A 58,573-nucleotide genomic window follows, 5' to 3' on the forward strand; every position below is an offset into this window, starting at 1 on the left:
AGGCAAAAAGTAGTTGTGGGCAGATGAAGAAGACCATCTCAGGTATTCATTTATTCAAGGAGCAACACATATTTATTGAGCAACTACTATTGACTAAGCTTGGTTCCAGGCATGGTGGATACAAGAGTGAACAAATAAAAGACTGCTCTTATGCAGTTTCTGTTTAGTGGGGAACAGCAGTTGTAAGTTCCATGGGGGTTGGAACCTGCCCTTCTAGGCCAGTGTGGTTGGAATAGAGTTTTAACGAATTTTGCAGGAAGTAATAAGGACTTCATATTTGATTCTAAGAGCAATGAGACTCCATTAAATCGAGTATTAACCAGAAAGTGGCATGATCTGATTTATTTATTTATTTATTTATTTATTTATTTATTTATTTATTTATTTATTTTAATCTTTATATTTGAGACGGAGTTTCGCTGTTGTCGCCCAGGCTGGAGTGCAGTGGTGCCATCTCTCTCACTGCAACCTCCGCCTCCCGGGTTCAAGCGATTCTCCTGCCTCAGCCTCCCGAGTAGCTGGGACTACAGGCATGCACCACCACGCCCGGCTAATTTTTTGTATTTTTATTAGAGACGGGGTTTCGCCATGTTGGCCAGGCTGGTCTCGAACTCCTGACCTCAGGTGATTCACCTGCCTGCCTCCCAAAGTGCTGGGATTACAGGCGGGAGCCACCGCACCTGGCCGCATGATCTGTTTTAAATAGTTACTCTGGCCACCTTATGGAAAATGGATTGTTCGGACAGAGCTGGACAAAAGAATGGAAACAGACCAGATATTTCAGGCAGGCTACAGATGAGCGTGGCCTGGCCTTGCCTGGGGCGGTTGTGACTGACTGGATTGGGTGAAGGACAGGAAAGCTCCAACAAGGATGCCTATAGGTGTTCGTATTGAGTCACTGGGGGCACTCTAAATGGGAGTTACCTCAGTAGCAGTTTGAGACACCAGTCAGATAATGGATGTGAAAGCTTTTAGAAAGGGTGAACGGCGGCTGAAATCGCGTGTGTTCCATTTACAGATGGGAAACTGAGGCACGAGATACCAGAGGATGGAGTCAGACCACGTTGTGCGCCACTCTCCCCGCTTAGGTGGGTGAGGAGACCGAGGTGTGTTGGGCCCCCGCTAAACATCAGCACCGACCTGAGCCTCCCCCAGACCCCTCCAGCCGGCTTTCCCTGTCCTCTGCTCGTGTCCCAATAAAGTTATTGAAATTGACACCGGTTGCTAAGGAAGTGGGTCGCCGAGCCAGGTTGCTAAGGAAGTGAGCGGCCACTGTCTCTCCCCATCCGGGGCAGCGGGGAATGGCTGAGCCAGGGGTTCGCCGCCCCCGCCGCCGCCGCCGCCGCCGCCGCCCGCTTTCGGCTCGGGCCGCAGGTGAGTCGGAGGGGCCGGGCGCCCACGGAGCAGGGCTAATCCTGTGGCCGCCTGGGATTTTCCCTGCGACCTGCGCCCGCGCCTCTGCGTGGCTTTGCTGTCCCGCGAGCCGGAGCATCCTCTGCCCTGCCTCCTAGGCATCCTTTGGTAGTCCGGACGGCCTTGCCCCTCCTTCCCCTGGCGGGGTCGCGGCCCGACCCCCAGACACGGCCACCTTGGGTCGCAGCCCACCTGGGGGCCCTGGGGCGGTGGTCAGGGCCCCAGTTTGGGAGGAGGGCGGGGAAGCGAGAGCCTGGGGTGCGAACCTCGGCGCTGTGCTGGGCTTGCTGTGTGACCTTGGGCAAGTCTTTTCCCCTCTCTGGCCTTAGTTGACCTGTTTATTCAATGGGGTCCTAACACTTGCTGCTCAGAGTGGTTAAGGTAATGAGAAGTGTATGTGAAAGTGCCCTAAATGGGGAGAGGGAGAATTCTTAGGGCACCCTAGCATGGGAGACCAAGAGGGCAGTTTGAAGTCTGAGTGAGTTAGAGACGTGGCATTTCCACTTAGTAACTGTGTGGCCCTGGGCAAGTTAATTTCTCTGAGTCTTCTTTTCCTTATCTGTGAAATGAGGTAATAGACTACTGTGGAAATCAGTGAGACTGGGTATGTCAAGTAGCTTGGCACATAGTAAGTGCTCAACCAGCTATTAGGAGGCGTCCAGGGTAGGAGGGCAAGACTTCCAGGGGGAGATGACTTTGGGACAGGTAAGGTGTAGGTGTGTAGAGTGCCAGCTCATATGGGTAGTCCTACTGCAATGCCAACCCCCAACCCCGGTTTTACTTCTCCATTCTGCTCAGAGCAAGGGAGGTACTTCTACAAGTAGTCCTGGGAAACTCTTTGAGGTCAACCCCTTGTAGATAGCTGGGGTCATGGTCTCATTTTCTACTTGGGCTTCATTGACCCTTCCAGAAGAAAAAAGGCATCTTTGTGTCCTTTGGGAAGTGCTTGAAGCAGTAATAACTATTTACAAGCATATGATTAAGAAGCACTTTACCAGGCATATTATTTCATTTAATCTTTACGTAGACTTTGCCAGATGCCTGGTGATGTCATCCTCATTTTGCCGATGAGGAAACTGAGGTTCAGAAAAGTAAAGGGAAGGACCTGCTTAAGAATCCTTTTTTTTTTTTTTTTTTTTTTTGAGACAGAGTCTTAGTCTGTTGCCCAGGCTGGAGTGCAGTGGCGCGATCTCAGCTCACTGCAACCTCCGCCTCCTGTGTTCAAGCGATTCTCCTGCCTCAGCCTCCTGAGTAGCTGGGACTACAGATGTTCACCACCACCTCGTCCACTAATTTTTGTAGTTTTAGTAGAGACAAGGTTTCGCCATGTTGGCCTGGCTGGTCTCGAACTCCTGGCCTCAAGGGATATGCCTGCCTCGGCCTCCCAAAGTGCTGGGATTACATGCATGAGCCACCACACCCAGTCATTGCCTAAGAATCTTGTATCTATTAAGTGATGGAAGTGGACGTGTTTCTAGGTAAATCCTGTATTATATCCCCCATTCACTGTTGCCTCTGATTTTGCAACAGTTGCTATTATAAGGCCACAGGGGTATTCTTTTGTTACTTTTAACTGGCTAGAAGTTAAAAGGCAAGGAAACAAGATCTCAGGTAAAGCTTTATTTAAATAGATACCACCCAAAGTGAGGATCTCAGAAAATAGTTAGAATCTTTTTTTTTTTTTTTGAGACGGAGTTTTGCTGTTGTTGCCCAGGCTGGAGTGCAATGGCGCCATCTCAGCTCACTGCAACCTCCGCCTCCCTGGTTCAAGCAGTTCTCCTGCCTCAGCCTCCCAAGTAGCTGGGATTACAGGCATGTGCCACCATGCCTGGCTAATTTTGTATTTTTAGTAGAGATGGGATTTCTCCATGTTGGTCAGGCTGGTCTCCAGCTCCCGACCTCAGGTGATCGCCTGCCTTGGGCTCCCAAAGGACTGCGATTACAGGCATGAGCCACTGTGCCCAGCCTGAGAGCTGGAATCTTTAAAAGAGGGCTCCTCTGTCCCTCATTCCCTCCTCGTTAAAATGAGGGGACTAGGCTAGATTATACTGAAGGCCCTTTCAGTGCTGTTATGCAGTTGTGGTTAAAAGCTTGCAATCAGACTACCTGGACTAAAATCTTGGCTCTGCCACTTCCAAGCTGTGTGCTACTGAGCAAAGAGGTGCTACTTTACCTCTGAAATGATGCTCAGTACCTCTGAAATGATGAGAGGACTTTTTGGTAAGGGGCCCTGTGAGGAAGAATTATTCGTAGTTCATTTTGAACCCCTTGGTGGTATAGTTTCCTCATCTGTAAAATGGGGATAGTAATAGGCCTTATTACCTGTGGCCTTATTATCATGTATGGCTGTTCTGAGGATTTATTTGAACTTAATATATGTGAAGTGCCCAGCATATTTGGTAAACATTAGCTATTGTTATTTGGGTTTAACGTGGTGCTTGTGCTGTATTTTCCGTGTATGGTTGGTGAAAGAATAAATTAAAGTATGTGATAATACCAGGTCCGTCAACCATAATGTCATTGCAAGCATGAAACAGTAGCCATCATGGCATTATATAAATGTTGATATTTTTATACAGTTGCCCCAGGAACCTGTAATCCTGTGCCACAATGGGTTGCAAAGAAAGGTAAAGCTGTCCAGGCGTGGTGGCTCATGGCTGTAATCCCAGCACTTTGGGAGGCCAAGACGGGCGGATCACGAGGTCAGGAGATCGAGACCATCCTGGCTAGCACAGTGAAACCCCATCTCTACTAAAAGAAAAAAAAAAAAATTAGCTGGGCATAGTGGTGGGCGCCTGTAGTCCCAGCTACTCGGGAGGCTGAGGCAGGAGAATGGCGTGAACCGGGGAGATGGAACTTGCAGTGAGCCAAGATTGCGCCACTGCACTCCAGCCTGGGCGACAGAGCAAGACTCCGTCTCAAAAAAAAAAAAAAAAAAAAAGAAAGAAAGATGAAAGCTGATGGTAGGACGTTAGGTTTAGTAGCTCAACACCCAATTCAGTAAATATTTGCTAAATCCCCTTATGCTAGGCACATGGAGGATGTGGAGGTCAGTCCCACCTCCATATCCTTCAAGGAACTCAGAGCTTAATTTGCAAATTACTGCATTTGACATCTTTAAATGAATTCATATCTTATGTTTGCCTTGGCTGCAGAGTGAAGCCACTGATTCTAATCTGTTTTGTTGTGTCCCTAGACTTCTGTTAGGTGCCTGGATTAGAAACCTCAGATTGCTTCCTAAGCCTTTTCATCCATTAATGCGCAAGTCCCTGAGAAAGACCCCCTCTTATGTAACAGAGAGTAACAATACTTGACAATAACAATGTGGTGCCTAATGGCTTACAAAAATGCTTACACTTGCTTACACATGCTTTTACTCATTTAATCTTATCTGTGTCCCTTCAAGGAAGGTAAGGTGCAGATTAGGATCTCTGTTTTATAGTCGAGGAATCTGAAGGGAAGCCAAGAAGCCATGATGCTATTGAGTGGCCCATTTCACATTGAAATCCAGTCTTCTGTCTTCAAATTCAGTGTACTTACCACTATCCTGCCCGGATTGTATTTATTCAGTATTTCCTGAGCACCTAGAATGTGTCAGTTCTGTTTTAGCCTGGAGATACCATGGTAGAAAGGTACAGAGTCCCTTGCTCTCATGCAGCTTATATTCTACTGGCAGCAAACAGAAAAATACAGCAATAAATGAACAAGGGAATTTGGATGAGGAATAAGTGCTGGGGGAAATCCCATCTCTATTAAAAATACAAAACTTAGCTGGGTGTGGTGGCACGTGCCTGTAGTCCGAGCTATTCAGGAGGCTGAGGCACAAGAATTGCTTGAACCCGGGAAGCAGAGGCTGCAGTAAGCCGAGGTTGCGCCATTGCACTCCAGCCTGGGCAACAGAGCGAGACTCCGTCTCAAAAAGAAAAAAAAACCCAACAAACAAAAAGAAAAAGAAAAGGCCTTGCTAGGGTGGTGACGTTTTTGCTAAGATTTGCTCCCAGGGAGGGGCCAGCCATTTGAAGACATGTCAGAAGGAAGAGCAAGGGTAAAGGCTGTGAGGTGGCAACAAGCTTGGTAAGTTCCAGAAACTGCAAGAAGGCTTACAATGGCTGGGACAGGTGAGTCAAAGGCAGAGTGGGGAGGTGGGTGGATGTAGGGGATGGAAGTGGTAGGGAGCACTCAGATCATACAGGACCTTGTCTGCTAGAGTAATGAGTTGGGATTTTGTTCTAAAAGCTGTGGAAATCATTGGAGGTTCTGGAAAAGGGACGTGGCATGATCTATTTTTGTTTTTTAAAAGAATCACTCTGGCCTCTTTGTGGCAGTGAATTTTAGAGGGCATAGGAGTGGCAGCCAGGAGGCTAGTTAAGAGGTTAGGTGAGAGAAGATAGTGGCTTTCTAGGTTGGTGGCAGTGGAGATGGTAAGAGGACGGATTAGGGATGTGTTTCGGAGGTAGAACCAGCAGGATGGCAGGATGAGGGTGAGAGAATAAGGATGACTCCTGGGTTTTTGGCCTGAGCAATTAAGTAGATGTTAGAGATGCCATCTGCCTCTGAAATGATGAAAGGACTTTTTGGTAAGGGGCCCTATGAGGAAGAATTATTCATAGTTTATTTTGAACCCTGTAGAGGAGAGGCACAAGGTATAAGCATCATACTTTATAGTCTGTGGGGAGGAAATCCCAGATTATGCTGGCAGAAGCTAGCCAGGTGCAACTGATTGAAGCTTGACGTTCCTACTGTGAACCCAAAAAAAAAAAAAAAAAAAAGTCCTGCTTTTCTACAGTCTGGCTCTTTGCCAGCCTGTGGAGCAGCAGGTGTGGGCTTTGCCAGGGCAGTACCCATCTGTCTTTCTGTCTTGTGCTGTTGGCATTGCAGTGCTGACTCGGGATCTTGGCTGAGGGAGCCTGGCCAGCTCTGGAAGAGGGAGCGGAATCACTAGTGAAGTTCACTCAGTGTGCCAAATGGCCACATTCTCCCTGCCAAAGTGGTTCTTTCCTGGTCACCAAATGACAGTTCTGAAGTTTCAGAGCTTTTGACTTGAGAATCCCTGGAAAACCTATTGTACTCTACCAGAATTCCTAGAGGATTCTTGAATCTCTTCTGAGCAAGGGAATTCGAGCTTCATTGTTATGTATTCCAGTAACTGTACTTGTAAATCTGGGCATTACAGGGTTGTACATTCAACATTGTGAATAGTAAAACTAACAGTCTTATCACTGCCACTTGTTTATTTAATTAAATTTAATATAAATTTATTCATTTTGGAGACAGGGACTCCCTCTGTCACCCAGGTTGGAATGCAGTGGTGTGATCATGGCTCCCCCACAGCCTTGAACTCCTGGGCTCAAGTGATCCTTCTACCTCAGTCTCTTGAGTGGCTGGGACCGCAGGCATGTATCATCGTGCCTGGCTAATTTAAAAAAAAATGTTTTGGGGATGGGTGTGGTGGCTTATGCCTGTAATCCCAGCACTTTGAGAGGCTGAGGCGGGCAGATCACGAGGTCAGGAGTTTGAGGCCAGCCTGACCAACATGGTGAAACCCCTTCTCTACTAAGAATACAAAAATTAGCTGGGTGTGGTGGTGCGCACCTGTAATCCCAGCTACTCAGGAGGCTGAGGCAGGAGAATCGCTTGAACCCGGGAGGTGGTGGTTGCAGTGAGCTGAGATCACACCACTGTACTCCACCCTGGGCGACAGAGTGAGACTCCGTCTCAAAAAAAAAAAAAAAAATTCTGTAGATGGCTAGGCATGGTGACTCACACCTGTAATCTCAGCACTTTGGGAGGCTGAGGCACGTGGATCACCTGAGATCAGGAGTTTGAGACCAGCCTGGCCAACATGGGGAAACCCCATCTCTACTGAAAATACAAAAATTAGTCGGGTGTGGTGGTGCATGCTTGTAGTCCCAGCTACTTCGGAGGCTGAGGCGGGAGAATCGCTTGAACGTAGGAAGCGGAGGTTGCAATGAGCTGAGATTGTACCACTTCACTCCAGCCTGGGTGACAGAGTGAGACTCCATCTCAAAAAAAGAAATTTGTAGAGACGGGTCTTACTGTATTGTCCAGGCGTTTTGGCCACAAGCAATCCACTCACCTTGGCCTCTCAAAGTGCTGGGATTACAGGCATGAGCTGCTAATTTTTTTAGAAAACTTGGTCTCACTCTGTTGCCCAGGCTGGAGTGCAGTGGTGCAGTCATAGCTCATTGTAACCTCCAACTCCTGGGCTCAAGCGATCCTCCCACGTCAGCCATCCAAGTAGCTGAGACTACAGGTGCATGCCACTACACCCAGCTAATTTAAAAAAAAAATTTTTTTTTTAATTTTTATTTTTTGTAGAGATGGGGTCTTACTATGTTACAGGCTAGTCTCAAACTCCTGGCTTCAAGCAATCTTCCTGCCTCAGCCTCCCAAAGTGCTGGGATTACAGGCATGAGCCACAGCACCTGGCCACCACTGCTATTTGTATAACTTTGCAGTTTAGAACGCTCTTTCCTGTGCATTCTCATTTACTAATTGTCAATCAGTTGAGATCATCTGGACTACATATTATCCCTGGTTTACAAATGAAGACATTGTGGTGTGGAGAGGTCACTTGTTTTTGTCAGTAATATTGAGCATTTTCTAGGTGCTGAGTTAGGGAGATCCTTGCTGCTCAAAGTGTGTTCTCTGTGACAGACATACCATGTCCCCAGGACCTTGTCATAAATGCAGAATCTAGGCTGGGTGCAGTGGCTTACGCTTGTAATCCCAGCACTTTGGGAGGTCAAGGCAGGAGGATCACTGGAGGCCAGGAGTCCGAGACCAACCTGGGCAAAACAGTGAGACCTCATCTGTATTTTTAAAAACAGAAGAAGAAGAAGAAAACAACAACAATAACAAGGCCCAGATCTAATAAATCAGAGCCTGCCTTTTACCAAGATCCCGGATGTTTCCTGTGCACATTAAAAGTTTGAGATGCTCTCACCTTAGGTAATCAGTAGCAAAACTAAGACTTACCAATGATAATGACAATGAAAGTAATAGTCGTAGCTAAGATACATTAGCCAAGCACTGTTGTAAGCACTTTACACATGTTGTTTCATTTAGATTTAGACCTCACACCAATCCTGTAACACAGATTTCCAGAAGAGGAAAGTAGAGGCTCAGAAAAGTTCAGTAACTTCCTGACATCTGCTGACTCCAAGTCTATTGCTCTTTCTACCATTCGCGTGTTCATCTGTTTTTCAGGTGGGCAGTGACCACATCTTAGCTGTCTTGTCAAAGGCCTTTCTCTTCCATACCTGCATAACTAATTTTAAATGATGACCAAAAAAAAAAAAAAATAGTGACTTCAAAGAATGTTTGAGAAAATCAAGGGAAAAACTTCTGAGCTAGATGGGTGTCAGTTACTTGACTGATGAGGCCGCAAACAGATATCTCATTTGGTCAGATAAGCTACCTCTCACACTTCTTAGTGATCTAACTTCAGGGTCCGAACAGCTGAAGCAGGTAGGAACTGTGAGCTTGTATTCTGAGTCATTTAGCTCTAAGCTGTTTCTTGATTCTGGTGATAAATATCTACACTGGGTGAGAAGATAGTGGATAAAGTCCCATATAACACCTGCCAACTAATTGTTAAAACATTCCATCTCACTGTGCCTCAGTTTTCTCTCTCTGCCCTGTGGGCTCATTATTTTCCTTTCAACACCTCCTATCTTTCTAGACTCTCAGAAAGATTTATTGGTCAAGGACTATACCATTATAGGAAATTTTGACCTGAAAGGATAGTGGGAACTAGGTAAAGGCAGGATTCTATCAATTCTGCTACTTGCTGTGTGACTTGGAGCAAGTGACTCAACCTCTCTAGGCCTCTGTCTTGCGCATACATATATATATGTAAAATAAAGATATAGGACAGTTCTTCCCAAAGCCCTTCCAGCCCTGCCCACAAGACTGAACCTTGAGTTGGGTGATATTTTGTTCTTTCTTGGTGACTTCATACTGAGCTTTCTCCCAGACCTTTCGGGTGTGGCTTTTAGAGCGTATTTCTTGGCAGTCAGAGAGCATTACAATCAGCTCATCTTATCAGCATCACACATCTGCACAGCAGCTTGGGATGTTCATGTTTAAGGTTCAGTTAATCATGGTGACACATTGTGTCTCCTCACTTTGTCACACTGATTGCGGACATTGAGCTCTTCACACAGGAAGATCTATCTTTAGCATGCTGATTTATTTAACTCATAATTTGCATTAGAGAGGGAACCAGTGATAATCATGGTGGGTGTGGCTTTTATTTTTAAAGTTTTTGGCAAGACATTTGCAGCACTTGCATTTTGTCATGCTTGAATATAGTCTATAAATGGAAATGGGTTCAAGTGAAATAGAAATTGCCATAGATTATTGGGAGCTTGGGACTTAACCACTCTGGAGTCCTTCATATCACCTTCAGCAGTGCTTTCAGGAAGGGCTTGCTTGGCCTTTTGTGTGTGACATAAATTAAACAGAAACTAAAAGCTCATAGCACAATCTCTAGCAGCTTAGCAGACTACAGTAATCATTACTTTGTAACACATTTCAGAACATAAGCAAAAAATCTAGCTGGCAAATCATAAAAGATTCCATCTAGGTAAGATAAAATATCAGTTCAAGTTACCTAAAGATAACCACAAGAAGATAGTCCTTGGTGGAAGTAGTTACTGGTTTTGCAAGATCTGCAATAATAAGTTAGACTCTGGCCTAAGAAATATATGTAATGTTTTTCCTTATTCTTCAATTGTCAGCCTTTTAAAAATATATAATTTTTTCCGATTATAAAAATAATAAACTTCCATTGAGTAAAAAAATGAGGAAAATACTGAACAGATTAAATAAGGCTGACTTTAAGATCCACCACTGAGAAATAACTACTGTTAACATTTTACTGTCCATATACAAATGTATTCCTAAATACATTTTATCTCATAGGCTTGCAGTTCTCACCTGTTTCCTCCATTGTTGTTATTTAGGCCATTTTCAACGTTTAAACATTATGAGTAATGCTTCAGAGAACATCTTTAATGATGGTTATTTTGTGTAAACCTTTGTCTGCACTGCTGATGATTTCTTTAAACTAGGTCCTTTAATGTTAAAAATTTTAAATTACAAAGGCAACTCCCCTTAAATAATGTTTTTAACATGGCAGTGTTAACCTAAAGCTGAAAAGACAGACAGAATTAGAATTTGGTTGGGGAATTTACCCATGGTGATGGTATCCTAACTCAGGTTTTAGCTTACTTGACTACTTGCAAGTATATTTTTAGAAAGTTGTATTCAAAGCATATTTCCCATTTTCTATTTAAAATGTTCACTTAACATTATTTCATAACCATTTTTCCATATTTTTGTACTTATTTATTTCAATTTTTGTTTCATTTTATTTTTGTAGAAACAGGGTCTCACTATGTTGCTCAGGCTGGTCTCAAACTCCTAGGCTCAAGCGATCCTCCTGCCTTGGCTTCCCAAAGTGCTCAGATTACAAGTGTGAGCCACCAGGGCCAATCTATTTTTTTTATTTGTTTATTTTTGAGATAGGGTGTCGCTCCGTTGCCCAGGCTGGAATACTGTGGCATGATCATAGCTCACCGTAACCTCCAGCTCCTGGGCTCAAGTGGTCCTTCCACCTCAACTTCCTAAGCAGCCAGGGCCACAGGTGCGTGCCACCACTTGTGGCTAATTTTTAAATTTTTCATGGAGGCAGGATCTCACTATGTTGCTCAGGCTGGTCTCAACTCCTGGCCTCAAGCGATGCTCCTGACTCAGCGTCCCAAAGTGCTGAGACTACAAGTGTGAGCCACTACGCCTTGCTATGTTTTTGTGTTTAGTGGTTATTACTACATGTTAGTAGTTTAGTAGTAACTACTACACTTTCCCTGGCATTGAGCATTGAAGTTGTTTCCACCTTTTTATAATCACATATAATGTGTTATACAGAATATCTCCTTCTCTCTCAGCCTCATAAAAGAACAATTCTAAATAAGTGGTTTGTGAAAAGTTTGAACTTTAAAAAATTCTAACAGAGCACTGTCCATTTCCCTTCTTAGGATTCTCTAAAAGTATCTTTTTTTTTTTTTTTTTTCAGATGGAGTCTCACTCTGTCGCCTAGGCTGGAGTGCAGTGGTGCAGTCTCAGGTCACTGCAACCTCCGCCTCCTGGGTTCAAGTGATTCTCCTGCCTCAGCCTCCTGAGTACCTGGGATTACAGGTGCACACCACCACGCCCAGCTGATTTTGGTATTTTTAGTAGAGATAGGGTTTCACCATGTTGGTCAGGCTGGTCTTGAACCCCTGACCTTGAGATCTGCCCATCTCGGCCTCCCAAAGTGCTGGGATTACAGGCGTGAGCCACCATGCCTGGCCTAAAAGTATCTTTAAAAAACAGATTTAGCTGGATGTGGTGGCTCATTCCTGTAATCCCAGCGCTTTGGGAGGCCTAAGTGGGAAGATTGCTTGAGGCCAGAAGTTTGAGACCAGCCTGGGCAGCATAGTGAGACCCCATCTATACAAAACATATGAAAATTTACCCGGGTGCAGTGGCTTGCACCTGTACTCCCAACTACTCGGGAAGCTGAGGCAAGTTCAAGCCCAGGAGTTCAAGGCTACAGTGAGCCATGATTGCGCTACTGCATTCCAGCCTGGGTGACACAGTGAATGAGATCCTGTCTCCAAACAAACAAAAAACCAACTTTATTTAGATATATTTTACATATCATGAAGTATTTTTTTGATGTAATAGTTTTTCTCACCTTCTTTTTTGTCTTCTCTTTATCCATTTTTCTTTCTGATGAAGAATTCCCTGTGAGTAGGACCCAGAACATAGGCCTTTGTCATTTCAACCCTTCATTCTCTGAATAGGCTGTTTATTGGCAACATTAACTGGAAACATTTTATGTACAGCATTGGAGTCTCACTCTGTCGCCTCAGCTCACTGCAACCTCCGCCTCCTGGGTTCAAGTGATGTGCACTGTATGAACTGTGAAAGCAAGCATATCATTATAACATCGGACAATGAGCCAAGACAGTTCTGATGGTCTTTTGAAGAGGGATTTTTCAAAAAGCATTTAACTCATCATATTAATAAAATAAATCCTATGATTTATGGGAAATTCTGTTGGATCAACTTTGGAAACTGTTTACTATAAAGGTAGCATGCGTAGGCATGAATCTTGATAAGATTCTGATCCAGGGGGTCTGAGTGGGTCTTTATATTCTGCCGAGCTGAACCAGGTGGAATAGGAGGAGAGTTTGGGTAACAGTCAAACACAATATCCTAAATTATGTTGAATTTAGTGGTGAGAGTTATTCCCTTTAAAACTCTCTCTTGGTTCTTCTGACTGTGTCAAGAAGAATACTGTATTTGTTTGGTACTAGTCTGGTTTTTTTTGTTTTTTTTTTTGAAATGGAGTCTCAGTCACCCAGGCTGGAGTGCAGTGTGGCACGATCTCAGCTCACTGCAACCTCTGCCTCCTGGGTTCAAGCAGTTCTCTGCCTCAGCCTCCTGAGTAGCTGGGATTACAGGTGCCTGCCACCATGCCTGGCTAATTTTTGTATTTTTAGTAAAGACGGGGTTTCACCATCTTAGCCATGCTGGTCTTGAACACCTGACCTTGTGATCCACCTGCCTTGGCCTCCCAAAGGGCTGGGACTACAGGCCGGAGCCACCACGCTCGGCCACTAGTCTATTTCTTAACACTTGTTAAGCTCCCTTTCAAACCAATGGCGATCAAGCTTCAGGCCTCAGATAAGCTACAGTATTTAGCTAGAATTTAGTAACGTTGTCTGTTCTTATATTTATTTTCACAGTTACTTTCTATTTATAACAAGTGATACTGATTTTCCATTCATGGTGGTTATATAAAGTTTCTTTTTAAAATAAACTTTGTGTTAAGCAAAGTAGATTTAAAGAAAAAACGTTAAGTAAATAATAGTACAGGTGATGATAGACATGGCGAAAATTGTGAAGAAACAATCGGATTATTGACATTTAGGACATGCTGGTGTGGAAGAAAGGCCATGGACTTTGGAGCCAGATGGACCTGGTTTCAGCTTGCTTTGCCACTTATTAACTCAGTGTGCCATGTTACTTCCCTGTCTAAGTCTCTGTTTTTTTTCTCTTGCAAATTGGGTCAGGGCAGAGTTACCACTTGTGGGCCAGACGCTTGCTGCCTGTCTTCTAGTCCTTACACGGCCCCAAGCAGCAGGTGTTAGTGATATTCCCATTTTACAGATGAGGAAATCAGCTCCGAGGGGTAAGAAACTTTCACAGAGCCTCAGAACTACGAATGATAGGCTGGGCACAGTGGCTCCCAGCACTTTAGGAGGCCGAGGCAGGTAGAACACCTGAGGTCAGGAATTCGAGACCAGCCTGGCCAACATAGTGAAACCCACGCTCTACCAAAAATACAAAAGTTAGCCGTGCGTGGTGGCAGGCGCCTGTAATCCCAGCTGCTTGGGAAGCTGAGGCAGGAGAATCCCTTGAACCTGGGAGGTGGAAGTTGCAGTGAGCCGAGATCACGCCACTACACTGCAGCCTGGGTGACAGCAAGACTCCATCTCAAAAACAAACAAACAAAACTAGGAATGATAGAGCTGGGTTTCAGTCCCAGGTGTGTCTGAATCTCTTTTTGGCTATTCAGGCTACCTCTGCCTGTTAAATACAGGTTTTGCTATGGCCCTCTGCCCATAGCATTATTCACAATAGCCAAGAGGTAGAAGCAGCCCAAATGTCCGTTAACAGATAAATGGATAAAGAATATGTGGTACAGGCCAGGCGCGATGGCTCACGCCTGTAATCCCAGCACTTTGGGAGGCCAAGGCGGAAGGATTGCTTGAACCCAGGAGTTCCAGACCAGCCTGGGCAATATAGTGAGACCTTGTTTCTATAACAAATAATAATAAATTAGCTGAGTATGGTGGCACGTACCTGTAGTCTCAGCTACTCAAAAGGCTGAGGTGGGAGGATTGCTTGAGCCTAGGAGTTCAAGGATGCAGTGAGCTGTGATTGCACCACTGCACTCCAGCCTGGGTGTCAGCAAGACTGTGTCTCAAAAAAAAAAAAAAAAAAGAAAAAAAAAATATATAGTGCATACATGGAATGGAATATTATTCAGCCTTAAAAAAGAAGGAAGTTCTGACACATGCTTTAGTATTGATGAACCTTGAGGGCATTGTGCTGAGTGAAATAAGCCAGTCACAAAAGGACAAATACTGTTATGATTCCACTTATCCGAGGTAGCTAGAGTAGACAAAATCATGGAAACATGGTTACCAGGGGCTAAGGAGAGGGGGAAATGAGGAATTGTTCAGTGGTTATAAAGTTTCAGCTTTGCAAGATGAAAAAGTTCTAGAAATGTGTTATACAACAATGTGAATATAGTTAACACTACTGAACTATACACTTAAAATGATTAAGAGGGTAAATTTTATATTATGTGGGGTTTTTTACTGTAATTTTAAAAAAATTTTAAATGATAAGCCATTGGTTAGAGAGTGATTTTTTTTTCATTTGGAAAATCCCAATTATGCATAAAACTAGAATAATGTAATGAATCATGAACCCATTACCCACCTCCAGCAGTTCTCAGCACTTGGCAATCCTATTTTACCTATAACCTTCCATGCACCCCACCGCTGAAAAAGATCCCAGACAGCGTATAACTTTATCTGAAAATATTCTTGTTTATCTCTAGAGGATAAGAACTTTCTTTTTAAAATAATAACTTTTTTTACACGTAAAAATAATTTCTTACATTGTCTCATATCCAGTGTTCCAATTTCCTTGATTGTCTTATACATTTTTTTTTTTTTGAGACAGAGTCTCGCTCTGTCACCCAGGCTGGAGTGCAGTGGTGCGATCTAGGCCCACTGCAATCTCTGCCTCCCAGGTTCAAGCAATTCTCCTGCCTCAGCCTCCCAAGTAGCTGGGATTACAGACATGCATGCACCACACCCAGCTAATTTTTATATTTTTAGTAGAGACAGGGTTTCACCATGTTAGCTAGGCTGGTCTTGAACTCCTGACCTCGAGTGATGCGCCCTCCTCGGCCTCCCAAAGTGCTGGGATTACAGGTGTGAGCCACCGTGCCTCACCTCATTTTTTTTTTCTTGAGACAGGGTCTCACTGTATCACCCAGGCTTGAGTGCAGTGGTGCAATCAGAGCTCACTGCTGCCTCAAACTCCTAGGCGGCTCAAGCAAACTCCTGGGCTCAAGTGATCCTCCCAACTTAGCCTCCTGAGTAGCTGGGGCCACAGGCATATACCACCACACCCGGCTAATTTTTAAAATTTTTTTTGTAGAGACAGGATCTTGCCATCTTGTCCAAGCTGGTCTTGAACTCCTAGGCTCAAGTGATCCTCCCGCCTCGGCCTCCCAAATTGCTGGGATTATGGGTGGTGAACCACCTAGCTTGGTCCTTGTACATTTCTTAACAGTTGGTTTGTTTGAATCAAGATCAAAAAAGGAGCTGGACGTAGTGGCTCACCATGGTGGCTGGTATTACATGATGGACCTGTAATACCAGCAGTTTGGGAGGCCTAAGTGGGAGAATCACATGAAGCCAAGAGTTCGAGACCAGCCTGTGCAACAAAGCAAGACCCCCCCCCATTCTACAAACAATTTTAAAAATTAGTCCAGGCATGGTGGCTCATGCCTGTAATCCTAGCACTTTGGGAGGCTGAGGCGGGTGGATCACTTGAGGTCAGGTGTTTGAGACCAGCCTGGCCAACACGGTGAAACCTCGTCTCTACTAAAAATAGAAAAAAAAAAAAAGTCGGGTCCAGTGGCACACGCCTGTAGTCCCAGCTACTCTGGAGGCTGAGGTGGGACGATTGCTTGAGCGAGGAGTTCGAGGCTGCAGTAAGCTGAGATTCTGCCACTGCACTCCAGCCTGGGCAACAGAGCAAGACCTTGGCTCTTGAAAAACAACAGAATGTAAAGACCTTGACTCTTAAAAAACAATAGAATGTGTACAACAGTCCTACCTCTGGAAGTGGATCCTACCAACTACTCCCACTTACCCTAAAGGTATATATGTTCAGTATAGCCACTGCAGTACTGTTTGCAGTAGCAAATGACCAGAGACAATCAGAAGGTCCCTCAATAAGGGACTGACTGATCAAAGACTTTTTTTGGCTGGGCGCAGTGGCTCATGACTGTAATCCCAGCACTTTGGGAGGCCAAGGCGGGCGGAACACCTGAGGTCAGGAGTTCAAGACCAGCCTGGCCAACATGGCAAAACCCCGTCTCTACAAAAAATAAAAAATTAGTTGGATGTGGTGGGGTGTGCTTATAGTCCCAGGTACTTGGGAGTCTGAGGTGGGAAGATTGCTTGACCCCAGGAGGTTGACGTTGCAGTGAGCTGTGATTGTGCCACTGCACTCCAGCCTGGGCAACTGAGACTCTGTCTCAAAATAAATGAGTGAATGAATGAATGAAAGGAAGTAAGACAGAAAAGAAAGGAAAAAGAAGCAGCTAGGCATGGTGTCTGATGCCTGTAATCCCATACTTTGGGAGGCTGAGAGACGGAAGGATCACTTGAGCCAGGAGTTTGAGACCAGCCTGGGGACCAGCCTGGGCAACATAGTGAGACATTTGTCTCTACAAAAAATAAAAACAAAATTAGTCAGATTTGGTGGCATGTGCCTGTAGTCCCAGCTACTGAGGAGGTTGAGGTGGGAAGACTACCTGAGCCCAGGAGGTTGAGGCTGTGGCGAGCCAACATCATGCCACTGCACTCCAGCCTGGAGTGCAGAGCAAGAGTCTGTCTCAAAAAAACAAACAAACAAAACAACACAAAATGAGTTGAGGAGGGGGAGAAGGAGTTCTCCAAGATTTATATAGGAAGAAGTACAGTGGTATATAGTATACTGCTACTTGAGTTAAAAAGGTTTAAAAACAAAAGATGAAGATGAAGGAGCAATGCAGGTATGTTAGGAAGATTTACATGTTCACTGTACACTCTGTACAGCTTGAATTGCTTTAATCTTTGCATAGACATACACATGTATATATGCATATATATCAGGTGTTTTAAAAATATATGGGTTTTAAAATAAGACAAATCTGGTTTTGAATCCTGACTCTTCCACTTAATTGTTGTGTAACCTTGGGCAAATTAATTTTCCTGAGTCTCTGATCCTTATTCTTTAAATGAGGCTAATGCCTGCCTTCCTCCCAAGGCGATTTTGAGGATTAAAAGAGGACTCACATTAAGCTCTTGATATACTGTGAGTTGTGGCTATTGAATACAATAAAACCCAAGAACTGCATTGATTCTGAATAGTAGGTGTTGTCCAACAGACTTGAATATATTTTTTGAATGTATTTTATGTTTTACAATTGAATGCCAAAAAGAGTTTCTTTTCTTCTTTCCCTACCTAAATAAATGCTTTGTTTGTCTCTTTGTGTCATCAAATGACAGACAGTACATGGCGCCAGTTTGAATTCAGGGCAGGCATTTATTGTCCTTGTTACTTGACTGTGACATTTTTAGGTTTCTTTCCAGAGAATTAGCATGTCTTCTTCAGACATTTAAGCTGAAATCAAAGTTCTGGACTTTTCTCCAAAGAAAACATTGCTTTATTGCTTCCCCCACCTTAATTATAAAAATCAAAATACATGCACCCATCAAAAAATACAAAGAAAGCAAAAAAATAACCTGCAGGCGCACCACCCTAGAGGTCAATATTACCTGCATTTCGTGAGTATTTATTAGTACTTTTCAATGTTAAAAGCTAAGCATTTAACATTCATTAATTTAATCCTCAGAACAGTTCTTTAAGGGAGATATTGCTATTAACCATACTTGGTGGAAGAAGAAACTGTGACTTAGTTTCTTGAGATTTTATAGCTAGTAAATGGCAGAGCAGAAATTCAAAGCCAGACCTGCTGAACACCTTAGCTCATGCTTTTAACAATGTCTTTACTCTGTGTTCCCCAAATCTGCATCTGCATATGTGCCTGTACGCATAAACATTAACTGTATCATAGTAATTCTGTTTAGTAGCCTTTTTCTTCACTCAGCAATATGTCTTGAATATTGCCCATATCTAAATACCTAGAGGTTTGTTGCCATTTTTAATGACTTCATAGTTTCCCATTGTAGAGATGTGCCATAATCTAACCACTCCCTTATTGATGAGCATTTAAGTGCTTAGAGGTGGTGATGTGACAAACACAAATGTGTATTACATCGTTGCACATGTATTTAGTTACTCAATTATGTCCTTAAAATAATTCCAAGAAATGGAATTGCTGTTTCAAGGGAGTATTCACATTTAGAGTTTTGGTACTGATTGCCTGACTGCCCTCAAGTATGTTGTGCCAATTTGAGATGCTGTGGCTCTTATATGTTCTTTCTGTAAGGGACATGTTGAAACTTTTTAGACAGTTCACGCAACTGTTTGGCTTACAAAAAAGGTGACGCCCCCCACCCTTTTTTTTTCTTTTGTGATGGAATCTCGCTCTGTCGCCCAGGCTGGAGTGCAGTGGTGCGATCTCAGCTCACTGCAAGCTCCGCCTCCCGGGTTCACACCATTCTCCTGCCTCAGCCTCCTGAATAGCTGGGACTACAGGCGCCCGCCACCATGCCCAGCTAATTTTTTTGTATTTTTAGTAGAGACGGGGTTTCACCGTGTTAGCCAGGATGGTCTCGATCTCCTGAGCTCGTGATCCACTCGCCTCGGCCTCCCGAAGTGCTGGGATTACAGGTGTGAGCCACCACGCCTGGCTGACCTTATGTTTACAAATAATGCCTGTAATAACAACAGAATATATTTCATTAGTTTCTTATTTGACGTCTATGCTCTAAATGCTTTTTAGAGCCGACACTGCATGACTTGCTACATTTACGTTAGAAAGTTAAAAATTCCAGTGCTGTGGACCTAATAGAAACTGTTTTACAAAGCTTCATCGTAAATTTAGGATAAGTAGATCCCAAATTTAGGTCCCCTAGTAGGTCCCCTCATTTATCAATTAAAACATTTTTATTATCTTTTTTTTTTTTTTTTAAATTGAGACGGAATCTTGCACTGTCGCCTGGGCTGGAGTGCAGTGGCATGATCTCAGCTTACTGCAACCTCTGCCTCCCGGGTTTGAGTGATTCTTCTGTCTCAGCCTCCCAAGTAGCTGAGACTACAACTGCCTGCCACTACGCCCGGCTAAGTTTTATACTTGTAGTAGAGACGGGGTTTCACCATGTTGGCCAGGATGGTCTCGATCTCTTGACCTTGTGATCCACCCGCCTTGGCCTCCCAAAGTGCTGAGATTACAGGTGTGAGCCACCACACCCGGCCCATTTTTATTATCTTATATTCATGGTGGTCAGCACAAATGGATAGATAAAATGGGAAAAATGAGTAACCCCTGTATATTTGTTTAATTTCACAAAGCCTTTCCATCTCTCTTTCCCCTTGATTTTATTTTATTTTTTGACTAAGTAATATATTTACATGATTCAAAACTCAAGAGGTATTAAAGGGTAAACACACTTTGGGAGGCTGAGGTGGGCAGATCACCTGAGGCCGGGAGTTCAAGAACAGCCTGGCCATGGCGAAACCCTGTCTCTACTAAAAATACAAAAATTAGCTTGGTGTGATGGTGGGTGCCTGCCATCCCAGCTACTCAGGAGGCTGAGGCACAAGAATCGTTTGAATGGGAGGCAGAGGTTGCGGTGAGCCGAGATTGCACCACAGCACTCCAGCCTGGGTGACAGAGTGAAACTCGGTCTGAAGAAAAAAAAAAGGTATATAATGAAAAGTTTCTCTTCTACTTTTGGCCCTCATCCACCTAGCTCTTTTAGGGAAAGCCAGTGTTGTTATCTGGCAATTGTTACATGGTTCTTGTGAATTCTTTCAGATATATTTTATGCACATATAAGCAAATGTAGAACCATTTTCTCAATATGTATAAAATGTCTTTTTAAAAGTTCTGCAGGACAGTGGTGTTATTTTTCAACCCAAGATGGATAATCTTGTTTTAAAAAGTGTGTAACTCCCTTTGTGAAACTGGCCGTCATTGGAACCAGAGACCTAGAATTGGACTTGCTTTCATGGTGTGGTTCAGGGATTGCAAACACGGAGTCCTGATACTTCGAAAACAATTAGAAATAATTGTAAAAAGGAGTAGTGTTGATGGTGATGAGGTGGATACAGAGTAAAAACAGCTGCTTCCCCCGAGAGAAGCCTGTCCAGGGAATTGGTTTAGGCTGCTTAGCAGGGAGTCGCTTTTACTTCTTGCTCGAGTGTTGCAGTGCTTTTCTGATGGCTCATGTGATCTTTGGCTTGGGCTGCATTTCAGATACTCTTGAGTATTTGAACCCTGGGCCAGGCAGTTGGCAGGTGGTTGCCTGATCTGATCTTAGAGGACATTGCTTTGGAATGCATTGATTTGAGGTGTGTTAGTATGTATTCTGTGTGCCCACAGGTTGCACCTCCTTGCAGGGTTGTTCCTGGGGAATTGCCAGACCTCTATTTTTTCCCATTTGGAGATACCACATACTCATTAAAGAGAATTTGGAAAATACAGAAATGTTGAAAGAGCAGGGGAAATCACCTATACTATTACCCAAGGTTGACCACTATTGATGTTTTTACGTGTGTCTTTATTTTTATATAATTGTGATTGCATGCAGTGATTCAATTTTGTAAACTGCTTTTTCATTTATGATAAGCATTTTCCATGTCATTACAGAGCCTCGGCAAATGGCATTTAAAAAGATGGGCTAGTATGTCGGGCCTTTCTTAATCAAATCATACATATATGAATTTGGTCATAGACAGAGATGTCTACAAGAGCCAGCCAGGAAGTATAAATGAGCAAATCATGCTAGATATGAAACAGGAGATAGTGGGGTTGGGGAAGATTCCTATTGCTGCCACTTGGGATTCAGGTCAAGGGCTGTCAGATATTCCCATGTTTCCGGAGAAGTGGATTTTTTTTTTTTTAATATGAAATTGTTAGGCTGGGTGCTGTGGCTCACGCCTATAATCCCAGCACTTTGGGAGGCTGAGGTGGGCAGATCACCTGAGGTCAAGAGTTTGAGACCAGCCTGACCAACATGGAGAAACCCCATCTCTACTTAAAAAAATACAAAATTAGCCGGGCAAGGTGGCGCATCCCTGCAATCCCAGCTACTTGGGAGGCTAAGCGGGGAGAATCGCTTGAACCTGGGAGGCGGAGGTTGCAGTGAGCCAAGATCATGTCGTTGCACTCCAGCCTGGACAACAAGAGTGAAACTCCTTCTCAAAAAAAAAAAAAAATTGTTGTTTTTTTGAATTAAAAAAAAAAATTCAGGCCTGGTGCAATGTCACACCAGTAATCCCAGCACTTTGGAAGTCCAGGGTGGGTGGGTCACTTGAGGCTGGGAGTTCGAGACCAGCCTGGCCAACATGGCAAAAACCCAGCTCTACAAACAGATACAACAATTAATTGTGCATGGCGGCCTGAGCCTGTAATCCCAGCTACTCAGGAGGCTGAGGCGGAAAATCGCCAGGGAGGCGGATGTTGCAGTGAGCTGTGATTGCGCACTGCACTCCAGCCTGGGTGACAGAGTGAGACTCTATCTCAAAAAACAAACAAAACAAAAATTCAGAGAATAATATAAGAAATAGAATCAGCAAAGTAAGGGAAATGTTATAAAGCTTGAAACCTTCCTCTATTTTTGTTTTTTAAGAGAAAGGATAAAATATTACAGATAAAGTTGAAATATCCTTCCCATCTCTACTCCTATTATCCATACTTCCCATTGCCCAGTTTGGGCAGCCACTGTCATAAATTGTTATATATCCTTCTATCTCCCCTCCTCTCCCCTCGCCTCTCTTCCCCTTCCCTTCTTCAGAGACAGGGTCTCACTCTGGAGTGCAGTGGTACAATCGTGACTCACTGTAACCTCCACCTCCTGGGCTCAAGTGATCCTTCCACCTTTCTGGAGTAGCTGTAGGTAGTAGGCCACCACACTGGGCTAATTTTCATTTCTTGTAGAAATAGGGTCTTGCTCTGTTGCCCTGGATGGTCTCAAACTTCTGAACTCAAGTGATCATCCTCCTACCTCAGCCTACCAAAGTGCTGCAGTTACAGAGGTGTGAGCCATTGCACCCATCCTATCCCACTTTTTAGTACTTATACATACATAAATGCAAATCCATGAGCACCGTATTTTTTTGTAAATTCCTAATCTGTAACCCAATTCAGAGATTGGCAAACACTTTCTGTAAAAGGCCAGATAGTAAATATTTTAGTATTGTAGTCCATATTGTCTCTATTGCAACTACTCAACTCTATTCACCTCTATAGTTAATGCAGCAGTAGATAATATGTAAACTAAGGAATATTGCTGTTCTAATATAACTTTGTTTACAAAACCAGGCTCTGGGCCAGATTTGTATCCTGGACTGTAATTTGCTGACCTCTGCTCTAATTTATTCCTTATAACTTGTAACTACTGAATGGTGTGTGTGTATATATATATATATATATATATATATATATATATATATATATATATTTTTTTTTTTTTTTTTTTTTTTTTTTTTTTTTGAGACAGAGTCTCGCTCTATCACCCAGGCTGGGGCACAGTGGCACAATCTCAGCTCGCTTGCAACCTCCGACTCTTGGGTTCAAGTGATTCTCGTGCCTCAGCTTCCTAAGTAGCTGGGATTACAGCACATCGCAGCATGCCCTGCTAATTTTTGCATTTTTTAGTAGAGAGAGGGTTTCACCATGTTGGCCAGGGTGGTTTCAAACTCCTGACCTCAGATGATCCTCCGGCCTCAGCCTCCCAAAGTGCTGGGATTATAGGCGTGAGCCACCACACCCAGCCATATTGTTTATAATATGAATATATCATATTTTATTATTCAATTCCCCTATAAATGGATGTCTAGGTTGTTTCTAGATTTTTTTTGTTTGTTTTTTGGGACAGGGTCTTCCTCTGTGACTCAGGCTGGAGTGCAGTGGTGTGATCATGACTTGCTGCAGTCTTAACCTCCTGGGCTTAAGCAATCCTCCTGCCTCAGCCTCCCAAGTACTGGGACTATAGGCATGTGTCATCACACCTGGCTAATTTTTAAAGATGGGGTCTCCTTCTGTTCCCAGGCTGGTCTCCAACTCCTGGACTAAGGCAATCCTCCTGCCTTGCCCTCCCAAAGTACTGGGGTTATAGGTGAGAGCCGCCACACTTGGCCTGTTTTGTTTTGTTTTGTTTACAGATAGTGTCTGCCTCTGTCACCCAGGTTGGAGTGCAGTAGGGCTATTATGGCTCACTACAACCTCCAACTCCTGGACTCAAGGTATCCTACTGCCTCAGCCTCCCAAGAAGCTGGGACTACAGGTATATTCTACCACACCCAGCTATATTTTTTAAATGTAAATTTTTTTTTGAGACAGAGTCTCTCTCTGTCGCCCGGGCTGGAGTGCAGTGGTGCGATCTCCACTCACTGCAAGCTCCGCCTCCCAGGTTCACACCATTCTCCTGCCTCAGCCTCCCGAGTAGCTGGGACTGCAGTCGCCCACCACTACGCCCCCAATTTTTTCTGTATTTTTGTAGTAGAGACGGGATTTCAACATGTTAGCCACAATGGTCTCCATCTCCTGTCCTTGTGATCCGCCCGCCTCGGCCTCCCAAAGTGCTGGGATTACAGGCGTGAGCCGCCGCAACTGCTGATTTTTAAAAATTTTTTTGTAGAGATGGTCTCACTATGTTCCCCAGGCTGGTCTTGAACTCCTGGCCACAAAGAATCCTCCCACCTCGGCCTCGCAGAGTGCTAGGATTACAGGTGTGAGCCACTGCACCCAGCCTGTTTCTAGTTTTTCTACTGTGATAACCATGCTGCAGGAAGCAATCTTGTCCATGTTTTCTTGTGCACATATGCAAAGCTTTTTACTAGGATATACATAGATAGAGAAGTGGAATTGCTGAGGATTTTGTTGTTGTTGTTATTTATTTTTACTTTTGGAAACAGGGCAAGACCTAGCACCAGGCTGGAGTGCAGTGGCACAATCATGGCTCACTGTAGCCTTGACTTGGGCTTACGTGATCCTCTTGCCTCAATCTCTCGACTAGCTAAGACCACAGGCAAGCGGCACCATGCCCTGCTAATTTTTAAATTTTTGGTGGAGATGGAGGTCTCCCTATGTTGCCCACGCTTCATGGTCTTTTTTTTTGAGGCAGAGTCTCACTGTCACCCAGGCTGGAGTGCAGTGGCTCAATCTCGGCTCACTGCAGCCTCCAACTCCTGGATTCAAGCAATTCTCCCGCCTCAGCCTCCCAAGCAGCTGGGACTACAGGCACATGCCACCACACCCAGCTAATTTTGGTATTTTTAGTAGAGACGAGGTCTCAAACTCCTGACCTCAGGTGATACGTCCGCCCCGGCCTCCCAAAGTGCTGGGATTACAGGTGTGAGTCATTGTGCCCAGCCCATGTTTTATTTATTTATTTATTTATTTTTGAGACGTAGTTCTGCTCTTGTCAACTAGGCTGGAGTGTAATGGCGCGATCTCAGCTCACTGCAAACCCTGCCTCTGAGTTCAAGCAATTCTCCTGCCTCAGCCTCCCGAGTAGCTGGGATTACAGGCGCCCGCCACTATGCCCAGCTAATTTTTGTATTTTTAGTAAAGACGGGGTCTCACCGTGTTGGACAGGCTAGTCTTGAATTCCTGACCTCAGGTGATCCACCTGCCTCAGCCTCCCAAAGTGCTGAGATTACAGATGTGAGCCACCACGCCAGGCCCATGTTGTTTTAAATACCAGGTGGGCCAAATGAAATGTTTCAGATAGAATGTAACCAGTTTGTGACCTCTCTCTTAGGCTTTCCATAGGAAGCCAATAGTTACTGAGAATCCAATTCATACCTAGTTCTGGACTTTGAGGTGAGACTCTATGACAGCTAGCAAGGTGAGGATGCATGAATCTAAACACAAAAGAGTTGGAGAACGGTCTGGAAGAGTGTGACTGCCGTGACAAATGTGCATCTGATTTCCTCAGCAGATAAAAGAGTTGAGGTTGGGGAATTACTCGATTTTTCATGTTCAATAACCATTCAAACAGTGGGTGTTAACATTGAATGACAAGTTCTAGCAGAAAAGGTCTTCAGGATGAAGGCGATGAGCTGCTGATCTGTGCTTCCTTCTTTCCTGGCAATTCTGTGAGTTTCTTTAAAGATTTATCACTCTGTAATTAGACCCACTGGAAGAATAACAAAGGTAATAAAGAAAGAGTATCAGGGCATCCTTCCAAGAAAACTCTCTCTTTTGAGGAAGACCCAGAATAAGATTTTAAGCCTTGGTGGCAGGAAATTAACTTAGTCCATTTTCCTGAAAGAATATGTCAATAATACATGACTAGTTCAGTCTAGCTGGGTGAGTTCAGAAAAGAAATGGTGTTCTGAGTTCAGATTTGAGGAGATTTAATTAAGGGGACTCATGCTTTGGGAATTCCTTCCTTTTTAAAGATTTTTAAGATTAATGTAGGTCATTATCATTCCTTTGTTTCTGTCATTTTGGAGAGCTCAAAAAATATACGGAGCTATTACAAAGCAGCTGAACCTCAAGGTCAGCTTGCTGCAGGCTTTCTTTCTTCTTTCTTTCATAGGCTTGGAGCCCCATTGTTTTGACAGGTAAAAGTCGGACAGCTCCGCCTTCTCAGAAGTCTGTAATGCAGAAGAATCAGTCCTCTGCACTGACCTGTCTCCCTGTCCTGCCCTGCCATTCTGTTTCTCTTACTCTATCAGGTCTAGGATCTTGTCTGGCAGGCTCGTGCTCTGAAACAGAGGTCTTCCCAGAGGATATCAGGGGCTGGGATTTTCCCTTTGCACCTAGATCAGCTTTGGCAGGCCTCTGTTGAAATGGAGGGAGAGACAGGCCGTAGCTCATGAGCCATTCCCCTGAAATGAAAAGACGCAGGAAACTGGCCATTCTAACATCTGTCTCTTTCTTCCCATCTGGCAAAATTCTAATAGCATCTAGAAGTTTGTCCAACCCGCGGCCCAGGATGGCTTTGAATGTGGCCCAACACAAATTTGTAAACTTTCTTTAAACATTATGAGATTTTTTTTGCAATTTTTTGTTTAACTCATTAACCATCGTAGTGTTAGTGTATTTTATGTGTGGTGTGGCTCAAGACAATTCTTCTTCCAGTGTGGCCCAAGGAAGCCAAAGATTGGACACCCTTGATCTAGAAGATAATGACTACATTCCTGAAGGGCTTCCTTTTGCATAGTTTTCTTTACACGGCTTGAGATTTAATTCTTATTGAACATCAATTAGGTATTTAGATCTCAATTTAATCTGAATTTTTTTTAGGATGATTGTTACAAACTGAACAATAGAAATGTTATTTTAGAGTGGGCGCTGTGGCTCGCGCCTGTAATACCAGCACTTTGGGAGGCTGAGTGGGGTGGATTGCCTGAGGCCAGGAGTTCCAGACCAGCTTGGCCATCATGGTGAAACCCCATCTCTACTAAAAATGCAAAAATTAGCTGGACCTGGTGGCGGGTGCTTGTGATCCCAGCTACTTGGGAGTCTGAGGCAGGAGAATTGCTTGAACCCGGGAGACGCAGGTTGCAGTGGGCCGAGATCATGCCACTGTACTCCAGCCTGGGTGACAGAGCGAGACTCCATTAAAAAAAAAAAAAAAAGTTAATTTAGGCTGGGTGCAGTGGCTCAAACCTGTAATCCCAGCACTTTGGGAGGCCAAGGCAGGTGGATCACCTGAGATGAGGAGTTTGAGACCAGCCTGGCCAACATCTCTACTAAAAATACAAAAATTAACCATGTGTGTTGGTGGGCACCTGTAATCCCAGCTATTCGGGAGGCTGAGGCAGGATAATTGCTTGAACCTTGGAGGCAGAGGTTGCAGTGAGCCAAGATTGTGCCATTGCACTCCAGCCTGGGTCACAAGAGCAAAACTCAGTCTCACAAAAAAAAAAAAAAAAAAAAAGAAAAAGAAATGTTATTCTAGTGATGTTTAATGCATTAAATTAGGCCTCATCCTTAATCTCTGGAATGACCCCCTGACAAGGGTTTTGGATGAATCTGTATTGTTATTTTAATCTAGCTTTATATTAGTTTACAAAGTACTTCCACCCTTGTAAGCACCTCTTAGTCTCATAATCATCCATAAGAAAGAAAAATTATACCTATTTTTTCAGATTTACAGAAAACGGGTTCAGAGAGGGTAAGAGGTCTTCTGGATTTCTTCATTCTAGACAACAATATTTTATTACATGTAACAACTAGAAGAAATATGAAAAGCAACTTTTTGTGTTTCCACTTGCTTAGCAGCAGAACAGTCTGTGAAGGTCAGTGGGGGAATATGTTGATGCTGTCTATTTATTAAGCCACAGCATATATGCCCAAGTGGCCCATCACTGCTTCACCTTCTCCCACCATGGGAGAATGGCAGGAAATAAGTCATTCTCACAACTTAAAAGAATACTGCTGTCATTGTTCTGCATATTTTTTAAAAATTGCAATTGCATATATCCTTTGATTCAGCAATTCCACTTCTAGGAATTGATGCTTACAGATATACTTTCCCACACATGAATGATTGTACGTCCTAGGTTTTTCACAGCAGAATATCAGAAACAGCTGAAGTGCATCTGCAGCAGTGACATAAATTATGGTGCATGCATGCAGTAGAGTATGATGCTGCTGTTGCAGAGAATAAAGCAGCTATGTATTTACCGAGGGAATTAACTCCAAGGACACTGTTTATTATTGTATATAATATGTTTGTGTAAAAAGGGAGAGGATAAATGTGTATTAATACATATTTGCTTATTATGTATCAATGATTTAAAATCTAATAACACTTGTCTGTGAGCAGCAGAAGAGGGTGGCTAGAGAACAGGTCACAGAGAGAGAGAGAGAGACTGTCACTGAAGAGCCTTTTGATAAAAAAAACAGCCAGGCATGGTGGCTCACGCCTGTAATCCCAGCACTTTGGGAGGCTGAGGTGGGTGGATCACCTGAGGTCAGGAGTTAGAGACCAGCCTGGCCAACAACCCTGTTTCTACTAAAAAAAAAAACTACAAAAATTAGCCGGGCATGGTGGTGGGTGCCTGTAGTCCCAGCTACTTAGGAGGCTGAGGCAGGAGAATTGCTTGAACCCAGGAGGTGGAGGTTGCAGTGAGCCGAGATCACACCACTGCACTCCAGCCTGGGGGACAGAGGGGAGACTCTGTTTAAAAAACAAACAAATAAACAAAACCCCAAAAAACATGAATTACATGTTTTTAAAAATCCCTGCACTTAGTCAGGTGTGGTGGTGTGCACCTATAGTCCCAGCTACTTGGGAGGCCGAGGTGGGAGGAGATCACTTGAGCCTGGGAGGTCAAGGCTGCAGTGAGCTGTCATCATGCCACTGCACTTCAGCCTGGGTGACAAAGCGAGACTGTCTTTTAAAAAGAAAATTTAAAAATCCCTGCACTGAGATTTATAGGAGTTTGGGGTCCTCATATATACCGGTAAAGTACTCTGACCTGCTTACTACCTACCCCCACCCAAAGGACCCATTTAATCCTTTCTTCTGCTCCCTGAGTTTTCCAGCACCAAATGAAACTCTCTCTCTTTTTGTTTTTACTTTATAAAATTTTAACACCCCCCCCACACCTTTTTGTGTGTGTGTGTGTGTGTGTGTGTGTGTGTGTGTGTGTGTGTGTAGATGGAGTCTTGCTCTGTCACCCAGACTGGAGTGCAATGGCACAATCTTGGCTCACTGCAGCCTCTGCCTCCCAGGTTCAAACAATTCTGCTGCCTCAAGTAGCTGGGATTACAGGCACATGCCACCATGCCCAGCTAAATTTTTGTATTTTTTTTTTTAGTACATATGGTGTTTCACCATGTTGGCCAGGCTAGTCTCGAACTCCTGCTCAGGTGATCTGCCCTCCTTGGCTTCCCAAAGTGCTGGGATTACAGGTGTGAGCCACCACACCTGGCTCCATTTTCTTATTTGCATTCCAATTCTATTAAATTTATTGATTGATTTTGTATTTTTAGTAGACCATGGTGGCAGGTGCCTGTAATCCTAACTATTCGGGAGGCTGAGGCAGGATAATTGCTTGAACCCAGGAGGCAGAGGTTGCAGTGAGCCGAGATCACGCCATTGCACTCCAGCCTGGTCAATAAGAGCAAGACTCCATCTCAAAAAAAAAAAAGAAAGTTATTGCCGGGTGCAGTGGCTCACGCCTGTAATCCCAGCACTTTGGGAGGCCGAGGCAGGCCAGTCATGAGGTCAGGAGATCGAGACCATCCTGGCCAACATGGTGAAACCCCATCTCTACTAAATATACGAAAAAGATTAGCTGGGCATGGTGGCATGTGCCTGTAATCCCAGCTACTAGGGAGGCTGAGGCAGGTGAATCGCTTGAACCAGGGAATCGGAGGTTGCATTGAGCCAAGATCACACCACTGCACTCCAGCCTGGCAACAGAGCAAGATTCCATCTCAAAGAAAAAAAAAATTATTGATTGAATGAGTGCTTTTTATGTAATGCATTATACCACATCCTTATTTATTTGCACACATTTTGCACAAGCCAGTTTTTATTGATGGTTGTGGGATTGAAAAGTATTATTAGCACAAGCTAGGAAATTCTAACACTACAAATGAGTATACTGTGAAAAGTTTTTCCTCTTTTTTTTTTTTTTTTGAGACGGAGTCTCGCTGTGTCGCCAGGCTGGAGTGCAGTGGTGCAATCTCGGCTCACTGCAATGCAACCGCCACCTCCCGGGTTCAAGCAATTCTCCTGTCTCAGCCTCCCAAGTAGCTGGGACTACAAGCTTGCGCCACCATGCCCAGCTAATTTTTGTATGTTTAGTAAAGACGGAGTTTCACCATGTTGGCCCAGATGGTCTTGATCTCTTGACCTTGTGATCCACCTGCCTCAGCCTCCCAAGTGCTGGGATTACAGGCGCGAGCCACCACGCTCAGCCTTTCCTCTCTCTTTAGGCTTCTGAGTCTCCTGGGCCCATAGTTCCCGTGCTAAAGCTGCTACTGTTACTACCTTTAGAAGTATACTTCTAACAATATTGTATTCATATCAAGCATATAACACGCATATATCCCCCCTTTTCTTATGTAATGTTTGTTTTTTAAATAGAGTTTATTTTTAGAGCAGTTTCAGGTTCCCAGCAAAAATAAGCGGAAGGTACACAGATTTCTCACATACCTCTGCCTCCACACATGCAAAGCCTCCCCCATTATGGACATCTCCTACCAGAGTGGTACGTTTGTTATAAGCAACAGACCTGCATTGACACATTATCACCCAAAGTGCATAATTTACATTAAGGTTCATTCTTGGTGTTATAGCTTCCATTTTTCACACTATGTAAACTATACTGTACACATTGTCACCTACTTTTTTCACTTAACATATCTTGGTATAGGATTACATTTAGATTACCACCTTCTTTTTAAAAACTGCATAGGATTCCACATATATTGAATATATTTAATTTAATCAGTCTCCTCTTGATGGGAACCCGGGTTGCTCACAATCTGTTGCTCCCACAATAAATATCCTTGTGTATATATCATTGTTTAAAATCTGTATCTCTAGGATAAATTCTTAGCAGTACAATTGCTAGTTCAAAAAGTATATGCATTTTAAATGTTGATGGGTAGGTCCAAATTGCTCTACCCAGAGGTTGTAGTATTTCAACAGGTTATAGTAGTTCAACAGAATATAAGACTTTTTTTCATTTGTTTAAGAAAAGGTTTTTTGGGAGGCTGACGTGGGTGGATCACGAGGTCAGAAGAGCGAGACCACAGTGAAACCCCATCTCTCCTAAAAATACAAAAAATTAGCTGGGCATGGTGGCGGGCACCTATAGTCCCAGTTACTCGGGAGGCTGAGGCAGGAGAATGGCATGAACCCGGGAGGCGGAGCTTGCAGTGAGCCGAGATCGTGCCACTGTGCTCCAGCCTGGGTGTCAAAGCAGGACTCTGTCTCAAACAAAAAAAAAAAAGGGAAAATAAAAATAATGACCAGGCTTGGTGGCTCACGCCTATAATCCTAGCACTTTGAGAGAATGAGATGGAGTGATCCCTTGTGGCCAGGAGTTTGAGACCAGCCTGGCCAACATGGCAAAACCGTGTCTCTACTAAAAATACAAAAAATTAGCCGGGCATGGTGGCAGGTGCCTATAGTCCCAGCTACTTGGGAGGCTGAGGCAGGAGAATGGCGTGAATTCGGGAGGCAGAGCTTGCAGTGAGCCAAGCTCACACCACTGCACTCCAGCCCGGGTGACAGAGCGAGACTCCGTCTCAAATAAAAAAAAAGGGTTTCATTCTGTTGTGTAGGCTGGAGTGCAGTGACACGATCATAGCTCACTGCAGCCTTGAACTCCTGGGCTCAAGCAATCCTTCTGCCTCAGCCTCCTGAGTAGCTAGGACTACAGGCACACATCACCACCCCTGGCTAATTTTTATTTTTGTATTTTTATTTTACTGTATTTATTTTGAAACAGAGTCTTGCTCTGTCCTCCAGGCCAGAGTGCAGTGGTGCAGTCTTGGCTCTCTGCAACTTGTGCCTCCTAGGCTCAAGTGATTCTCGTGCCACGGCCCCCTGAGTAGCTGGGATTACAGGTGCCCACCACCACGCCCAGCTAATTTTTGTATTTTTCGTAGAGACAGGGTTTTGCCATGTTGGCCAGGCTGGTCTCGAACTCCTGGCCACAAGGGATCCATCCACCTCGTTCTCCCAAAGTGCTGGGATTACAGGCGTGAGCCACCGAGCCTGGTCATTATTTTTATTTTACTTTTTTTTTTTTTTTTTTGAGACGGAGTCTCGCTTTGTCACCCAGGCTGGAGCGCAGTGGCAGGATCTCGGCCTCTGCCTCCCAGGTTCACGCCATTCTCCTGCCTCAGCCTCCCGAGTAGCTGGGACTATAGGCGCCTGCCACCACACCCGGCTAATTTTTTGTATATTTAGTAGAGATGGGGTTTCACCGTGTTAGCCAGGATAGTCTCGATCTCCTGACCTCGTAATCCACCCGCCTCGGCCTCCCAAAGTGCTGGGATTACAGGCGTGAGCCACCGTGCCCGGCCACTTATTTTACTTTATTTTTAAGATAGAGTCTCACTCTGTCATCCAGGCTGAAGGGCAGTGGCGTGATTGCGGCTTACTGTACCCTCAACCTCCTGGGCTCAAGCAGTCCTCCCATCTCAGCTTCCCAAGTAGCTAAGACTACAGGCATGAGCCACCGTGTGCAGCTAATTGTTGTTGGTATTTTTTTTTTTTTTTTTGGAGAGATGGGGGCTCCCTATGTTGCCCAGGCTGATCTCAAACACCTGTACTCAAGTGATCCTCTGGCTTCAGCCTCCTAAAATGCTGGGATTACAGATGTGAGCTACTGTGTACACCTAATTCACAAATTTTTTGGAGACAGGATCTTGCTGTGTTGCCCAGGCTGGTCTCAAACTCCTGGTCTCAAGGAATTTCCCTGCCTCGGCCTCCCAGAGTGAGACCCAGACTTAAAATATTTCCAGCTGCCTCAGCCTATAGCATAAGATCAAATATTGATTGAGAGGAGGATGGGCTAGCCAACAATACTGGTGGACTGCAGTTTTTTATTTTTACCACTGAAGCTGGTTAAGATCCTGTGAGGAAATACACAGTGTAGTAAAGTTATCAGATATGGCTGTCAGGTTAGCAAGATGAAGACTATTTAGGTGTGTCAGCTTCTATCAGGCAGCCCGCAATGACAACTGTACTGTGCTTATTTACTTTTGCTTTTCCTCTAGGACCGTAGCATCCTGAGACATTTTGAATTGACACTTCTCAAGATTTGACTGGATCAGAGTTCATCATGTCAAAGTTGAAAAGCTCAGAGTCAGTCAGGGTGGTGGTTCGCTGTCGGCCCATGAATGGCAAGGAAAAGGCTGCTTCGTATGACAAAGTGGTGGATGTGGATGTTAAGCTGGGGCAGGTGTCTGTGAAGAACCCCAAAGGGACGGCCCATGAAATGCCCAAGACCTTCACCTTTGATGCCGTCTATGACTGGAATGCCAAGCAGTTTGAACTGTACGATGAGACGTTCCGACCACTTGTTGACTCTGTCCTGCAAGGTTTCAATGGAACCATTTTTGCCTATGGACAAACTGGGACAGGAAAAACCTACACCATGGAAGGAATCCGTGGTGACCCTGAAAAAAGAGGAGTCATTCCTAACTCATTTGACCATATCTTCACCCACATCTCTCGATCCCAGAATCAACAGTACCTGGTCAGGGCTTCTTACTTAGAGATCTACCAGGAGGAGATCCGAGATTTGCTCTCAAAGGATCAGACCAAAAGGCTTGAGCTCAAAGAGAGGCCTGACACAGGAGTGTATGTGAAAGACCTGTCTTCCTTTGTCACCAAGAGTGTGAAGGAGATAGAGCATGTGATGAATGTGGGGAACCAGAACCGTTCTGTTGGTGCTACCAACATGAACGAGCACAGCTCGCGTTCTCATGCAATTTTCGTTATCACTATTGAGTGCAGCGAGGTGGGCCTTGATGGTGAAAACCACATCCGTGTAGGAAAATTGAACCTTGTAGATCTTGCTGGCAGCGAACGGCAAGCCAAGACCGGCGCACAAGGGGAGAGATTAAAAGAAGCTACCAAGATCAACCTCTCCCTTTCCGCTTTGGGTAATGTCATCTCTGCTCTAGTGGACGGCAAAAGCACTCACATTCCATATCGGGACTCAAAGCTTACCAGGCTCCTCCAAGATTCCCTTGGTGGCAATGCCAAGACTGTGATGGTGGCCAACGTGGGGCCTGCCTCTTACAACGTAGAAGAGACTCTGACCACTCTGCGATATGCCAACCGTGCCAAAAACATTAAGAACAAACCAAGGGTCAATGAGGACCCCAAGGATGCCCTCCTTCGAGAATTCCAGGAAGAGATTGCTCGGCTCAAGGCCCAGCTGGAAAAACGGTCCATTGGTAGGAGGAAGAGGCGAGAGAAGCGGAGGGAAGGTGGTGGCAGTAGTGGGGGTGGGGAAGAGGAGGAGGAGGAGGGAGAAGAGGGTGAGGAGGAAGGGGATGATAAGGATGATTACTGGCGGGAACAGCAAGAAAAACTGGAGATTGAGAAGCGGGCCATTGTAGAGGATCACAGCTTGGTTGCAGAGGAGAAGATGAGGCTGCTGAAGGAGAAAGAGAAAAAGATGGAGGACCTGCGGCGGGAGAAGGATGCTGCCGAGATGCTGGGCGCCAAGATCAAGGTACCATACCCATACCCTTCCTTAGGCCCTTGCCCTGTCACTGCTTTTGCTTTCATCAAACAACAACAAAAAACATAACCATATGAGGGACGATGTCTCTCATCAGTTTTGGATTTCCAACAGCTCATGATATCCAGTACTCAATAAACCTCTGTTTAATTGACATGAATATGATTTTTTCACATTTACAAAAATGAAAATTGAATTCATAATGAGAATAATTATTATGTATGCACATAGTATAAAGAACAGCAATAAAAGTAACACCCATGTATCCCCCCACCCAGTGTAAGAAATAGAACAACATCCATTTTTCTTTTTTTTCTTTTTTTTTTTTTTTTGAGATGGAGTTTCACTCTCGTCACCCAGGCTGGAGTGCAGGGGCGCGATCTCGGCTCACTGCAACATCTGCCATCCGGGTTCAAGTGATTCTCTTGCCTCAGCCTCCTGAGTACCTGGGATTACAGGTGCCTGCCACCACGCCCGGCTAAGTTTTGTATTTTTAGTAGAGATGGGGTTTCACTATGTTGGCCTGGCTGGTCTCGAACTCCTGACCTCAGGTAATCTGCCTGTCTCAGCCTCCCCAAGTGCTGGGATTACAGACGTGAGCCACCGTGTCCGGCTTTTTGTTTTCTTTCTTTTTTTTTTTTTTTGAGACAGGGTCTTGCTCTGTCAACCCTGGAGTGCAGTGGCCCAATCACTGCAGCCTTGACCTCCTAGGTTCAAAGGATCCTCCCACCTCAGCCTCCCAAGTAGCTAGGACTACAGGCACGCAACTTTGCCTGGCTAAATTTTTTAAATTTTTTGTAGAGACACGGTCTCACTATGTTGTTCAGGCTGGTCTCAAACTCCTGGGCTCGAATGATTCTCCCACCTCACCCTCCCAAAGTGCTGGGATTACAGGCGTGAGCCACTGCACCCAGCTGATACCTATATCTTTAGTAGCTCCTTGCGTTTCCCTCCCCCACAGATAACCATCATCCTGAATTCGGTGTTTATTGTTTCCTTGCTTTTCCTTATAGTTTTACTTTCTACATGTATATTTCTAAAGAAAACATGGTTTCGTTTTCATATAATTTTTTGCTTTTATGTAAATGGAATCCCACTCATGCCATTTGCTTTTATTTTTGCAACATTATGTTCATGAGATTTATCCATGTTGATGCCTGAAGCTGTGGTTCACTCATTATTACTGTTCCAAGTATTCCATGGTACTCCATTCTCCTGGTGTATGGGTTGTTTCCAGTTTCTGCTGTGAATGCTCTTGTGCTTGGCTTCAGGAGAACATGGACGTGCAAGATTGTCTTGTTTGGCACTGTTAGGTCTTAGGGTATTTGCAGCTTCAACTTCTCTAGACAAGGACAAGTTGTTTTCTAAAGTGGTTGTGCAGATTGAAACACCTCGCAGCAGGGTATCAGTTCTGGATGCCCCTCATCCTTACCAGCACTTGTGATGATCAGACTAACATTTGCATATAGTATAGCCTCTCAGTGCAGTTTCAGTATGCAGTACCCTGATTACACAAGACACGGAACACTTCCATCACCCCCAAAATGTCCTCATGCTACTTTCTTATAGTCAGCCTCCTCTCCCAACCCCTGTGTGCTAATATATTTCTTTACATCTACTCCATTTTCCACCCAATGGCTAGTTAGCATTCTGGAGTGCTGAGGCTCCCATTGTTTTGAGCCTTCTTTCTGGTGGCAATGCACTATGCGTGCAGTTGCTTGGACTCTGAGCTTCCACTGGGCTTTAATGGCAGAGGAGAGTGCAAAGGTAGACTTGGAAGGCTGAGGATGGCCACTGGCTAACCACAAGCCAGAATTCCTTGGAAATGTTCAGTTCTGTTTTATTGAATTCATGCAAACTTTGATTTCTATCCTAAAATGTCTCCATGTTTATAAATTTTAAAATTACAAGTTATCTTTGCCTCCCTCCTACCCCTACTGTATGAAGCTGTACTGTTTTTTTGTTTGTTTGTTTGTTTGTTTTAATCAGTGGCTTCATAGTAGCCCTTTCACAGAGCTGGGTGCTATTTTACTTCAGAAGCAGGGTTTTAAAACCTTGAAAGTCCCTTCTAGGACTTTTAAGACCTGATGTGAAAATGGGGTCGTATACAACACAATTAGGAGGTAACTTTGTTCCAGGGAGGGGCTCTGAGATGCCATTATGTCAAAGCACCTCATGCCTTCTCACTGCTGCATGGTAAGCGCGACTGGCTGTGCCCATATTTTGTTTTGTTTTGTTTTGAGAAAGGGTCTCACTCTGTCACCCAGGTTGGAGTGCAGTGGCGTGATCTTGGCTCACTGCAGCCTTGACCTCCCAGGCTCAAGCAATCTTCCCACCTCAGCCTTCGAGTATCTGGGACTACAGGTGTGCACCGCCATGCCCAGCTAATTTTGTTTATTTTCTGTAAAGACAAGGTCTCACTATGTTGCCTAGGCTGGTCTTGAACTCCTAGAGTCAAGCAATCCTTCCACCTTAGTCTCCCAAAGTGTCAGGATTACAGGCATGAGCCACCGCACCCTTATGTCCGGCCTGGGTATGCCCATATTTGACTTGCATACTGTCTTTTAGGATCAGATCTGTTATTCAAGGCCAGGAGCACCTAGATTCTCTAAACAACCCCTCAGAGAAAGTTGAACTCTCAGAGGCTGAGTCTGCAAGATTCAGCATCATCTTAAGGTCACTGCATCTCTTAGACATTTGACTATGGAGAATGACATTATTCCTGTCTTTCTCAATCCCTGGATGCTGTGAAATCATAAAAGAATGTTAGAGGCTGGGCACGGTGGCTCATGCCTGTAATCCCAACACTTGGGGAGGCCCAGGCAGGTGGATCCCTTGAGGTCAGGAGTTCAAGGCCAGCCTGGCCAACATGGTGAAACCCCGTCTCTACTAAGAATACAAAAATTAGCTGGGTGTGGTGGCATGCACCTGTAGTTCCAGCTACTTGGGAGGCTGAGGCACGAGAATTGCTTGAACCTGGGAGGCAGAGGTTGCAGTGAGCCAAGATCATGCCACTGCACTCCAGCCTGGGCGACAAAGCGAGACTCTATCTAAAAAAAAAAAAAAAAAAGAATGTTAGAGTGGTTATGTATTGTTAGGTATGTATGTGGAGTTTAGCAATCTAGTCCAGCCCCTTCATTCGAGAGATGAGGAAACAGGCTCAGAGGACTCACTGAAAGATAGCAGCAGAGCTCCAGTGAGGTTTATAAGTTTCTTAAAAGTTGTGCAGTTTTGGGGTCCCATACTTTTTAGGTCAAAGGCTCCCAATCTGTATATCTAGCCTAGCACTGTCTCCTGCCATTCAGGCCCATTGTATGTCTAGCCTAGCACTGTCTCCTGCCATCCAGGCCCAATAACCTTCTGCCCACTGGGATGCTCACAGCCACTCAGAGCCTGCTCTTGCCTTCCTTATCTCAGGGAAGCCAGACCCCTGGGAGTTATCCTTGCCAGCTGCCCCTCCCTCTCACTTACAGCCAGGCAGTCCCAAAGCCTTTGGATCCTGCCTCATCAGGGTCTCTTGGACTCATCTACTCTGCCCTCCCCAACTAGGGAGGAGGCCTAGCCCAGGCCTAGACCCCTGCAGTGGCTTCCTGTCGTGTTTCCCTCCATCCTGCCAGTCCTTTGCCATTCTTCCCATTGCAGGGGAGTAATGTTTCTAAAACACACATCTGATTGTGTAGCCTCATGCTCAAAAGAATATGTCAGTGGTTCCCCAAACTTCTCAGGATCAAGGAGTTTAGGCTCCTTGACAGGGATTTAGGTCAACTTCATCACTTCCCACCTTCCCCTCACAAAACAATCTTTTTTTTTCTTAGCTAATTCCTATTTTTTAACTTCAGCTGTCTGTGTATCTGGCCCTGCAGACAGAAAGCTTTCTCTGACTCCCTCTAAAAGTCTGAATTCTCTGACTGGGCGCTGTGCTTATGCCTATAATCCCAGCAGTTTGAGAGGCCAAGGCAGAGGATCTCTTGAGGCCAGGAATTCAAGACCAGCCCAGACAACATAGCAAGATTTCACCTCTACAATCAATCAGTCAATCAACCAATCAGCCAAGTGTGGTAGTGTACACCTGTAGTCCCAGCTGCTTGGGAGGCTGAGGTGGGAGGATTGCTTGAACTAAGGAGGTCAAGGCTGCAGTGAGCTGTGATCGTGCCACTGCATTCCAGCTTGGGTGACAGAACTAGACCCTGTCTTTAAAAAATTTTTAAAAATCCCCACAGAGTCTGAATTCTATCCCATCAGTGTGCCTCTCCCATGAATTACTGTGTCCTTTCCTCATGATGGCGTCTGGCGCCATATGGTTAAAGCCTGCTTGCTTGTCTGTTTTCCTCAGTGGACTCGGAGCTTTGTGATTCACATTCACATTGCATCCCCAGGACCTAACATAAAGGGTCTGCTTAATATGTTCTAAGTGGGGTTAATACTTTGTAGAAACAAGCAAAAAAAAAAAATTTGTTAAAGCTGAAATTCATGTATCTGAAGAAACTGTATCTTCAGTGTTACCAAGAAGCCTCTAGTGAAGCTGCCCCAGTCCCTCACCAGTGATGGATGGGCACAGCTGAGCACAGTTATTTTTTCCCAGAGTTTGTCCCTTTTGGCTCAGTCCTGAGCTCTTTATCTTTCACAGGCTCCCCTGTGAGGAATTATGTTCTGAGAGAAACCGTTCATGAGATGGATTCTACTTTGTTTCTCACTCAGGCCATGGAGAGTAAGTTGCTTGTTGGAGGAAAAAATATAGTAGATCATACGAATGAACAGCAGAAAATCCTGGAGCAGAAACGACAGGAAATTGCAGAGCAGGTAACTTTTCATTCTTTTTCAGGGAGAATGGGTGAGGTAAGGTGTGTTTATGCTGCAGAGCAAACGTCTCATATTAGACTCTCTTCAAAGAGAATGAGAGCAAGGTGTGTCTGCCTCATCCTAGCTGGAGACTCTGATCCTAGCTTGGGGAACCCAGCATAGACACAGTCTCTAGGGCAAGCTGATGAATTTTGTCATGTTGCTCAGAAACGTCGAGAAAGAGAAATCCAGCAACAGATGGAAAGTCGAGATGAGGAGACCTTGGAACTTAAAGAGACATACAGCTCATTGCAGCAAGAGGTGGACATCAAGACCAAAAAACTCAAAAAGGTATGAAAGGAATGAGGCCAGATGGAGTTGCCTTGAGACTTGGGGAAAGGGAGAACTCTACCCTTTGGACAGACACCCTCCTCACCTGCCTCTCCCCTCATTCCAGCTCTTCTCCAAGCTTCAGGCAGTGAAGGCTGAGATCCACGACCTCCAAGAAGAACACATCAAGGAGCGCCAAGAGCTAGAGCAGACTCAGAATGAGCTCACCAGGGAGCTGAAACTCAAGTAAGTGCCAGGCCTTCCATAGTGCCCCCAAGCCACTTGCTGAGTCATTGGTCTTGTTTGTTTAGTTAGAAACAGCCCTGGCTGGGCTTGGTGGCCTACGCCTGTAATCCCAGTGTTTTGGGAAGCGGAGGTGGGCAGATCACCTGATGTCAGGAGTTCGAGACCAGCCTGACCAACATGGTGAAACCCCGTCTCTACTAAGAAATACAAATACTAGCTGGGCGTGGTGGTGCATGCCTGTAGTCCTAGCTACTTGGGAGGCTGAGATAGGAGAATCGCTTGAACCCGGGAAGTGGAGATTGCGGTGAGTTGATATCATGCCACTGCACTCCAGCCTGGGTGACGGAGTGAGAAAAAAACACAAAAAAAGAAACAGCCCTGAGGACAGGTCCTTCTCCAGCTCATCTCCTGCCACCCCATCTTCTGTTCATTCCTGAAAAAGTCACTTTCCATCTCTGGATCCCATCTGTTAACTGAATGACTTCATCAGGTGATCTCCAAGTTCGCTTCTAACCCTACCTTCTCGAAGCTTTTAAAGATTCTGGTCTTACATCTGTCTGATGATAAGAGGGAATATTTTATTAACTTGACTTTTTATTGTGACAATTTTCTGAATGGTATAATGAATACCCAAGTACCCATCACCCAGATTCAAGGATTAACAAGCTTTTGCCATCTATCTTTCACAAAAATATTTTAAAGCAAATCTTAACCTCATGTTATCTCACTCCTACATACTTATATATATATATGATCACAGTGTTTTTTTTTTTTTTTTGAGACAGAGTCTTGCTCTATCACCCAGGCTGGAGTGCAGTGGCACAATCACAGTTCACGGCAGCCTGTAACTTGTGGGCTCAAACAGTCCTCCCACCTTAGCCTCCTGGGTAGCTGGAACTACAGGTGTGTGCCACTATGCCCAGCTAATTTTTTAAAAAAATTTTATAGAGATGGAGTCTCTTTATGTTACCTAACCTGATCTCAAACTCCTAGGCTCAAGCAATCCTCCTGTTTCAGCCTCCCAAAGTGCTGGGATTACAGGTGTGAGCCACCACACCCAGCCCACAATACTGTTTTTAAAAAAGCTTAATTGAGACATACTTCACATACCATACAATTCACATATTTAAAGTGTACAAATCAGTCCGGGCATGGTGGCTCATGCCTGTAATCCCAGCATTTGGGAGGCCGAGGCAGGTGGATCACCTGAGGCCAGGAGTTCAAGACCAGCCTGGCCAACATGGTGAAACCCCGTCTCTACTAAAAATCCAAAAATTAGCTGGGTGTGATGGCGTGTACCTGTAATCCCAGTTACTCAGGAGGCTGAGGCAGGAGAATCTCTTGAACCTGGGAGGCGGAGGTTGCAGTGAGCTGAGATCACACCACTTTACTCAAGCCTGGGCAACACAGCGAGATTCTTGTCTCAAAAAAAAAAAATTAAAAAATTAAAAAATGATAAAGTATACAAATCAGTGTTTTTTTAAAAGCATATATATGCATAGGGCTATAAAACCACCACTACAATCTAATTTTAGAACATTTTTATTACTCTCCTCTAAAAGAAACTCTACCAGTTAGTAGTCACTCCTCATTACCCCCTTTCCCAACCCGAAGTAATCACTAATCTGCTTCCTGTCTCTATGGCTTTGCCTATTCTGGCCATCTCATATAAATGGAATCACACACTGTGTGGCCTTTTTGGCCTGTCATCTTTTGCTTAGCATGACACTTTCAAGGATCATCCATGCCGTAGCATGAATCAACAGATATCTGGTAGTCCCAACATCAATTGTTCTTTATTATGACTGAATAATATTGCACTGTATGAATAGGACACATATTTATTTATTTTTCAGTTTATATACATTCCGATTATTTCTAGTCTTTGGCTATTATGGATAATACTTCTATAAGCATTCATGTATAAGGTTTTGTATGGATGTGTGTTTTCATTTCTCTGGGATATATTCATAGGAGTGGAATTGCTGGGTCATATGGTAACTCAGTGTTTAACTTTTTGAGAGAATGCCAAACTGTTTTCCACAGTGGCTGCACTATTTTACATTTCTACCACCAATTTCTCCACATCTTTTTTTTTTTTTTTTTTCTTTGAGACAGTCTCATTCTGCCACCCAGGCTGGTGTGCAGAGGTGCAGTCTCAGCACACTGCAACCTCCACCTCCTGGGCTCAAGCGATCCTCCCACCTCAACCTCTGGAATAGCTGGGACTATAGGGGCATGCCACCCTACTTGGCTAATTTTTGTGTTTTTTGTAGAGATGGGGTTTCACCATGTTGCCTAGGCTGGTCTCAAACTCCTGGGCTCAAGCAGTCTGCCCGACTTAGCCTCCCAAAGTGCTGGGATTACAAGTGTGAGCCACCATGCCCGGCCTCTCCACATCCTTGTCGACACTTGTTATTTCCTGTCTCTTTTATTGTAGACATCCTAACGAGTGTGAAGTGGTACTTCATTATGGTTTTGATTTGCATATTTCTCTGATGACTAATGATGTTGAGCATCCTTTCGCGGGCTTATTGGCCATTTGTATGTCTTTGGAGAAATATCTATACAAATCCTTTACCCCATTTTAAAATGGGGTTGTTTCATATATATATGTATATATTTCGTATATATATGAAATATATATTTCATATATATATATACACACACACACACATATGTGTATATATATAGTTTTTGTTTTTTTGTTTTGTTTTGTTTTGTTTTTTTTGGAGTTGGAGTCTCGCTCTGTCATCCAGGCTGGAATGCAATGGCGTGAACTTGACTCATTGCAACCTCTGCCTCCTGGGTTCGAGCGATTCTCATGCCTCAGCCTCTCGAATAGCTGGGAATACAGGCACCCGCCACCATGCCCGGCTGATTTTTGTATTTTTAGTAGAGATGGGGTGTCACCATGTTGCCCAGGCTGGTCTTGAACTCCTAACCTCAGGTGATCCACCTGCCTTGGCATCCGAAAGTGCTTGGATTACAGGCATGAGCCACCAGCCCAGCCAATAATTAAGTTTTAAGAGTTTTTTTTTTTGAGACAGAGTCTGGGTCTGTCACCCAGGCTGGAGTGCAATGGCATGATCTTAGCTCACTGCAGCCTCTGCCTCCTGGGTTCAAGTGATTGTCCTGCTTCAGCCTCCCGAGTAGCTGGGACTATAGGCATGTGCCACCATGCCCGGCTAATTTTTGTATTTTTAGTAGAGACGGGGTTTTACCATCTTGGCCAGGCTGGTCTGGAACTCCTGACCTCAGGTAATCCACCCGCCTCAGCCTCCCAAAATGCTAGGATTACAGGCATGAGCCACTGTGCCCAGCTGAGTTTTAAGAGTTCTTTATATTAATATATTATGAATACCACTTTCTCACGAGATTCATGATTTGAAGATGCTTTCTGTTATTCTGAGTTGTTTTTAAACTTTCTTGATGGTATTACTTATAGCACAAAAGATTTCCATTGTGATATAGCCCAATTTAATTGTATTTTCTTTTGTTTATTTTACTTTTGGTATTGTATCTAGATTTGCCTTTTCTGGACCTTTCATATAAGTTTATAAATGAAATAATGTTGGAATAATGTGGCCTTTTGTGACTGCTTTCTTCGTGTGTGTGTGTGTGTGTGTGCATGTGTGTGTTTTGTTAGTTTTTTTTTTTTTTTTAGAGATGAGGCCTTTTTCTGTCAATCAGACTGGAGTGCAGTGGTGCCATCATAGCTCACAGCCTTGACCTCTTGGGTTCAAGTAATCTTCCTGCTTGAGCCTCCTGAGTTGCTAGGACTTCAGTTGCATGCTAGCACACCTGGCTAATTTTTTAAAATTTTTTCATAAGGATGGGTCTTGCTGTGTTGCCAAGGCTAGTATAGTGTTTTCAATAGTCTTCCATGTTGTAGCATGTATCAATACTTTATTCATTTTTTATGGCCAAATAATATTCTGTTGTATAAATATACCACATTTTATTTATCCATTCATTATTTGATGGACATTTGGGTTATTTCTACTTTTGGGTGTTATGAAATAATTGTGCTGTGAACATTCATATTCAAGTTTCTTTTGTGGACACATGTTTCATTCTCTTAGATCCTCTAAGAGGCTTATAGTGTTAGGTCTTACATTTAGGTCTATGATCCATTTAAGTTAATTTCTGTGTATGGTGTGAGGTAGGGTTTCAAGTACAGTGTTTTGGATGCAGATATCTAGTTGTTCCAGCACCGTTTGTTGAAAGGGCTTTTCTCTCCCATTTCATTGTCTTGGCATACTTATTGAAAGTCAGGGCCGGGCGCTGTGGCTCATGCCTGTAATCCCAGCATTTGGGAGGCCGAGGTGGGTGGATCACCTGAGGTCAGGAGTTCAAGATCACCCTGGCCAATATGGTGAAACCCTGTCTCTACTAGAAATACAAAAATTAACCAGCTGTGGTGGTGCACACCTGTAGTCCCAGCTACTCAGGAGGCTGAGGCAGAGGAATCCCTTGAACCTGGGAGGTGGAGGTTGCAGTGAGCTGAGATCATGCCACTGCACTCCAGCCTGGGCAACAGAGCAAGACTCTGTCTAAAAAAAAAAAAAAAAAAAAAAAGAAAGTCAGTTGACTGTAATTAAGCATTTATTTATTTATTTCTGGACTTTCAATACTGTTCCATTGGTCTATATATCTATCCTCATGCTAGTACCATTCTGTCTTAATTACTATAGCTTTGTTAGTTTTGAAATCAGGAAGTGTGAGTCCTCCAGCCTTGTTCTTTTTCAGGAGTGTTATGACTGTTCAGGGTCCCTTGCATTTCCATATTCAAACATACTTTGTTTTACTGCACTCTGCTTTGTTATAATTCACAGATATTACATTTTCTACAAATTGAAGGTTTGTGGAAACCCTGCATAGAGCAAGTCTGTTGGCACCACTTTTTCAACAGCATATGCTCTCTTCATGTCTCTGTATAAGCATTTATTAGCAATAAAGTATTTTTAAAGTCTATACTTTTTTTAGACAAAATGGTATTATACATTTAATAGACTACAGTATAGTATAAGCATAACTTTTATATGCACTGGGAAACCAAAAAATTGTGTTACTTGCTTTATTGTTATACTTACTTTATTGCAGTAGTCTGGAACCAAACCCACAGTATCTCTGAGGTATGCCTCTACATTTTAAGGTCAGCTTGTCAATTTCTGCAAACAAAGCCAGCTGGGATTTTGATATTGATCACATTGAATCTGTAGATCAATTTGGGCAATATTGTCATCTTAACAGTATTAAGTATTCAGATCCATGAACATGAGATGTCTTTCCATTTATTTATTATTTCTTTTTCTCAAGAATGTTTTGTAGTTTTCAGTGTATAATTCTTACACTTTTGTTAAATTTATACCTAAGGGTTTTTTGGGTGCTATGGTATATGACATTGTTTTCTTAATTTTATTTTTGGAATATTAATTACTAGTATATAAAAATACTGGCTGGGCATGGTGGCTCACACCTGTAATCCCAGCACTTTGAGAGGCCCAGGTGGACGGATCACCTGAAGTCAGGAGTTTGAGACCAGCCCGGCCAACATGGTGAAACCCTGTCTCTACAAAAATACAGAAATTAGCCAGGCATGGTGGCGGGTGTCTATAATCCCAGCTACTTGGGAGGCTGAGGCAAGAGAATCGCTTGAACCCTGGAGGCGGAGGTTGCAGTGAGCCGAGATCGCGCCATTGCACTCCAGCCTGGGCGACAGAGTGAGAATCCATCTCAAAAAATATATATATATATATTTATATATATATATTTATGTATTTATATTTATATATTTATATATATTTATATTTATATATATAATTGATTTTTGTCTACACAATGATATTTTTATACCTAAAAAAATTAAGTTTCTTAGTATTTTCTAGTACCCAATCCACATTCAGATTTTCTTGGTTTGCTCGTTTTAGGATCTACATATTAGGACTACATGTTACATTTGGTTATTAAGTCTCTTAGACTTATTTTAATCTGAGGCAATTCTTTTTATTTTTTATTTTATTTATTTGTTTATTTGAGACAGAGTCTCACTCTGTCGCCAGACTGGAGTGCAGTGGCGCGGTCTCGGCTCACTGCAAACTCTGCCTCCCAGGTTCAAGTGATTCTCCTGCCTTGGCCTCCCAAGTAGCTGAGACTACTCGAGTAGTGAGCCACCACGCCCAGCCAATTCTTTTTATTTTAAAAAATATTTTTCAGCTGAGCATGGTGGCTCATACCTGTAATCCCAGCACTTTGGGAGGCTGAGGCAGGTGGATCATGAGGTCAGGAGTTCAAGACCAGCCTGGCCAAGATGGTGAAAACCCCATCTCTACTAAAAATACAAGAATTAGCTGGGTGTGGTGGCGGGTGCCTGTAATCTCAACTACTCTGGAGGCTGAGGCAGGAAAATTGCTTGAACCTGGAAGGCAGAGGTTGCAGTGAGCCAAGATTGTGCCACTGCACTCCAGCTGGGGCAACAAGAGCGAAACTCCATCTCAAAAAGTATATATATACATATTTTTCATAGTTGACTTGTTGAAAAGACTGAGTCAGATAGCCTGTAGAAATATCCCACATTGTAGGCGGGAGTGGTGACATGTGTCTGTAGTTCCAGCTACTTGGGAAGCTGAGGCAGGAGGATTGCTTGAGCCCAGGAGTTCAAGGCTGCAGTGAGCCAAGATTATGCCACTGCACTCCAGTCTGGGTGACCGAGTGAGACACCAACTCAAAAGAAAAAAAAAAAGAAGAAATATACCACATTCTGGATTTGTTGGTCTCTTTCTTCATGGTGTCAATTAACTTGTATCTCTATCCCCTTTATTTAGCTTTAACTGAAAGCTATCTCTGAAGCACGGGTTCCCAACCTTGGCTACAAACTGAGAAGTTTTAAAAATTAATGATGTCTGAGCCCCACCTCAGAGATTCTGATTTAATTGGTCTAGGGCAGTAGTCCTTAAACTTTAGCAGGCATCAGAATTACCTGAAGGGATTGTTAAACACAGATTGCTGGGTATCACACCCAGAGTCTGATTCAGAAAGGCTGGGGCGGGGCCTGAGAATGTTCATTTCTAGTAGGTTCCAGGTATTGCTTCTGCTGGTTTGGTGAATGCACTTTGAGAACTCTTGGTCTCTCATGAGGTCTGGGCAAGATATTTTTCAAAACTCTGTAGGTAACATTAATGTGCAGCCTGGCCTGAGAAATGTGGAGCTAATAGTTTCAGCCAACAGATGATCTTTGTCTGGATCCATTATTTCATTAGTGGGGTTACAAAATGACCATGCCTGGCCAAAGAAGAAGTTTTCAAAGGGATTCTTTTAATGATCAAATTTTAAATTTGGAAAAGAGCCCTTAAAATTAAATGTAGGCAAGGTGCGGTGGCTCACGCCTATAATCCCAGCACTTTTGGAGGCTGAGGTGGGCAAATTGCCTGAGCTCAGGAGCTCAAGACCAGCCTGGGCAACATGGTGAAACCCTGTCTCTACAAAAAATACAAAAAAATTAGCTGGGCATGGAGGCATGTGTCTATAGTCTCAGCTACTCTGGGGGCTGAGGCACGAGAATCGCTTGAACCTGGGAGACGAAGGTTGCAGTGGGCTGAGATTGCACCACTTTACTCCAGCCTGGGCGACAAAGCGAGACTCTGTCTCCAGAAAAACTAATTAATTAATTAAATGTGTGTGTCGGTCAGTCCTCTTTGCAGGTATGTACATCTAGAAAAAGATCAGGACAAAATATACCAACATAATAATAATAGTTATCTCTGGATAGTGAAATTGTGGGTGATTATGTTTTTTACATTTTCTTTTTGTTGTTGTTGTTGTTTGAGACAGAGTATTGCTCTGTCACCCAGATTGGAGTGCAGTGGCACGATCTTGGCTCACTGCAACCTCTGCCTCCCAGGTTCAAGTGAATTTCATGCCTCAGCCTCCCAAGTAGCTGGGATTACAGGTGCAGGTCAACCACGCACGGCTAATTTTTATATTTTTAGTAGAGACGGGGTTTTGCCATGTTTATCAGGCTGGTCTCGAACTCCTGACCTCAGGTGATCCACCCACCTCGGCCTCCCGAAGCACTGAGATTACAGGTGTGAGCCACTGGGCCTGGCCTGTTTTTTACATTTTCTAATGAATAAATAGAATCATTGTAACCAGAAGAAAGCCAAATATGTGTTATAAAAAATAGTTTCTGAAATGTCAAAGAGAAAATTTTAGCTCCCCAAAATATTTTTTTTCTAAGGAGTCTATTTTCATTATTATCTCTCTCTCTTTTTTTTTTTTTTTTTTTTTTTTGAGACAGAGTTTTGCTCTTTGGCCCAGGCCAGAGTGCAGTGGTGTGATCTCGGCTCACTGCAACCTCTGCCCTCTGGGTTCAAGCGATTCTCCTGTCTCAGCCTCCTGAGTAGCTGGGATTATAGGTGCCTACCACCACACCCAGCTAATTTTTGTATTTTTAGTAGAGACAGAGTTTTGCCATGTTGGCCAGGCTGTTCTCGAACTCCTGACCTCAGGCAATCCACTGCCTTGGCCTCCCAAAGTGCTAGGATTACAGGCATGAGCCACCGTGCCTGGCCTATATCTCTTTTTATATCTTTTGAGTAAACAATGAGTCAGCCTGTTTCTCACAGTACCCTATACCTCTGTGCTGTTTGCTTTGTGTCCCTTCCATGTTCATTTCCTTTTGGCATTGTTTTGTCCTGAGGCTTTAGAAGAGTAAAGGCAGAGATATAATGGGAGACAGTCATCACCATAGAGAGACACCACCAGTGGGTTCCAGTTTCCTTGTTTGATGTGTTTCCTGGGCACTTGTCAGACAGAGACTGTTTGTAGGAATGGTCTTCATTCTCAGTGCTCTCAGGGGCTGAAATCCACTTAGTCCTGCTTTTTATCCTGGTCAGTTAGAATGGGAAATTTTCCAGCTTGGACAACAAGCCATGGGATTGGAGTAAGGCAGTTTAATTTCTTCTGTTTTTGGCATTTTGGAAGTTAATGACCTTGGTTATCAGCACCAGTGGCCCTCTGAAAGATACTTCAGGTAGCAAATGTTCACTCCAATATAGCCCAGGCGTCACCTCCCTCTTGAGCCTGTTCACATCCTGCCCCTTCCCAGGCAGAAGTGACCTCTCCATATTTCTAAGACAGACCACTGTCAGTACCTATTATACCTAACAGGGCTGCACTATTACCCTTTGTTTCAGGCAGGAACCAGATGTCATTTGTGTCTGTATCTCAGCTCTTTGTATGATGTTAGGCCCATCGTACTTGCTGAGTAAATGTTTGCTATGTGCCTTGACTCTTACCTGATTACTCACCATGCATGAGACCAGATAGCTGACACTTCATATGTATTCTGTATCTGTTTTCACCTGTTATGTGTGCTCTTACAGGCATCTTATTATAGAAAACTTTATCCCTCTGGAAGAAAAAAGTAAAATTATGAATAGAGCCTTCTTTGATGAAGAGGAAGATCATTGGAAACTACATCCTATAACCAGACTGGAGTAAGTCACTATTAACTTTAAGTATATTTTCAAGTATGAGGGAGGAAAAGAATGTTGATAACAAGAGCCCTCTGGTCAACAAAGGGGTTTGATAAGAACACAGTTTGGCTTATTTAAACTCAAAACCCACTGCATTACTGATTTTGTAGCTGCCATAGATCCACCAGGTAAAAGTTTGATGATGAGTGTGGTTTTAGGAATTGGGAGACTTTGTCACTAGTGAGTGAGCAAGTGACCTTTCCAAAGTTCCTGCATTTCTGTTTCTCCAGCTGTGAAGTGAAGTATGCTAGGTCACATGAGGGGCAATTCAGAGCTGTTATCTTTGTGTGTCATTCTGACCCACAGTGTTGAGAAGGATTCTCATCCTAAGTCTGGGTGCTGCTGGAAAGATGGGAGACACCTGGCAGGGATGCAGAGGTGGGGGGTGTTGACAGCTATGCTTTGTGAATGCTGTCTAAGAACTGGGTGATGATTAAAAATCTCTTCTGGCTTAAAAGATGCATGATGCTCTGAATCAGAAAGCAACTCAAGCAGAAAACAGAAGCATTTCCCGTCCCACTTACGTCAGCCTGCAGTCCAGGGAGTTACTTGCTTCAGGTTCTGTTAGTGTCTTCCAAGTGCTGGTTCCACAGGACTCCAGCCAGGGCTTTAACACTGCAGTTCATTTCCAGGAACCAGCAGATGATGAAGCGGCCAGTCTCAGCCGTGGGATATAAGAGACCATTGAGCCAGCACGCAAGAATGTCCATGATGATTCGTCCAGAGGCCCGATATAGGGTGAGAAGATCCTTCTTGGGTTTTTCTCCTGTCTCTTTTGGAGTCTAGATTTGTGTAAGCCCTTAGATACTATTCCACTCGGAGTTCATACCTTCTTTCCAGAGGTACTTGAAGACATTTATACCAATAACAATTATAACAAATAATAAATAAATAAGCCGAGCACAGTAGCTCACACTTGTAATCCCAGCAGTTTGAGAGTCCGAGGTGGGCAGATTGGTTGATTCCCAGGAGTCTGAGACCAGCCTGGGCAATGTGGCGAAACCCTAACTCTACTAAAAATACAAAAATTAGCCAGGTATGGTGGTGTGTGCCTGTAGTCCCAGCTACTTGGGAGGCTGAGGTGGGAGGATTACCTGAGCCCAGGAGGCAGAGGCTGCATTGAGCCAAGATCATGCCACAGCACTCTAGCCTGGGTGACAGAGTGAGACCCTGTCTCAAAAAATAAATAAGTAAATATAATAAAAATAATAACTAATAGGCCGGGCACAGTGGCTGATGCCTGTAATCCCAGCGCTTTGGGAGGCTGAGGTTGGTGGATCACCTGAGGTCAGGAGTTCGAGACCAGCCTGGCCAACGTGGTGAAACCCCATCTCTACTAAAAACACAAAAATTAGCTGGGTATGGTGGCAGGCACCTGTAATCCCAGCTACTTGGGAGGCTGAGGCAGGAGAATGGCGTGAACCCAGTGGGCGGAGCTTGCAGTGAGCCAAGATCGCGCCACTGCACTCCAGCCTGGGCAACAGGGCAAGACTCCGTCTCAAAAACAAAAACTAAAAACACAAAAATTAGCCTGGTATGGTGGTAGGCACCTGTAATCCCAGCTACTCGGGAGGCTGAGGCAGGAGAATCGCTTGAACCCAGGAGGCAGGAGGCGGAGGTTGCAGTGAGCCAAGATCGTGCCACTGCACTCCAGCCTGGGTGGCAGAGTGACACTCTGTCTCAAAAAAAAAAAAAGTCAGTACTAGAGAAGGAGAGTACAAACATCCTGTCTGTCATGGCCAGTAAATATTAACAATGAGCTTCAAAATGGCTCTGTGAGAAGGCTGGAGAGAACACAGATGTGTAGTGACAGGAGATGGACCTGTCGTAAAGAACTTCAGGTACTTTCATCTCACAAAATGTGTGTCAGTCATGTAGTCATTTAAAGGGACATCATTGAGGACTATTTAATGACCCCAAAATAGAAAAATAGAAACTCTGCCATGAGAGCCTCTACTTTTTAATTAAATTAAATTAATTAATTAATTTGTTTTGAGATGGAGTCTCGCTCTGTCGCCCAGGCTGGAGTGCAGTGGTGTGAGCTCTGCTCACTGCAACCCCTGTCTACTGGGTTCAAGCAATTCTGGTGCTTCAGCCTCCCTAGTAGCTGAGACTACAGGCACATGCCACAACACCCAGCTAGTTTTTGTATTTTTAGTGGAGACAGGGTTTCACCATGTTGGCCAGGTTGGTCTTGAATGCCTGACCTCAGGTGATCCACCCACCTCGGCCTCCCAGAGTGCTGGGATTACAGGCATGTGCCAACACGCTCAGCTAATTTTTGTATTTTTAGTAGAGACGGGGTTTCACCATGTTGGCCAGGCTGCTCTCGAACTCCTGACCTCAGGTGATCCACCCGCCTTAGCCTCCCAAAGTGCTGGGATTACAGGCGTGAGCCACCGCACTAGCCTTTTTTTTCTTTTTTCTTTTTTTGGAGGCAGGATCTCACTGTGTCACCCAAGCTGGAGTGCTGTAGCACAGTCATAGCTCACTGTATCCTCAGACTCCTCGGCTCAAGTGATCCTCCTGCCTTGGCCTCCCAAAGCACTGGGATGACCATGCCCAGCTGAGCACTTGCTGTGTGCTGGGCATTGTACCCAGCACTTGACTGCTTTCTCTAAGTAAGTTTCCCCATCTTCTCTATGCATTCAGTCCTGTTGCTTAAAGGTCAGGTAGTGGGGCAAGTGGCTGAACTAGGATACACAACATATTAAGTTATAGAGTAATTTACACCAGAAGTATATATATGATATAAAATTTGATGTAAAATATATTGAAATGTAAACTGTTTTTCTCTGGTTGGTGGAAGCACACTCAATTTTTTTTTCTTTTTGCTTATCTGTATTTGATAACTATCAATAGGGAACTTGTATTATTTTTATAGTGAAAGATTTTCACTTGAAATATTTTTAGATGTTTCTGAGTCTCTCTTGGCAGCCAGAGCCAAACAGAAGATTATGGTTAGTTAGCTCTTTGGGTGCCATTCTTCCTGGCTTTGACTTATTTAAAAGAAAGAAAGCAAAAGCAAAAAATTAGGTGGAGTTAGGTGTTGTAAAACGGCATCACTTCTTTCAGGCAGGCTCTTTCTTGATAGGCCCTGAATAACAAGCAATTTGCACTTCTATTCTTGGAGGGGCCCTCGATTGCTTGTACTGCCTGTGTCCAGTTGGAGGCTAACCTAGCTGGTGATGGCTGTGCTTCTGCAGGCGGAAAACATTGTGCTGTTAGAGCTGGACATGCCCAGCCGGACCACCAGAGACTATGAGGGTCCAGCCATTGCCCCCAAGGTCCAGGCTGCATTGGATGCGGCTCTGCAGGATGAAGATGAGATACAGGTGGATGCATCATCCTTTGAAAGCACTGCAAATAAGAAATCCAAAGCCAGGTGAGTGGCTTTGATGACGTGTGTTTAAACAGAACATGTTTGAACAAGGACAAACCAAAGCAAGAATGCTTGTTTATCATGGAATACTTTGCAGAACACACTAGAAAATATTGCCATATTACTCCTATGTTTACTTATTTATTCTACAAATATTTATGGTTGAGACACTATGCCAGGTATACCGAATACCAGAATACCTAATGTCCCCAGTCCCTTACTATAAGGTGAATGTGTTCTAGTGAAATAGCAGTCAGTTCTTCTGTTCTCACGAGGTGTCTGGTAGTTATAAGTGCTTTACAAACATTCTCTTAATGATTTCCTGTAAAAACTTAGAAGGCAAATATTATAATCAGTCCCATTTTATAGACAAGAAAACTGAAACTTTGAGAATTTGAGAAAGTAGCCATCTCTAAGGAAACCCAGCAAGTAAGGGCCAAAGCAAGAATTCAAAAATAGGTCAATCCAGATCCACAACCCAGGCTCTGGGCCTCCATGCTAATTCTGTCTTATTACATTCTGGATTAAAAGTTGTAGGAAAACAATTGGGTGGAAAACCAAAATGGAAGAAATTCTACCTGCAAACTTAATATTTTTTTATCAATCAGGAAAGGACAGTACAGTCAAGCTTTGGTTTTAAAGGAAGAACAATTGCTAAGCATCAGAGTCTCCTTCTCTCAGGTTCCACACCTCTGTTCTGAGGCCATTTTCGCCATCCCCAAAGGTTCAGGCTGTGCCAGTCTAGTGGTTTTACAGTTGAACTTGTCATTTTCAGGCCATTGAAGAATGGCCTGAAATGAAATGTTAATGACATCTGATGTGTCAGGGACAGAGATGGGGACATGTAATATAAACATGTGTTTGACTTTTGCAGGCCTAAAAGTGGAAGGAAGTCGGGATCCTCCTCCTCTTCCTCAGGAACCCCTGCATCTCAGCTTTATCCACAGTCTCGGGGGCTGGTTCCAAAGTAAAGCCAGCTTCTCCTCTCCCAGGGCGGAAACAGCATTTGCCTTCTGAGAGAAGAGACTAGCAAAAAGCTGCAGAGAGGATTCGGCCCAAACTCAGAACTGTTCCCCTGAGGAGAAGCGGTGGCCTCTTTGCAGATCAACCAACTTAATCTGGTTGAACGTGCTATTCCTAATCTGGCACTCAGCCCCTCTGGGAAACATCTTTTAATTAGCATCTCAGAAATGCATGGGTAAGGTAAAGTGCGATAGTCCAAGTGGAAAGCAAGAGAATGACCAGTGACCTTGCTTCCTTCCCCCTTGCCTTCTTCTCCCCCTTCCCCTGTGCTCCCTTTCTCTCCTGTCTCCTTTTCTAGCCTGTTCTTTACATGGGGCTCCCTTCTTGTTGAACAATAGGGCAGAATCAGGAGTCACCTTAGCAGGACCACATCTTTGGAGCCTCGGGATAAAATGACAGTGAGGTTGAAAAGTGAAAACCCTAGAACTTGAATAGGTGCCTGTTCTTGTAGGGAGAAATGAGAAATCGCATTTGGATCCAGGCCCCAGGTGGGCACCATCAGCAGTCTTGCTTCCATGCACCTCAGTAAGAAGTGGATCTGCCTTTGGGACCTGCTCAGTGAGGAAATCTCTTCCAATTTCTGCTTCTGAAGGATTCAATGTTGGGAGCAATAGAAATAACATTCCCTTTGGCTCCTCTGAGTGTTTAGGGAAATAGCTTCTTTAAAACCTCAAAACCATGACCATCCTGTCAAAGACCTAAGTCTGTAAGCTGGTGCCATGTCCATACACCATGTCATTTGTCACCATCTTTTCCCATGCACGCGTACTCTGAACATCCTTGTGTGGGCCCATCCTCTGCCTCCAGAGCATGCTCTGCAGTGGGCCTGTTTTGTGGAAGAAAGGAGGCTGTCTCTGCCTTCTCTGATGGGACTGGAGTTGAGGGAAGGAGCTGTATTGTGGCACTTCTGAATTCCCCATTTTGTTCCATATTGGTATAGAGAGCAGAAGAGTAGCTAGGCAGATGCAGAGATGGAGACATGAGACTCAGTGCAGTGGGTAGGGAAGACATAACAGATGGAAGCAAAGGAATCCTGCCTGCCTTCAGCAGAGAATTCACCGAATCCTAGAACTGTGGCTCCCTCCAGGCAGAGCCTAAGATGCTGGTGAAGAATAGCTGCGTGATTGAATAGGCTCAAAGGAGAGTTCAGAATTCCCATTTACATATTACTAGTTTGGTTTGTAAGTTTTAGTTCCTTGTATTATTGAGATTCAGAGCTTCGTTTTATGTTGGTCATTAGGTGAATATTACTCATTTTCCCTCAAGAGAAGCTCATAAGTGTGTGTGGGTGTGAGAGCACGATGGTGCCTGTGTTTTGTGAATGTGTCCATGTGTGTCTGTAAGAGAGAAAGAGACCAAGAACTTGCCCAATTTTAGAAATACACTAATGTGCAGTTGTTGCCTTTTGTCTGTATTGAAGGCCCATTGAATGACTAATCCAGGCTGGAAGCATTCCCATGTGGGTGTCTGAGTCCATGAGCCAAGCCTGAGGGGACAGTGAGTCTCCAGGTCTGCCACACTGGTGCACCTTGCTGGCACGGTGCCTCAGGAAGGTGGCAACTCAGGTGGGCCTTGAGTTATATTTTAACTCAGCTGCTCAGTTCCCAGGGCACATTTCTGGATCAGAACCCATGGGAAACAGGAGGTACTAAGTGCAATGTCTTAGCATTCTGCAAAATGGAGATCTGTTGTCCAGCGGCTTATCTCCTTTTTAGTAACCCTTCTTTCTGAACCCAGGGCCCTTTTCAGCCTTCCCTCATCTTTTCTTGAGATCAAACTTTACTTCTTTCTTATTTACTAAGAATTTGCCTGTTTGAATAAGAACAAAACGCTAAGGTGGGTAGCCTAAGCTGATTATCTGCTGGTTACACGTGGCTCTCACACCACATTTCCTCAAAGCTAATCTGAATTCTGTAGGCTAAAAATATTCATGTAGCAAATCTGAGAATTGAAAACTGCAGATAACCGGCCGGGTATGGTGACTCATGCCTGTAATCCTAGCACTTTGGGAGGCCGAGGTGTGTGGACCACCTGAGGTTAGGACTTCAAGACAAGCCTGGCCAACATGGTGAAACCCCATCTGTACTAAAAATACAAAAATTTGCCCGGTGTGGTGGTGCATGCCTCTAGTCCTAGCTACTCGGGAGGCTGAGGCACGAGAATCACTTGAACCTGGGAGGCGGAGGTTGCAGTGAGTCGAGATAACACCACTGCACTCCAGCCTGGGCAACAGAGTGAGACTCCACCTCAAAAAAAAAAAAAAAAAAAAAAAACAAAGAAAAAGAAAACTGCAGATAACCCTATACATTAATACTGGTATCTCGAGGTGACTCTTCTGACCAAGGGTGGTTAAGTGACACATAGAACTTTTCTAAGAGAAGACAGACAAGTTGACAGGCATGCCTTGTACTCAGCTGTGTTCATGTGGTGGTCTGTGGAAAGAAAAGAAGACTCATTTGGAAATGAAGCTGTCCCTTTCCAAGCAGTCTCTGGTGCTTTTCTTCTCTCAAAATGGATCCGATAAATATTTGAATAGAGCAGATTATAGAATGTCGTGCTGCCACCAGAAAGCTGCTGTTTTGGGTTCTGCATTGAGCCAAATATGTAGAGGACCTACCAAGCCCGCTGAGGGACCAGGTTTTCATGTCTCTAGTCATACCTAGAATGTTCTGAGCCGTCTGAGGGCCTTCATGCCGGCAGCAGCTAGCAAAGCCAGAAAGCAAGTCTAACAGGATCTAAGATGACCATCAGGAGAAGGAGTTTGAGACTGTGTGTGCAACCCCCAATAGACCCCCTTTTACTCTGGTCTGGGGAATGTATCTGGCTTCATATTTTCAAGTCACATGTCTCTTAGACCCCTGGATTCAGAACCCAAGGCCACAAATCATAGGCATGAAGCACTTTCTTAAGACTGACCTAATGCTGGATTATTTCCCGTCTAATGCCTGCATGCTGCTTGAATTGCTCCACCCACACCTCCATGACCAAGGGCGCCAGAGTGCTGCAACTGGGGCGTGGGCCGCTCTCTGCTTTTCCTGTCTGACTCTGACAAGTCCTCCCTCACTGAATGTAGAATCGTTGCCAAGTTTCTGAGAAGTGTCGATTCCCTGTTAACGTGGATATCAGTTGTGCCTCACATTTCCCACTTGAGGTTGAGGCGTACTGGAGACAACACCTCAGACCATCTGAACCCCATCAGTGGACGAAAATGGGGCTGTTAATATACTCTAAAAGCCATACTAAAAATGCTCTGAGGGAACTGGCTAAGAATAGTGGGCCTGGTGATTGTCTATCACGCAAGGCTTTGTTTTATACTGTTCAGAAATCTGTCACCTTTCTGCCTGCCCTTGTTTCCTGAATGAAATGCTTCTGGGGTTATTTATGAAAGGAGTGATCCTGGGGCAGGCAGGAGGCAGTGGGCTTTATGGCTCCTTGAAGTTATTACTGATCTTGACCTTCTCTTTGGCTACCTTTAGACAAAAAATACGCCAATCAATACTTGGGGCTCTAAGTTTTACAATTGATATTTATTTGTATCATCTCTTTGTCTAGGAATGTAAAAGTGATTCTAAACTAAGATGTGTAATAAAAATCAATCAGATTTATTGTACCTACAAAAAGGTGTCCTCATAAATGACTAAGGCTTTTGAAAATGACATGCCTGTGGCTGACACACTGCCATTTTCGATAAACATTTTAATTGGGTGGGAGTGGGAAAATGAAGATTGAGTTGGGAAGCTGGCATTATTTAATATAGCAACAAGGGGCAGGGTGCAGTGGCTCATGCCTGTAATCCCAGCACTTTGGGAGGCTGAGCCGGGTGGATCACTTCAGGTCAGGAGTCGGAGACGAGCCTGGCCAACATGGTGAAACCCTGTCTGTACTAAAAATACAAAATTGAGTTGGGTGTGGTGGTGCGCACCTGTCATCCCAGCTACTCGGGAGACTGAGGCAGGAGAATCGCTTGAGGCCGAGATTGCAGTAGGCCAAGATTGCACAACTGCACTTTAGCCTGGGCAACGGAGCGAGACTCCGCCTCAAAAATAAATAAATAGATAAAAATAAATAAATAATTTAGCAACAAGGAAAAGGACACAAAATGAAGAAGGATAGAGTGACAAGTAAGTGTTTTTCATGTTTTTCCGTGGAGGTTCCTGAGACTGGCCTGGGCAACGGCATGAAATTTCTTTTAACTTTTGTGTTTTGTTTTAAAAATTCTTTTAAATTTACTATTATACATCATACTTTAAAATATATGTGCCTTTTTTTTTTTTGAGACAGGGCATCATTCTGTTGCCCAGGCTGGAATGCAGTGGCGTGATCACGGTTCTCTGCAGCCTCAGCCTCACAGGCTAAAGTGATCTTCCCACCTCAGCCAAGACTATAGGTGTGCACCACTATACCTGGCTAATTTTTTATTTTTTGTAGAAATGGGGTCTCTCTATGTTGCCCAGGCTGATCTGTGCCTTTTTTAACACTAAGTATTTTATGTTGTTTACCATCAGGAAAAGAAGATACAAAAAATGGGCCACACATTGTCTTTTGGATTTCCATGCTCGTAGGCCTGCTGGAGTGACCCTGGGGGGTTGTGCCCCTTAGTTGAGAAGTGGGACTG

General features: G+C 44.2%; 1 protein-coding gene across 2 annotated transcripts; it reads left to right on the top strand.

The window, feature by feature from the left end:
• The first annotated feature begins 1,230 nt into the window (after window positions 1-1,230).
• Window positions 1,231-57,568, top strand: KIF3B (kinesin family member 3B). 2 transcript variants are annotated; one of them, XM_019017157.4, is made up of 9 exons: window positions 1,231-1,374; window positions 33,182-34,650; window positions 39,358-39,459; window positions 39,667-39,789; window positions 39,896-40,014; window positions 49,401-49,514; window positions 50,186-50,291; window positions 52,760-52,938; window positions 53,810-57,568. In XM_019017157.4, the coding sequence occupies exons 2-9, from the start codon at window positions 33,247-33,249 to the stop codon at window positions 53,904-53,906; spliced, it is 2,244 nt and encodes a 747-aa protein (XP_018872702.1). In that variant the 5' UTR covers window positions 1,231-1,374; window positions 33,182-33,246; the 3' UTR covers window positions 53,907-57,568. The 2 variants fall into 2 exon arrangements, with proteins under 2 accessions (XP_018872702.1, XP_063558164.1); XM_063702094.1 differs by lacking the exons at window positions 52,760-52,938; window positions 53,810-57,568 and adding an exon at window positions 51,995-52,169 and having other exon boundaries at window positions 1,265-1,374.
• The last annotated feature ends 1,005 nt before the right edge of the window (window positions 57,569-58,573 follow it).

The sequence above is a fragment of the Gorilla gorilla genome, chromosome 21, assembly GCF_029281585.2.
Source record: "Gorilla gorilla gorilla isolate KB3781 chromosome 21, NHGRI_mGorGor1-v2.1_pri, whole genome shotgun sequence".
Classification (NCBI taxonomy): domain Eukaryota; kingdom Metazoa; phylum Chordata; class Mammalia; order Primates; family Hominidae; genus Gorilla; species Gorilla gorilla.

Bases quoted from the DNA above. Each gene is read 5' to 3' on its own strand.
- KIF3B (XM_019017157.4), top strand. From the start codon at position 33,247: ATGTCAAAGTTGAAAAGCTCAGAGTCAGTCAGGGTGGTGGTTCGCTGT. The intron at 39,790-39,895 runs GTATGAAAGGAA...CCCTCATTCCAG, and splicing joins AGACCAAAAAACTCAAAAAG to CTCTTCTCCAAGCTTCAGGC. The intron at 52,939-53,809 runs GTGAGTGGCTTT...TGACTTTTGCAG, and splicing joins AATAAGAAATCCAAAGCCAG to GCCTAAAAGTGGAAGGAAGT.